This window comes from Setaria italica, chromosome II (assembly GCF_000263155.2).
Source record: "Setaria italica strain Yugu1 chromosome II, Setaria_italica_v2.0, whole genome shotgun sequence".
Taxonomy (NCBI): domain Eukaryota; kingdom Viridiplantae; phylum Streptophyta; class Magnoliopsida; order Poales; family Poaceae; genus Setaria; species Setaria italica.
Genome location: NC_028451.1, coordinates 43,229,552 through 43,297,583, shown reverse-complemented (window position 1 = coordinate 43,297,583; position 68,032 = coordinate 43,229,552). Strand labels below are relative to the sequence as shown.

Here is a 68,032-nt window from a genome sequence, read left to right as displayed (position 1 = left end):
CAGACATGATATGCGACTGCTACCAAGCACAGGCAGCATGGCACAGACAATTTCCAGAGGTCATGTAAAGAAGAAGCTCACAAGTCACATCAACCTTTGCTGGCTGAAGATTGAAACGCAGATTTTACCCTTTCTTTCAGAAAAAAAAAACAAGTCTTGGTTGCTCTACAAGATAGAATTACATGGGTACACAAAATTCTGCAAACTACTAAATCTTTCAATCATACAGAGACTTGGCAGACTGAATCCTTGTCTTCTTGCTTTTTGCCTTCTGGATCTTCTCCTCAGATTGTTCATTATTTGATACGGCCCTGGCAATTGCTTTCATTTTCCTCGCATTCTGTGACCTTTTCATCTGTACTCCTTTTTTTATTTTCCTAGTCAACAAGATACAGAACAGACTGAGCATGTATATAGCCCACAACAGTGCAAGTTTTAGCGAAGACTGCTAACCAAACAAGAAGTGAAAAACGAGTTAACATTCATTTCTATGGAAGTTATCACGGATACAGTTTTAGTATCATCTGGTTAAAGTTTTAAAGGCAATTTCAGAAGGGACTAGGGGGGCAAAGACAACATAAGTAAAACTTCAGTAATCCACTCTCAACGGCCTAATATATGATGCATTAAGAGATACCTGATTGAAATTAACACATTTAGGTAGTTGCCTAGAGCTGGGAAGTGCTTGAACACAACCATAATCATGCCATGTAAGAAAACTCAGTTGGCCCTCAGGACACTAGTAGTGAACTATGTGTTAATTATGGCAAAACAGATGTACGTTAAGCCAACTTGGGTTGATTAAACCTTCTCAGCAACAACATACTTCTGTACTACAAGCTGAGCTGCGTAGCTTCACAACACTCTGACAAGAAGTATCTGGTAGAGCAAAACTGGTAAAACACTAGTCCCGTTTGCTTGATGGATTTCAGCAATTAGCCAAATGAACATGGGTGAAAGATAGAGCCACACATAAGAAAATTTTGTTTTTGCTGAGAAGATTCATGAGGTGAAAAGAAACAGGAGGGCCCATAAGTGCAAAATTGATTGTGGTTAAGGCTGCTAGGGCTCATCCTCCATAACTAATGTCAATTCCAACTATTTTGGAATCATTTAAGTTATGCCAAGTTGACTTTTCACATAAATGAATCAGCTCGGACTTATCTATTCCATCCATTTACCACAGAAATGGAATACAAACGCCATGCGACTCAAATAACTTAAAAGATTTTCTACAGATGCCTGCGATGGTGCCAACAACTCAACCAGATGACTGCTGCTTTACGTCAATGGATGGAGCATATTGTACTAATACAATTCATAAGGTAAGAGGTCAGAATACTTCAGCTAAGTTGGAGCAATAAGTTTGAAAAACCCACAACCTTCATACACATCCATCCATTTCCAAGTCAGCCATAACAGCTTGTATGGAGCACATGTAAATAATTAAATAAATTGAGGGAACCTCCTAGGTGTTGACCCACTGAAAAACTATTCATGGACAATGTGATAGGATACACACAATTGAAGAAGTAGTTCTTGCACATGTGTCCCTTGTGGCACTCAATTGCATCAGTAATGCATACAATAGACATCGCGCAAGAACAATAAGATAAAATCTTACAGAACCCATCATGTAGATCAAATTAAATGGTTCCGCTACCTATCAAAGCAACCTAGCTAGCACAAAACAGTGATCTCACGTTACCCCAGCAACAGTGACATATATTGTTAATGTGGTTACCGCATAACCTGGCAAATTAGTGAAGCTCACTCATAATTTATAAAGACCGACACAAGGAAATCGTGAAAAAATTTAAAAACAAAGAGCAATTTGCGGCACCTCATGTACTTACTTGTTGATCGAACCGAGCGCCATCGATGTCGACGATGGCTGATTCCCCTCGGATGTATCCATGGCTGCACCGAAAAGAGAAGCAACATGAAACAAGGCAATATTTTCAGGAATCCAAGGAGCGAACACCAACAAACCACGGAAACCACCCAAAATAAAACTGAAAAGGGGGGAAAGTTACGTTGCGGAGCCGACGCGGTGGTGGAGGCGACGGGGCCACCCTCGGAGGTGTCCATGGCGGCGACGCCGCCGGCGCCCTTCTTGGCCTTGTTCTTCTTGTTCCGGTTCTTCGCCATGGCTGCGGCCGCCTGCGCGCCCTTCTCTTTTTCGGTGCTGCTAGGGTTTCGCAAGGACACGCTGTTGGTTTCGGAACACGGAAGTGACAAGCCCGCAGCTCGCCGATTACGGTGCGATGAAGCCTGCTAGTCAAGACTCGTGGGCCGAGAGTACATGCGAAGTTGGACTGGGCCTCAGGAGTCAGGTGGATACTGACTGACGGGCCGTGGCGGGCTTGTTGTTGTTACTTGCATTTCTCATGCCGGCCCAGGTATGTGCTTCCATTTTCCTTTCTTTTCATTTTGCCGTCCCCCCCCCCCCCCCCCTCTTTTTTTTTCTCGAAGAAGAAGAGCGTGTTTCGGTGTACATGACCTTTTTTTTCCCGTTAAAAATACAAGTTAAACGCACGTAAGGGCGACACAGCCACAGCGTGGTGCACGCACGCGTGGTTGTCAATTGTCATGTAAATGTAGGATAGAGGAGTACTTATCAACTTAGATTTGGTGACGCCTTAGATAACACGCGAAGCTAACACTCAGGAAGCAAGTGTTGCTGCCGCCAATTAACACACAAAATGGCTCCCTACACGATTTGACTGGAAACATGGAAAGAATTGACGGTTGGTACTGTCAAATGTCGATCTCCACAGGCCACCGCATGGCAACCGTTGCCTCAAATTTCTTTGCTGAGTATATCCACTGGGCACTGGCCGGTTACTGAAAGAGACAACCGTCCAGGGACCTCTCATCCAGCCACTCTAGACTCTACCCTCCTGAAGACCTGAAGTGAAGTCAAACGTCCTGGCTGCCCGCCCGGCCGCCACGTCCGAGAGCTCGAGCCCACGTCACACCGATTGAAAAACCGCTCCTGAATTTTCCGAGCTCCAGACGTCGCAGGGCAGATCGATCGTCAAAGCATCAGCAGAAAAAAAAAACCAACGAAAGACGCAATCCATCGGCGACGAAATCCTGCGGATCTGGCGATCGACGAATCCAGGCAGGGCCAGGCCATGCATCCCCATCAAACCCCTACACCACCACCCCTGCGCCGGCGGAAACCGCAACCACGCGACGCGAGGACGGCGCTGCGCAACACGGCGGCGCATGCCCGAGCGCTCCGAGTCCAAATCCGGTGCGTGTAGCCGCCGCGCGTCCACTTGGTGCGATCCGGTGCAGCCATTCTGGATAGCCCTCCTTCGGGGCCATCGCTATTCGCTCGCCCATGAACTCACCACACCAGCCGTCTGTCCTTTTCCTCTCTCTGTGGCCCAGTGGCGAGTGCGCTGCCGCTCGACCACCAAACAGAGCACGCACCCGGCGTCGCTTTCGCCGGGACTGGGACATCTGGGAGACTGGCGCGGCGCGATTGGCCGGGCTCACCAAACCTTGCAGCGGCAGCCTTTGAGGTTTGAGGAGGAGGATGGAGGATGGAGAGATAGCACGCAACGTGGTGCGCTTTCCGGGGCGGCGCCACGGGCCGGCCGGCCACGACAAGCGTAAACGGCAAAGCGAAGCGTGCGCCCGGCCCGTGTCGTGCGAGCGGCCACGCAGAAAAAACCGCGGCGGCAGGGCGCGTGATGGGGAGACCTCTCGCTCCTGTCGTTTCGCTCTCTCTTGTGGATAGTGTTTTGCCGGCGCTTTCGTTTGGGCGTACGCTAGACCTTTCTTTCTTTGCCTTGGCGTGAGTGGAGATATTTTGCTTAGGTACTGCGAGACACATGGATGGGTTCCACTAAATAACTTGAACGAGTAAAGAGAAAAATAAGGTAGTAGCATATTACGTTAATACTTTTGTTCAAAAAAAAATACTACGTTAATACTCCGTACCGAGTAGCACGTCGTCTATGTTTCACACAACGGTAAAGTATTTTAGGACATGCATGAGAAGTATAGCTATTGGGTTATACTTAGGATTTTGGAAGACATAGAAAAGTGTCAATAGCGAGAGCAGATAAGATCGTAACAAGAGATGAGGAGAAATGTCTCTTATGCTTCTTTCGACGATGGCATGTGTGGAGATATGTTGTTTAGGTAATGTACGCAGTGGTCGGTAAAAAAATTGAAACTATGAGAGTGTACATTAACACTTTATGGTTCCAAGCCACATTTAATTATCCATCTAGTTCGACGAATATAGCAATTAAAGTTTTTACACGTAAAGGTGGCATGTCATCTTGCCAAGAGGTATCGGTTGCATTAGATTCTCCGCTAGATGATTGGTTATATACAACACTAAATTCATACTGGCTCTTTATATCTCCACTAGATACTCTTACCCAACAAGGTTTGACCAAGTGGGTGGACAGGAGGCTTAAGCCCCCTTTTCTTCCCCGTCCCCGGGAGCTCGAGATGAGAAAGCAGGGCAAGAGAGAGGAAAAAGGCTACAAGACAAGTACCGCAAAGTGTGGACAAAATCAATGCCAAACTTCGCATGAGATACGCGAACAAGTGTACTGCCAGAGGTAATCATGTTTGTCACAAAGCAAATAACAGCTATGTTTAGGTGTGGAAAATTTTGATCAAGAACAAAAAAATCCCAAAGAGTACGGGCAATAAAGTCATTTCTCTCTATAATTATCTTGGTAACAAACCAAATTTCACCGTATACTCAAATATCCGGGTCATGATATTGTAGAGAAACTAATTGTTAAATTTTTACAGTGATGTTTAATTGCCTATAATCAAGTTAACCTGACAATCTATAGGTCTACTCCGACTCCAACAAGGCGGATGTTATTTTGGTTATTTTTTTTTACTATCAAATACAAAAAGTAATACCTTTTTGTTTTGCCGGGTAGTAACAATTCCTTATTAAATGCTCCAATTGATTGCTGCTAGCGCACCAAACTAAAATGACATTTGTCTAGATCAAATGTGGGGACGTGTATACAAACATTAACCATGCATTCAGATAGTTAATTGCGGCGGAAATGGTCTGCGGTGGTTGTTTTCAACGATATATCGATATATAGAGTATTTTCGAGGCCTTGTTTGGGAATAGAATAAATTTTAAGCGAGAATCTCACAATCTAAATGATTTTTTATGTAGACCCCCCCTGCTCCTTCATCGCAATGCGATTTTCTAGTTTCTGGCGCACTCCTACTTCGCAAGGATAGGAACTACTCAATAAATTGAAATCAAGCAAGTATGAAAACAAACCCCTTGAAATCAAGGAAGTATGAAAACAAACCCCTTGAAATCAAGGAACGATGAAAGTGGGTAAAAAAGTCAACCCATCCGCTCAAAAAAACAGCTTCACTCCATCAACTTCACCTTTTTTAGGCCCTGTTTGGCATGGCTCCAACTCCGGGTGGAGCTGCTCCACTCCAGAACTCCACATGGAGCCAGCTCCACTCCAAAACTCCAGAACAAAAATGAGGTGTTTGGCTAGATGGGTGCTCTCAGCTCCAAAAAGATCGATTTCAGTGTAGATTGCCATTGTTGCCCCCCAATTAAGGCCCCACTTGTCATCCTCTCTATCCCATCTTCTTCTTCCCCTTTTTCCACTGCACCGTGCCGCACACGGGAGACCCTCCATGGGCGGCGGGGTGGGTAGCGACGGGGCGGCGGGTGGCGACGGGCGACGACAGGCGACGACGGGCGGCGACGGGCGACGACGACGGGCGGCGGGCGGCGACGGGCGGCGGGCGGCGACGGGCAGCGGAGGGCGGCGGCGGGCGGCGGGCGGCGGTGGGCGGCGACGGGCGCGGCGGCGGGCGGCGGCGGGTGGCGACGGGCGGCGGCGGGCGGCGGGTGGCGAAGGGCGACGAGCGCGGTGACGGGCGGCGGCGGGCGGCGACGGGCGCGGCGACGGGTGGCGACGGGCGCGGCGACGGGCGGCGGCGGGCGGCGGGGTCGGCTGGCCACGGGGGTGGCGACGGGCAGGGCTCTGGCGGCGAGTGGGGCTCGGGAGAATATAATGGAGAATAGAATGAAACGTTTTTTTGTGTAACCAGTGGCATTGGTGGGTAATTACCCACCAACTCCACGAGAAGGTTCAAAAGAGAGGTTTCTGGAGCAGCAAAAGAGGTGCTCCAAAACTCCACCTCCATTTGCACTACAGCTCCATGGAGTTGGCAACTCCATGGAGTTTTGGAGTTTGGGTGTTTGGCTGAATTTTTTTATGGAGTTGCTGGAGTTTAGGAGTGGAGCCGTGCCAAACAGGGTCTTAAGCTCCACTCCATCAACTCCAGGAAAATAGGAAGCTCTGTATCTGTTTGGCTACCGAATACAAATCCAGCTCCAGTAATTGGAGAAACTAGTGGGAATAGTTACTCTTGCCTTGGATGGTTTTTTTCCCCGTGAACTACAGTACCCGTGCCACTGTACACATTTCTACTATGCTTTATCTTATTTTTACCCATGGAAATTTGCATATTGGAGAATATAGACAATATTGTTCCAATAAAAATTTAATATACCTAATAGGTGGCACCGAATGATATTATAAAATCAACCACACCAGCATTAACTAGTTCCAAGCAAGAGAAAAGACGGTGGCCAACTCATCACGAAATACATCCATAGTTGGAGCATTGGCATCGGAAGTAGACCGGTCAGACGCCAATGGAGAAACTGCATATTTGTTATACCTTTCCGGGATAGTAGGTATGTAATTAGGATCACGATCAAACTGATCAAAGTCAATGTCTTCACCTCCATATTCACCTATATAATTGTGAAGGACCATAGTAGTCACAACAATCCTCTTTTATTTGTACATGGGTATGGTGGCATCTTATAGAGAATTTTCCACTTCATTTTTAATAGTCCAAACGATCGCTCAATAACATTGCGAATAGATGAGCGAACACGATTGAAACAAGTTACAAATGATCAAAGTGTATGTGTCGGTCCAATCCATCATATCTCCCTGACCATGATATTCACATATATTTTCAACTATTTAGAACACTAGTAGTTGTTCAAATATCACAACAATCATGACACATTCATACATGCATAGCAAATCTATCAATATAGATGAACATACATCAAGGACAATTTACATACCTCCTCTTCTTCATTCTTCTTGGCTGCCTTGGAGGCCTTTTTGCTCTGTCCTTAGCCTCGACCTCTTCCTGGCCGCTTCTTGTCACGGCCATGGCCGATATTTCCTTCGTCAGCACCAAGAACGGCGTCATCCACGCTAGGGTCAGCCCTAGCCAGGGAGTGGCCGCCCCCAGCCTCGGCCCAAGCCCCGGCCGCCCCGGTCAGGCCTCCAGCTAGGGGTTCTTCTAGGTCAGGCTCAGCCCCGCCAAGGGGTGGTTGCCGTAGGCTAGGCCGTGGACGCCCCCGGCCAGGCCGCGCCCAGGGCTTCTTCCAGACCCGAGTGGCTGCCACCGGCCAAGGGGCGCCTGCCCCTAGGAGTCGGCGGGTGGAAAGACTCCGGCCGGTGGAGGTAGCGGCACAAGCGGCGTTGGCGGCGATAACTCTTTGGGCGGCATGGGCTTGGATCAATGTCGATCCGATTGGAGGATTACTCACCCATTTGCTAGGATTGGAGAGCTGAGGATCATCCTCGGCATCCATCTTGCCAATTTTTTGGGTGCCGGAGGAAGGGGAGAAGGCGGCGGCGGCAACAGAACAGAGGAGTTCGTGAGGGAGGGGAGGCGGCTGCGGCAGAAGAGAAACAAGCGCGCGGGGGAAGGAAAGCCTCGATCTTTTTATCCTTCGTGAAACGGTATGTGTAACCAGTGGCATTGATGGGTAATTTTCACCCAACTCCAAGAGAAGGTTTGAAACTAGTATTTTCGGAACACCTTTGTGGTGGTCCATAAAAACCTTGGAGTTGGCCTCTGGATCCACTTTTTTTTCTGAAGCTGGTGCTAGTGGAGCTGGAGGTGTTTAGCAAGATGAATCTGAAGCGGAGCTGCAAAACTTAGAAGCGGAGCAGTTCTAAACACGCCCTTTACACTTACGATAGTCATGGCAGTATCTTTCAGATCCATAGAAGTGGGGTTGGGGACCTGGGAGTACAAGTACCAGATACTCGTGGTCCCGGAACCGGAAAAACAACATGCCCGTATTGAATGGAAGGATTACGGAGCGCACTGGGTGCGCTTGGTTGGTTGGCTGGCTGTCCCCCCTGCCCTGCCCTCGCCGTAGCCCGTAGCCCGTAGCCCCGGTGCGCCCTCACTTGCAAGCAAGGCCTGCAATGATGCCGCATCCCCTCATGATCCTGACCCGGCTTTGCGGCACCTAATCATCCGATCAAGGCGGCAAAACCGTAGTGGCTGTTTTGCTCATCTGCCCACACGAGGCGCAGGCGCAGCGGCTCGTCGCGCTCGGCTCAGATTCTCCCGCCATCATGGCTCGTGGGACGGCCATTATCCATGATCCGCTGATCATTAAGCTAGCTACTTATAGTGGCGGCTCGGTTCGAATTCTCTGTTTGCTGAGGGCATTTTAAAACGGCCTAAAGGTCTGCATCTAAGTGGTAGAGCTTGGAAATAAAGGGCTTTTGGAGCACTGAGTCCCGGGGAATGATCATGCCACCAACCGTCTGGCCATAATGCATGACTGGGGTAGGAGTTGACACTTGATGTGCAAACTGATTTGCCTGTTTGGATTTTCAGGCCATGTTTAGTTCACTCCAAAATTCCAACTTTAGTATTATGCAAAAAGAAGATTTCCTGTCACATCAAACTTGCGGTACATGCATGGAGTACTGAATGTAGACGAAATCAAAAACTAATTGCACAGTTTTGTTGTACTTTGCGAGACGAATCTTTTGAGCCTAATTAGTCAATATTTGGACAATAATTCACAAATACAAACGAAACGCTATAATGTTGCTACAGTAATTTTGACACACCAAAGTTGGGCAACTAAACAAGGCCTCATTTTCGGAGGCTTGGACCACCTAAGTCGTAAGGTAACCATATCCTTTGTGGGGGCGTTGCCAGGACCAATGCTCGGTCGAGGTTGCATATATCTGCAAGCAAGAGCTCTGCAGTCACCAACTCGATCACCATGCCATGATATACTCCAGCAGAGACATGCATGCTGCCTGCCTCGGCTCAGTATTCAGGTGTAGCCAGCAACATGTATGAATCCAGCAGCTTCCAGGTTCCAAGTTCCAAGTTCCAACAGGCACCTGGCCACCAGGGGGCAGGGGCCTCACCACTCACCAGGGTACCTGACCGGCTGACCCTCCTCTTTCCGGCGCCGACCCCTGCCTGCCTCGAGATCCGCAACAGAAGACCGCGGGTCACGCATCATGGCGTTGGCAACGGGGCCCCGCCTTTGGCTGAGAGTCTGAGACAGCGGCTAGGAGATCCGCGCTCGTGTGTTTCCCCGTCGGCGAGCAAGCCAATCGAAAGCCGCCTGAAGCCGCGAGTGCTCTGTGCCCTGCGCGCACCGGCAACGCACGCATGCTCATCACCACAGCACCACTACTACTCTCTGCTGCAATTCTGCCGAGGCGGCGTGACGAACTGAACCGAAGACCAGGCAGGGCAGGGCCCTGCACTGCATCACAGCACTAGTAGTTCTCATTCTCAAAAAGGCAAAGGAGCAGGAGTAGCGTGCAATTACCAGAACCAGTACCGAATCTGCCCCCCATGACCGGCGCTGCAACCTTAACGAAAGCAAAGCTGCAGGGGTAGTAGAATCATTACTTAAAACGCAAAGATAAAGCCCTGCTACTAATCACGGGCTCCGAACACCGTTAGCAACTTCTCGCTCTCTCCATGCTGCCGACCTGCAGTGCAGTGCAAAGCTCTGCCACACCCACGTTGCTCGCCCCTCGTCCGGCGTGCGACGCTTACTGGATACGCGTCTCGCGACGCCCACGAATCACACTCACTGCTCGTGGGCCCGACACCACACCACCCTGGGTATAGTACGGACGTACCCTATGGGCCTGTCACGCGACGGGGATGCGTACACGTACACAACGGCTCGACGTCATGCTGTCCTCGTACGCCTCCTCCTCCTGTACTCTCAAGGACGCCACGTTCTCCGCTTTGGATCTCCCAGCTGCCACAAATTACTCTGCGTCGGGACCCCGAACCGGTCACCGGTGAACGAGAAATTTGCAGGTTTGACATTCGGTTAGGTATAAAACAAGAGAGAGAGAAAATTGTACTGCCACGCGCAGGGATTTCAGAGTCACTGCAGCCTGCAGCCGGGAGGTATGTTTTTTGGCCCCTCCCTTTCCTCCGTTCCGTTTGGCGGGCATGAAATCATAGGCACTACTAGTTGAAGTACTGAAGCTAGCGTCCCGGCCATTAATCGAGAGCTCGCGTGGTTGCTGCGTTGGAGATGAGCCGTGCGGCCGTGCTCCCCCGTCACGTTCTGTAATGAGAGCCGTGACTTTTCTTTGCATGGTACGTCGTCCCCTGCGGTGGCCCTGGAATTTTGCAGCGCGGCGCACGCACCACTTGGCTGGTACACCGCTGCGCCGCGTGCTGTAAGAATTGGCTAGCGGCAACGTGCAGAGGTGCGCAGGACGGCGCCTTGCCTGTCATCTAAATCTCAAGCTTTAATGAGCTTTTGTGTTAAGTAGAACTTCTGTTTGTTTTTAAGCTGCGGACAGGATCAGCTAAAGTCTTCTAGCTACTTGAATATAACAATTATTCCTTTAGATAGTCCATTCCAGTTAATTTCAACTAAACAACTAATGATTTAGCTAGGTGTATCCAAACAGGATCTTAATAGGGTGCGGTTTTCACCGAGTAAGTATGGTTCACGGGAGGACAATGCATCATTCGCAAGAATTATGGGAAAAGCGTTGAATTCCTGACAACATTGTAATAAATCTTCTCGGGAGCGAGTAATTGGCTACTACCTAAGATTTTCGGGTACTGTTTTATCAAAGGCAGTGGAATCATGGAGGCAATTCTTATTTACGCAACCAATGCGCACGCTATCCAAGCTCATAGAACTTTGCAAACAAAAAGCAGCCATTGCAAAGAAGAAGAAGAAGAAAGGATTAGTGATCAGAAGACACTAACCATAACCGTATAACCCCTCCCATTGACCAGAAATACAAAACATTACTTTTTGGGGAACTCAACTGTACAACAAAAGAATGCATTTGTAGAAACATTATATCTTGGGTCTTCCCATTGACCATGCCACACAATCACAAACAAAAGTCAGCCTGCCAAACAGAAGCTTCTCCCGCACTAAGATTTTTCTTCCTCCGGATATAGCCTCCATCATTTCTTTTCTTTCTCGCAACAAAACAAGATCAGCAACAGCCAAACCATTCCCTTTTTCAAAGAGCCAAAATGACTTTGTGCCAGCGCACTAACCTCCAGGGGTAGTTCCGTAACTTCTCATCCCCAACTGAAGTCTTCCAGCGGCAGCCGCAGCCGCTCGCATCCAGCGGTTCGACCCGCGCCACCCCGACCCGCAGCGCCCGTCCATCAACTAGCCCGCCATTCCCCCCTGGATTCACCAAAACGCCACTGGCCACGCAGCGTAATTAGCGAGCGGGCGCGAGGGTATAGGCGTCATTTGGCTTGCTTTGTCCTAAACATTTTTTTCCACTGCCTAAGTAACGGATCAAGGGGGGCAGGAGGAAAAGGACACGGAGATATGGGGAGAGGAGGAGCGGAGCGGAGGTTTGAAATGTGAGGGAGAAGCAAAAGCCCACCCAGAAAAAACAATTTCGGTTTTGTTTTTGCGTGTTCCGTTTTCGATTTTGGGAGGAGCGGCGGTTCGGAGTGGGCGGCAGGCTCCGCTGTTCGTTCTTGCAGCGGGGGGCGGCAGAGGAGGGAGGGGCGTGCGGGGGAATTATCCTGTTCCTCCAGTGCTCGCGTCTTGATTCGTTTTCCTTTGATGATTTCTTGGCCACCTGCGTGTGCTGCTGCTCCTAGTACGCCAGCGATTTGATTCGTTCGGCAGGCTTTGCTTTGGTTTCGGGTTCTTTGGCCTTTCCTTTCGCCAAAGATTGCAGCTTTGGCAGCCGCAGCCTTTTTCTTCTTCGCCGATTCCAAGCTTGGCCCGGCTATTCCCCCCTTCAAAAATCGCGCAGAGTTAGGGTGTTCACCCCCCGTCACGTGGTGCGGGCTGCGCCGAAATTTTTCCTTGCCGCGTGCGATTGGTGCTGAGTCGAGGTTCAGAGCCTGAAATTTTGAGAGATTCCTGGAGGAATTTTGAGTCTGTGTGTGGGATTTGGGGTTTGGGGGGTTGCCACTTTTGAGCCCTTGGTGAGTTAGGGGGCTCTTGCCTCTGAAGTTATCGCTGTTTTGATGCGGAATGGGGAAATTTCTGGCCCCTGTGCAATTCGGCTGTTGGATTCTGTGTTTCGGTATCTGAACCTTGGTGTAAGTCACCGGTTTGGGCTGGTGGCTTGCTGATTTCCTGGTGGTGATGCTCTCTGCGGCCGCCGTGATGGCACCTGCCGCAGCCACACAGAAGAGCTCCCTTGAGGTCTTGCTCGAGACGATAAAGAAGCGCGATGAGCAGCCCAAGGATGCGCCTCCGGCATTGCCGGCCCGACCAACTTGCCGAGGCCGGCTGCCCACAACAAGACGACCCTCACTGCCGGCTGGGTTTAAGCTTGAGAATGGCATGGCAACAGTTGCTGCCATGGAAACAGCGCCGGTTGACAAGAAACCTGATGTTGAGAAAGAGATTGCTGGGCTGGAGACCAAGGAGGAAAAGCTGGTGAAAGGTCGCATATTCGGGACTAAGCGGAAGTTCACCAATGCAGAAGTGCTGGAGGAGTCTCCATATGTTGAGAAATTCAATGAGGAGAGGAAGGGTACGACAGTTTGTAAGGATGCCCCATCTGTTTCGTCAGCAATGGCGAAGATGAATGGGAATCCTGCATGCCCAGATGTCATGGATTATGTCCTCCAGAAGGTGAGAAGCTTTTTCATCCTGGAATTTGTAAGATTTAATTATTTTACTGTGATGCAAAAAGTGGAAGTAGGATGAGAGATTTCATTCAAGTAGGCTGGCTAATTGCTTTGACATGATGCAAAAGCTTGCTTAAGATTCAGAACAAGAAATGTTAAATCAAATTGTCGCTTACCCTTGTGTGCCTATATCCTGAGTTCATACACCCGTTTGCTTAAAGGTTGCTTTGATATGATATCTATGAATAAGACTTTTAGGTGAAGTCATAGATATTTTTGGATTACGATGAGCTTATTTGTTTGACATTTAGCAGTGATGCAGTTGTTGCATAATGTTTTTTCCTTGTGAGGGAAGTCAGACTTCATGCTTGTTTCGGCCAGAATACTTAGGCGTGTTACTGTGATCCTTAGACGTACGGATATTGGATGACTGTAATTCGTTTTGTAAACTTAGAAGTATGGACACTGGAAAACTTAGAATACACTGTTTCTCACAACAGTATAGGTCCCAAGGAACTAGTTCCCTTATATTGAAAGTGATGTTTTTATGTTTACATCTTGGTTGGAAAAACCACTCAAAATTGTAAGTTGTGGAAAATTATATTTCAGAAGCTACGAGTTTGGTGTTCTTCACCAAGTGCAAAGTGGGAACTCGGACAGATTCAATCAATATCTGGAGATGATGCTGAAATACTCCTGGCTAGTGGAAAAGTGAGTGTCTTATATTGGCATATTGCCATATTGGCTTAGTTATTGGAGGAAACTCATGTAAGATTCTTACTCAAGGTTTCTTTGCATAGGTTTTGACAATGTCACCAGAAAGACTCTTGCCGGCCAACCCTGATGTTCTTGATGGAGTGGATGATTTGATCCAGATGAGTTACTTGAATGAACCTTCAGTTCTTTACAATCTGCAGCTGCGATATTCTCGCGATCTTATCTATGTAAGCACTACACAAGAATCTCATTGTGCTATATATGCCCTATTGTATGTATCCTTACCTGTATTCTTTTGTGTAGACAAAAGCAGGACCTGTTTTGATTGCCGTTAATCCATTAAAAGAGGTTCCACTCTATGGAAAAGCTTCAATCATGCAGTACAAGCAAAAGACCAAGGACGACCCTCATGTGTATGCAGTTGCTGATTTGGCTTTTAATGAGATGCTACAGGGTAGGTGTTAAAGAGAATAAATTGTTTATACTGTTTTGCAAGAATTGTTGTCTAATGCAGCTTTTGATACACTGCAGATGGCATAAACCAATCAATAATAATAAGGTTAGTTTGCCCTATCTACTTCCTCTTTAAGCTCTGGGTTACCTAATTTCTAACATATTTGGCTGCTCCTTGTCATATTCAGTGGTGAAAGCGGAGCAGGAAAAACTGAGACAGCTAAAATTGCGATGCAATATTTGGCTGCTCTAGGGGGTGCTAGTGGGATGGAGTCTGAGGTTCTTCAGACCAATATTATTCTGGAAGCATTAGGGAATGCAAAAACATCACGAAACCATAACTCAAGTCGATTCGTGAGTTCACCTTCATGTATAATTGTTGTCCTACTGTTCTTCAGTTAACAAGTCTTGAGTAATTCTTATTGTGCCGTTATGATTTTGATGTAGGGCAAACTTATTGAAATACACTTTTCTGAAACTGGGAAGATGTGTGGTGCTAAAATTCAGACCTGTAAGCTTTCTCTACCATTTATTGTTTGGATGGCTAGTCACTACATCCTTGAACTTCCTGTTAACTTGTTTCCTTGGGCATGTATGTTCCTCAAACTGAATCTCATGGGGCAGTCCTGCTTGAAAAGGTACATTAATTTCATGCATGGCGAACAAATCCATATTTTATTGTTTCTGTAAGGTCTAATATGTTGTATCTTGCCCCTGCAGTCAAGGGTGGTTCAAAGGGCACAAGGAGAGAGATCTTACCATATTTTCTATCAACTGTGCTCTGGAGCTCCTCCCCTTCTCAAAAGTAATCATACAGTAACGTTTTATGGGTTTGTCTTTCAGTAGCAAAGTGTAAAATTGACTTTGTTCAGATCTCGTCTTTCTCACTTCCTAATTCCATTACATGCATATGCTGCTGCAGAAAAATTGTTTCTGAAAAGTGCCAATGACTACAATTACTTGAAGCAGAGTAATTGCTTGAGAATTGACGGTGTCGATGATTCTAAAAAGTTCACGGTGCTAGTGGTAATTATTGGAAAATTCAAATTCCCCAACCAGAGGTCTGCTAGTATCTTATTTTTATTCATCCTATTTCTTTTTTCATGTGCAGGATGCATTGGATACTCTTCAAATGTCTAAGGAAGACCAAATGAAATTGTTTTCTATGCTCGCAGCTGTCTTGTGGCTGGGAAATATATCATTCTCTGTCGCAGATACTGAAAACCATGTGGAAGTTGTTTCAAATGAAGGTACAATTATTGTTGCTTTTGGTATACCCACTAGAAAATGTCCCCAAAAAATGCACACGTATATACCAAATTGAAGTTATCCTTGTTCGTTTGTGTCAAAAGTTGGTGTAGGTGTCATTGAATAACCTTTTACTGTGTAATGTGTTCACAGGGTTGGCTACTGCTGCAAAGCTACTAGGCTGCACTGCCAATCAACTGGTGACTGCAATGTGCACTCGTAAAATCCGAGCTGGAAATGACAGTATTGTTAAAAAGCTGACATTGACTCAGGTATGTAATTATCTGGAAATGTTATCTGAATGGATTAATTGATCCGATCCCTTATAATTTTATTCAAATTTTTCTAGGCCATCGATGCAAGGGATGCACTAGCAAAGTCAATCTATGCACACTTATTTGACTGGATTGTTGAGCAAATTAACCATTCTCTTGGAACGGGGAGGCAACGTACATGGAGATCCATCAGTATTTTAGATATTTATGGGTTCGAGTGTTTCAATGTATGTAGTATTTTCATTTTGCTTCATACTGATTTTTTGGCAATTCCTCAGCCATAACATCTTTGAACTGTTGCAGAAGAATGGCTTTGAGCAGTTTTGTATAAATTACGCCAATGAGAGGCTGCAGCAACACTTCAACCGACATCTTTTCAAACTACAACAGGAGGTAAGCTTCTAACATTTTCTTGCAATATTTGTGTTAGCACCAAAGATACGAATAATTATAGATCCTATTCCACATGCCTTCTTTCTGTAAACCAATGACCCTGCAAACTTTAGTACATTGCTGTGCACTAAAGATGTAAATTACCCTGTAAACTTTGCTACTTGTGCTGTCAGATGCTTGTTTTGTCTTATGTAAGTTAGATATGAACGGTTCGATCCCATCTGATCTGAATATTATTTGTTTCGTGTTTTGTCTTTCAATTGGTTCTGTGCTTCCTTGGGCAGAAATCATGTGGATGTCAAAATTATTGCAACCTGTTACCAGGGTTCCGAATCCAATTGGCTGTCAACTGTGATCATTTACCAAACTTTCGAATCTATCATGTAAACCAACAAACTTTTGGTGTTATTTCACTGTAGTTTGAGGAAATGTTAGCGTTTAGTAATTATCAACGGAGAAAATGGATTCTAGGAAACACAAAGACCTAGAAAACCACATGACATGACTGCTTTCTGCACCAGCAAGGCCTGGGATCTATATTAGTTCCAGTTCTGTTAGAACTCTGGTTATGACTGCGAAAGGTCTGGTCCACTATGGACATGACTCGTTTGTTGTAGGATCTATGCAGCCTGCATTATCTTTCTTTTCATGAAATTGTAGAACTACTTCCCTTTTATTTTCATGTGTCTGTTCCTGGCTGCTGTATCCATTTGCTTGCAGCTTTAGTGCTTTACTCATTTTAATCTCTGTATCAGTATACTTATGTGCACCTGCTGATTTTGTTCTTTCCAGGAATACTTGGAAGATGGAATTGACTGGGCCCCTGTGGAATTTGTGGATAACACTGATTGCTTGTCTCTCTTTGAGAAGGTATGCAGTGTTGTTTCGTGCAGCCCCTTTTTACATGGGGACCATATATTTACTGTCTCTATTGTGATTTAAACAAACTTTCGAGCCTGACATTGATATGCATATATTTTGTGATTGCTTACCTGACGCACGCTGAAGAAACAATGTCTGCATTTTGGTTCTTTGGCTGTTTGGTTTTGCTCAAATTAGCTTTCTAGTTCCAATACATTGAGTTTATTGCAATTGATAAACTTTTTTATCTGTTGCACTTTGCCTTTTCAACGATGTCCAAGTTACTAAAATGCCTGATTTTTGAGCTATTACAGCGGAAATGAGCGTCTCCCTATATAAAATGAGGGAAACAGAAGCTGTAATCATTAATATTTAAGTGGAAGTCTTAAGAAAATTGCGATCTTACCATATTATGACTGTAAGCTTTACTAGTTAACTATTAAGATTTGTATATGTACTATCTTATTTATACATCACCTTTTTGTTGCTTTGCAGAAACCTCTTGGGTTATTGTCATTATTGGATGAAGAGTCTACTTTCCCAAAGGCAACAGACCTTTCCTTTGCTAACAAGCTTAAGCAGCAGTTAAGTGGTAACTCTTGCTTCAAAGGTGAACAAGAAGGCGCTTTTAAGATTTGTCACTATGCGGGAGAGGTTGGTAAATCCGCACGTTGATATATATATGTTAGTTATTTATCGTCTCCAACATTGTTTAGCTCTGCAAGTTTGCTCCTTCAGTTATCAGTTTAACTCATTTGCTGTTGAAGTTCTATATACGCATCTCGATAACTGTCCTGATTGTTATTCCAGGTGGCATATGATACAGCTGGGTTCTTGGAGAAGAACAGAGATCCATTGCACTCTGAGTCAATCCAACTACTCTCATCATGTACATGTGAACTTCCAAAACATTTTGCCTCTGTCATGGTTGCTGATTCTCAGAATAAATCAAGTGTTTCATGGCATTCAGTAGTCGATACACAGAAACAAAGTGTTGCCACCAAATTTAAGGTACTGATTCTAATCATTTACTGTTTCATGCTATCAGATATTATTGTAGAAAATATCTCCAGATATATTTTAGCTGTATAATTTTGTAGTGCTTTTAGTTCTTTGTTCATAACTCCTCAACTTAGGTTCTTCTTGTTGTTTCTGTAAAGTTGCATTCCATTTAGCCATGATTATCTGTTGTGTATTCAGGTTCAACTGTTCAAGCTGATGCAGCAGTTGGAAAGCACAACTCCTCATTTTATCCGTTGCATTCAGCCAAATGGCAAACAACGCCCCAAGTTATTCGAGCATGATCTTGTCTTGCATCAGCTTAAATGCTGTGGAGTGCTTGAAGTCGTTCGAATATCAAGAACGGGTTATCCAACTAGGATGACTCACCAGCAATTTGCTGAAAGGTTACTGTTTGATACAATCTAACTTAACAAATAGACCTGTTTCTTTTGTTCGATGTTGTGTGCCACTTGACTTACACATCCTGTTATACAATATGCAGATATGGATTTCTTCTCCTGCGTTCTATTGCATCTCAAGATCCACTTAGTGTTTCAGTTGCTGTTTTGCAGCAATTGAACATTCCCCCTGAAATGTATCAAGTTGGCTACACAAAATTGTTTTTCCGTACAGGACAGGTACAATACAATGATTTTTCTAGCCTTTCTTTATTCTAGACTAGACCCTCAAGTAGCCTGCAAAAGCTTTATAATCTGGTCAACTTTACTTACAAATACTTGTGAGTTAATTTCATAAAACTGCAACTACTCGTGTCTAACTATCAAGGAACTACAATTTTTAGATCATTTTCACAGACCTACGATTACTTGTGCCCTTAGTTTCACAAACCAACAACATTTTGTATGGAGCCACACGATACCCACACGTGGGTTCACACGTGTGTGGGCCCGAATAAAATGTTATAGGTATGTGAAAGTGATTGCGGCATGGCGCAAGTAGTTGCAGTTCTGTGAAATTGATCCTAAAAATTGTAGTTTCATGATAGTTAGGTGTGAATAGTTGTAGTTTAGTGAAATTAACTTAAAGCCTTATATTTTGGTGAACTTGACATTGTGATTACAACTACTCTTATTCATGGATGTGGTTTGCTATTCTTGATTGTTCTGTAGGTTGCTGCACTGGAAAATGCTAAAAAACAGATGCTCCATGGAACCCTTTGTATTCAGAAACACTTCCGTGGGTTGCATTCTCGACAAGGTTATCAGGGACTAAAGAAAGGAGCAGTGACTTTGCAGTCATGTAATACACTTTATATGCATTTTTTTCATTCAAAGTATTCCTAAATTCTACCGTTTTGACCATCATGTGGAGATTTTGAAATTTAATGTAGTCTTTCTGTCTTAGTTATCAGCTGACAAATGCTGGTTCTTTTGTCGAACTCTCTTGACTTGCCAAACTGCAGTTATACGTGGTGAAAGAGCAAGAATACACTTTGATAATCTTGTCAATAGATGGAGGGCAGCTGTTCTCATACAGAAGTACACTAGGCGTCGACTCGCCGCTACCATGTTTAATGATCAACTGAAACATATCGTTCTTCTTCAGTCAGGTAATCCATGCGATAAAAGAGGGTCCATTATCATTATATTGCCCCAGATTAGTGTATCTATCTCATCAATTTTTTCTTATGTTTCTGCAGTGATGCGTGGGTGCCTAGCCAGGAGGAAATACAAGTGCTTGCAGAATGAAAGGGAGTCAAAGGCCAGTCGCAACAAAGTTCAAGGGGACATGAGGAAGAATGTTTCAGAGTCAAGGACGTGTCATGTGAGTTCTATGTCAAAGGATATCACAATATTATCGGTTCCAATCTCCTAATGCGCTGCATGTTGATCTTATCCAGTACTGAATGAGCAATACATAATCTGAAAGATTTGCTACTCGTATTAGACAATCCTCATCTTGAGTTTGCATGAGCATGGTTGTTTACTATGTTGCTTAGTTAGCAGCACAGAGCTTCTGAAATTTCTGTTATTGTGATATCCAATTGTATTTTTAAAAACTTGAGAAGTTTTTTCCCGAACATAGAATTGGTTCAAGTGTCTAATGCATAGGTGTAAATGGCATAGTAGTTCCTAATATTGATATTAAATGGCAGGAAATGAATGGACATTATCCACAGCAGCCAGTCATCAAAGAACTTGAGGGTCGTATTTCAAAAACTGAGGCTGCATTGCGGGACAAAGAGGAAGAAAATGTAATGCTGAAACAACAATTGGAACAGTATGAGAGGAAATGGTCAGAGTATGAGGCTAAAATGAAATCTATGGAAGAGGCGTGGAAGAGACAGCTCTCTTCACTGCAGGTAGTTATCTATGTGGATCTTTTTCCTGTTTGCTTGTAGTTTAAGGGAATTGGAGCAACATTTTTTTGCAACATGAATTCATCTGTTGAAGGATGACAGTACTGCAAGATACCTTCTGATGGGACTACTGAGGAAAAATATTAAAGATTTTTTCCAATGATGTGTTAAACGAATTAAAGAACAATTGCTCAGATATTGAATTTTACAGTGCCTAGCTAGTGCAGGTGCCCGAATAGTTTAGTGTTATTTTGCATTATCCTTCAGAATTGATCCTTTGGATGTGATTGTATCTATTCCTTTCAGCTGAACCTTGTTGCTGCTAAAAAGAGCCTAGCTTCTGATGATGTGGCCGCACGAGCTGCTCGGACTGATTTCACTCCGGCACATGCTCAGTATGACTCTGAAGATACATTGTCCACTGGGACCCACACACCTGAAGTGATAGAGTCGAGACACCACAACCACCATACTGAAGCTAAAGTTTCAGCAGGAAACTCAGATAGGCGAGTAAATGCTGTAAACCACCTAGCAAAGGAGTTCGAAGACAGGCGGCAGGTGTTCGAAGATGACGCAGGCTTCCTTGTTGCAGTCAAGTCCGGTCAGGTTGGTTCAAATATGAATCCAGATGAGGAACTCCGGAAGCTCAAGGACCGTTTTGCTACATGGAAGAAAGATTACAAATCTCGGTTGAAGGAGACGAAGGTAAATCTTCAGAAGGTTAGCACTCATGATGAGAAATCCCGGAAAAGATGGTGGGGAAAGAAGAGCTCAAAGTGAACGTGCAAGATAATCCCAGACTGTACCCCACATTTTGCTGCCATTGGGTCAAGGAGAGTGACCTAGAACGACAGGGCAGGCGAGAAGAAATACTCCTGGTTCTTCTCTTCATCTCAATCCTGCTGAGATGATGATGAGCTCCATCGTCGGTGGCGGTGCTGTTACTCATCCGGTTTTGCGAGTGTCAAAGGGATCATACAGCATCTGTAGGGATCATACAGCATCTGTAGGTGAAGCAAGAGTTCTGTACATGTATATTAGTCCTCACTCCTCAGTTGCCCGTGTATGTATGTCATCGTGTATGTAGAGTGATAAACCAGAGATATGGAAGGGTAATTAGTACAGATTATCCACCATGAGCAAATAGAGATGCGACACCAGCACTGTAAGATGTGTACAGTAAGAAAATGTTCAAATGTGTAACGCATTTACTCTGTTCTTCTTCCCTTTGGTGCCTGCTTACTCTGAAAGTTTATGCTCTGCTGTGGTACCAGACTATGAAAAGCCGTGTTGCTGTTGCTTTCGCTGTGAGTGTAATTGTTAGTGGAGGTGTCGCAATTGGTCGTTGTAGTTGTTTGATGGAGTGGTCCTAGTGGTCGTTGTAGTTAATGTTTGTCGTTGTTAACTCCTTTTGGGGTTGTTGTTTGCCAGTCCGGACCTTCTTCTTTATCAATATAATCGACTCCTGCTCGGTTCGTTTCAAAAGCTTATGAATAACTAACTGATGCTGCCAGGCGTCTTTTCTGAAAACTTTGCTTCCATTGCGTGACATTCTGCACTGCCATTTCAGTTCTTCATCACTCCACACTTGAATCCTGAGTTTGGATATGTGTCTATCTGATTAGCAGTGCTCTGAATTCTACACGGTTTCTGAGAAGCTTGTGTATGTCAAAACCTCAAAACATGAACTGAAATGCAAAGAGGCAGCTACATGTATAGATCGTAAATCAGCAGTTCAGCACATCATCTGTTTCAGGAGCACACAAGCCACAACTGACAGAGAGCATAATGCACATTCCTGAATCCTGAGAACAAGGTATTTGCATTAATTGGTGGTACAAAAGTAACGAGTAGTCTACAATGGTGGCAGGCACGAAGCAGCCGTCTAGCTTCTTAAGACCCGGGCGCGAACTTGGTGGCGTAGACCCAGGCGTTGTTTGCGACGGGGTCGTCGAGGTGGTCGAGCAGGTTCTCGAGGGGCCCCTTGCCGGTGACGATGGCCTGCACGAAGAATCCGAACATGGAGAACATGGCGAGGCGTCCGTTCTTGATCTCCTTGACCTTGAGCTCGGCGAAGGTGACGGGGTCGTCGGCGAGGCCGAGCGGGTCGAAGTACTGGCCGCCCGGGTAGAGGTTGTTGCCCTCGCCGACGCCGTCGAGGCCGTTGATGCGGAAGCCCTCGACGAGGCCCATGAGGATGACCTGGAAGCCCAGCACGGCGAGGATGCTCTGCGCGTGCACCAGGTTGGGGTTGCCCAGGTAGTCCAGCCCGCCCTCGGAGAAGATCTGCGCGCCGGCCTTGAACCACACGGGCTCCTTGAAGTCCACGCGCACCCACTTCTCGAGCACCTCGGGCGTGATGCAGCCCAGCGCGCCCAGCATCGCCCACCGCCCGTGGATCACCTCCAGCGCCCTGTTGCGGGCGAACGCCTCCGGGTCGGCGGAGAGCCCCGCCGTGTCCCAGCCGTAGTCGCCGGGGAACTCGCCGGTGAGGTAGGAGGGAGTCTGCGCGGAGAAGGGGCCCAGGTACTTGACGCGGTCCGGGCCGTACCACAGGTCGTTGCTCTGCAAACAACAAGGACTTGTTCGTCAGCACCTAAGCAAGCTGGACTGATGCTGTAGGCGGGTGGTTTTGGCACCAAAGGGGTACGTACCATGGTGATCCGGCCGCTGGCGGCTGCGGCGACGTCGCGGAGGGGGCTGGCATTGGCGGCGGCGCGGCCCTGGCCGAGGAACAGCGTCTTGGCGGCGAGGACGCGGGAGGTGGCGGCGGCCATGATCGATGCCATCCCTCGTAGCTTGCTGCTCTGCTGCGGCGGCACTGCACTGCGGGGGTGTCAAGGCTAGGAGAGGGGTTGCGTGGACGTATTTGTAGCACAAAGTGTTTTTGTTGCCGGGGAGACGCGAGATGGAGGGGGAAGGCGATTGGAGCGGCGGATGTGAGGTGGAGATTTCTGGATTTGGCTCCGGCCAATCGGCGCGCGGGGCTGGATTCTGGAGGTGCGCCGGTGCCAGCTCGGATGGCTCGTGGCTCCCCCTCCTCCTGTCGCCTATCGGGGCCACTAGCTGGCCATAGTTCGTCGCTATCCGTTCGTAGCGAACGAAAGCCTCCAGGTACTGTTCATCTTTCTTTTCTAGTCCTCCTTTCCTTTCTCTTTCTTTTCCTCCCTTTTCTTCCACCTATCAGCGAGCTCGGTCTTTCCACCCATCGGCGAGCTCGGTCTCATGCTGCCGCGACCGCCGCCCCACGGCGCTGCCACCGGCGCCGCGGCCGTCCGCCGCGCTCCCGCCGACCACTGCCACGTGCCACCTCCCACGGCCGGCGGCGACCTTGCCACCCACCAACCGCCCGCGCCTCCTCCACCCGACCTTTTTGAATCACTCCGGCGTCCTTGTCCCCACCACCAGCACAGGCCACCGGTCGTCCTACCCCGCCTTGGCTGGCGGCGCCCTCGTCGTTCGGCCTCGCCGTCCGGCAACCCGCCACCACCGCCGGCCGCCGCAGCCCCAGGCCCTCCTTCTCAGGTCGCCGGCTATGGATCCACCCAGCAACCTCCCAACTGTAACCCCTAGCCCGAACGGCGGCCCGACTCCGGCAATCTCCCATGACAAGGACGATATTCGCTGCTACCTGGTGGCAGCGCGTGCATGTCGTCCAAGGGGGTGATTGAATAATGCAGATAAAGTCAAAATTTAGTCCGTGTCAAATCGAATATTTGGAGGTTCATTAGGAGGACTAAATGTGGACTAAATGTGGGTTAATTATAAAACTAATTACAGAGATGGAAGCTAAACGGCGAGACGAATCTATTAAACCTAATTAATCCATCATTAGCAAATGGTTACTGTAGCAGCACATTGTCAAATCATGGATTAATTAGACTTAATAAATTCGTCTCGCCGTTTAGCCTCCATCTGTGCAATGGATTTTGTAAATAGTATATATTTAATACTCCTAATTAGTATCTAAACATTCGATGTGATAGGGACTAAAGTTTAACCTGGGGATCCAAACACCGCCTAAGGATTTTGTCCTCCTATCCTGCTGCGCCATTGGGGTCCACACTCCAGGAGCTCCTAATCTCCTATATCACTTATGGAAACTTATGGAAGCTAGTTAACTTTCGTAGCTGACCATTAAGCCCAAATAGAAATCTAAATCAATATTTCAATACCCCAAATTCAACAATTTCTGAAAATTAAGCCAACATTTACAAATAATAGATTCAACATTTTTTTCAAACATATCCTTCTCTCAACCAAGCCCTAGCTCAAAACTCTTAAAGATTTAGCTCAACGAGGGAGTGGGGACGAGTATTGAATGCTCAAGAGGGTGTTTGTCTCAGGTTAGGTTAGCAGCAAATGAATGGGGGCTGAGGGGGTATAAATACCCGAGCCCCAGAAACTAGTTGTTGCATTGCTGTTAATTCATTGTCGGAACTTCCGACACTGCATTGGAACTTCTGACACAGTTCAAAGAAAATGGTTAGGAACCTTGCCTGAAGTTACTGGAATCTTCTGGTGCCTTTTATCAGAACTTCCGACACAAGATCAGAACTTCTGACTCTGTTAAATTAAATCCGCTGAGCACCCCCTGTCGGAAGTTTTTGAAAACTTCCGGCAGGTGTCGAATCTTCCGACCCCATGTCGGAACTTCTGACACTCACAGAAACTATGAAAAATTAAATGTGCAAGTGTGTGAGTGGTGTCTCTCATGGGTGGTTAGCATCTCAAACAAGCACTTTAACATCTTCAAGCTATCCATCCACGTCCCCCTTTATAGTACGGTATTCATATACTCAATTTCAAAAATAGAAAGTATAAAAAGGTCTTCTTTTATGCTCCAACACCGTTCTTCAATCAAATTGGGGTTCTTTTCTTACACCTTTGCACTTCTTAGGATTTAAACCTGTGAATTACTCGATAAAATCATTAGTCTCTTAACTATGCATGTCGTCAACACCAAAATCCACTTAGGGGGCCAAATGCACTTTCAGTATATCCCGCACCATATGCAGCTATGCAGCCGCACGAACCATCTGGAAATTTACCCCGCGCTGGAGGAAGAGGGAAAGGGCATTGAATCAAGAATTGGAGCAACACAACTGGAGTAATCTGAAAGCTGACTCAACCCAGGCCCATGTACATCGCCCTCTCTGAGTTTCTGGGAACCTCCCCAAATGCGCTGGTGGATGCACTGAAATCCAACAGGCTTGATCGAGGCCCAGCAGGAGTAATCTTCTTCAGAGAAGTCTGGGACCTGCTCTATACCTGTTTTTTTTTCCTCGTTTGATATTTGGTGAGCTCCACGCTCTTGTAATTTTGTGCTCATGATCACTGTAACTAGCTAGCTTGGTAGTTCGCGATCAAGCTGACTTGTGGTGGAATAAAGCGACTCTTGACTTCAGAAGAAAAACTCTTGGAACCGATCAAAACTGCAGGCGCGTGATCGACCGAGCAACGAAGTGCGCGCGCCGCTGACAATGGCGCCCCGGCCCGACCGGCAGCACCGTCCGCGACGGCGAGACCGTGTGCTAAGCGACGCTTCTGAACAAAAGTTGCGACGCAGGACGCCCAAACCTGATCGTGCAGGTCGTATAGTTGTACAGGGCAGTAGTGCGTTTGATGGGATGGCAGACGACGCCAGGGTTCGCAAGACAGGGTCAGTCCGGACAATGCGACAGAATAGAGGGCAGCGGAGGGTCCCAGTCGATCTGGAAGGCTGTGTCATCCCTGACCCAAAAAGCGGCTACCAGTTTTTGTCACTTCATGGTTTGTTTAATCATTCACACAATCACACGTCATCGAGATATTATGCGTGCATGATTGTACTCCCAGATCTGCTGTGGTACCTTGATGCTCGTCATGCATATATGTCGGTAGTACAACCGCGTCCAAAGTTCCTGCCTAGCTAGACAGCTAGTCTACTAGTATCCATGGTTTGCATGCCGTTGTATTATAAGTCGTCCGATGCTATACCATCTAAGATTTCAGATATTGCCGGAAAAAAGGAGATTGAAGAAAAATGTCATTTCTTGTGAAATAAACGCTAATAAGCTTTAGTGCTATATTCCATATACGAGGCTATTTTCTATGAAAATTCTAATGATGACAACAGACGTAGGCGATTCTTCATTCTTCTCTCTTGCATAGCGACGGCCACAACCTCACATGCTCTATCCTCCAAACAAGCGGTGTAGGCTTGTGACGGCTTCCTCGTGGGTACATCTTGCCCAAAAGATGATCTAACTCCTCTGTCCTTTCGTACTTGTTTCTGGTTTTTCCGATCTCTAAGACACAACTTTATTTGATCACGGTCACTGCAAAATAAACCACCCTGACGAGGTATTTTGTTTGCAAGCAAGCCTGAAGAAATACGCTGAATGCAATGCGAAAAAGTCAAGGGACGGATGCCTCATGGCACAAGCACCTGTACACCCACATGGTACCATGGCAACACAGGAGAAAGGATGCGATTGTGAACTTTGGCAAAATGCCACCACACGGCACAAGCATCATGTATGAGCAGAGCACCATGTTCCGGGCACCTGCTAAAGCATGATAGGCTAGTTAGCACTAGCTAGAATGCTAATCACGCATTCCTATTGTACTGTTGGGCCAGCAGCATCGTCATGCGAGCTGTTGTGCTGATCCATAACAGATTGAAATGTGCTTCTCGACCGATTCCTTTGGCATTGGGGATCCCGACCGACTTCTTTGGCATCACCGGTCACCACTGAGTCAGCCGCAGCATAAAATAACGCGGGGACAGCTCCATGTATACTAGATGACAGCTGAGAGCATTAGAGACCAATGACACCCCCTTCAACAGTTGTGTACCTCTCAGACTCAAGCAGTCTCTTACTCTCCGTGATGTGGTCCGCGTGGACACTGGTCCAAAGATATGAGGCTCTTAAGCTCATTCGGAAGAGGAAAACTGGTGGGGCCATATAAAAGGTAAAAGTGCAAACCACAAGTCTTGACTGCGTGACAATATAATAATCCATGAAGATAGTTCAAAATGAAACCACGAAAAAGGGACTGTATATGTAGAAAAGGAAAAAAAAAGTTCAAATAATTTGAATACAAAACCAAGTCTGAATTGATCCAGGGCCTACTTGAAAGTCGTCGTTCATTTCGAAATGCATAAGTAACTGTCACCTAGTTCATAAGTATCATATCCTAACTACTGCCGCCATCTGGGTATACTATTTAGCTTGCTGATTTACTTAAATTCAAACCATGCATGCAAAATGACTATAATGCCCTAATGGGAGAAATAGTTCTGGCTTTATTTGGCTCATCCGATCGTACCCATCTAGCGAAGCCGCGTAGGATGGACAAACTTGCATTGATTCACACCCTTTTGCTGTCTCCCGGCCCTGGGGGGAGCCTATTATCTCTCCCGGCCCTGAGGGGAGCCTCTAGATCTTGAAGTCTACTACCCTTTTGCACTCGTGTTTCTCTTTCTACTGTCCCATGACGAACCTAACGTGCTGCGTCACTCGTGACTTTTTTTTGGCATGGCACTTCAAGAAAATTGGAAAAACTAAATAAAAAGACATTCAAGTGTTGTGGAGACCTCTAACATTCTCTGAGAGGACTTTATAAAAAAAAATCTCTGAGAGGCAAAGAAGCAATCTGTCGGAGATGGGTTAATGTAGCAATGGATCCGGTGGTGACAAGGAGCCTCCAAAGATGAGGAATACAGATCGGACTACAGTGAGGTCGCAGAGAAGAAACTCGTCGGAGTTAAGGGAGAAGGCATAGGTAGCGGCGTGGGCTCAACGGCGTCGAATGAGTGCAGCAGGAAGGAAGAGTGCCAAGGTGAGCAACGAAAAACGAACTGCCGCAACCAAGGAAGCCTAGGAAATGGTAGGGGCAGAGGCGTTTTAGTAGGGTGCCTAATCCTTAAGCAAACCATGCTGCTCCTAGAGAATGTTAAGGTGGAGGACAAATAAGGCCTGGGTCCCATGTGGAAGTTTATGTCAATTTTACAGTTTCTATAAAAGCTGCAACTTCATGTGGAAGTTTTATATTGACTTTGTCGATCTACTCTCTCCGTTCACGGATGAAAAGTTTAAGCCAGATAGGAGAAGACGCGTGTAGCCCTCATTAAAGCTGCTAGATAGGTTTGGTTGGTGCGAGTCAAGCGATTACTAAATGGTACTATTAATTTGCGATATGTTTGCAAGTCAAGCGATATGTTTGCTGGACGAGTAATGAGATTTCTTACCCTTAAAATTCATGTCACATCGAATATTCGGATGTTAATTAGAAGGACTAAACATGAGTTAATTATAAAACTAATTACACAAATGGATCTTAATTCACGAGATGAATCTATTAAACTTAATTAATTCACATCATTAGCACATATTTATTGTAGCACCATATTGTCAAATCATAGCTACTTAGGCTTAATAGATTCGTCTAGTAAATTAGTCCCCATCTATACAATTAGTTTTATAATTAATCTACGTTTAATACTCCTAAGTAGTATCTAAACATTCGATGTTACAGGAATTTTAGGAGATTCTAGAGAACCAAACACCCCCTTATACTCCTTCCGTTCCAAATTATAAATCATTCCAACTTTTTTGAATGACTTATCATTTTATGTTGGATCAAAATTATAGAGAGGATCACAAAGATTTTTATAGCACTGAATAGATATACTATGAAAATATATTTAATGAAGAAACTAATTGTACTTATTTGGTATCATAAATATTAATATTTTGATTCTCCAAATAAAATTGGAATGACTAATAATTTGGAACGGAGGAGGGAGTATTTGTCAGGAATTAATTTGGATTCTCCTAGCGTGGATAGAATATTATATTTGTTGATAGAATTTGAATGAGCTCTACCGATAGGCATCGATCGAAATCTGCTTGAGAGGATGATGTGGGCCGGGGCGCTACTTTGGTAAGGCTTCAACTTGCGGACTTGACGAGATTTTGAAACAGAATTTATATGCAAGCAACTTGGCGGCAAGCTTTACACGATTGGACGGGGGCAGGGGTGACAGCTTGGTGCTTGACCTGCCGAGCAGATCTAGCTATCCGCGCCGCCGAAATATCGTCATCAGAGCAACAATTATTGCCTCGTCGTGAAACGAACACGAGCGTCGTCACACTACACGACGTCGCTGTTATCCTTCGTGGCAATGTCGGTTGCGCCGCCGGTGCAAGACGTGACTGCGGCGGCGGCGGCGGCGGCCTCCTGCTTGTGCTCTTCCTCCTCCATGGTGTCCGACATGCTCCGGCCCTTCGTCTCCGGTAGGCAGGCGGCGAAGAGCCCGAAGCACCCGATGCAGAGCCCGAACACGCCGAAGGAATAGAAGCTCCGCTCCCGGCCGAGCGCCACGAGCACGGGCGCCGCCACGCCGCCGAGCACCAGCGCCTGCCGCACCAGCCCCACCGCCGAGTTGCGCACGGACGTCGGGAACAGCTCGATGGAGTAGATCAGGATGAGGTTGAACGCCGTGATGGTCGCGAAGAAGGAGAGCAGCTCGGACGCCATCCGCGCCGCCGAGCCCTCCGGGATGGCGACGCACATGAGGCTGAAGGCGCCCGCCGCCGCGGTGAGCGCGATCACCGTGGTCCGCCGGTTGACCTTGCCGATGAATGCCAGCGACAGGACGGCCGACGGCAGCTCGGCCATCGCGTTGTACGTGACGCTCAGGTACAGGTTGGTTCCCAGGCTGCCGACGTTGAGCGGCATGCCGTAGTAGACCATGCCGACGCCGAAACTGGTCGTCATGATCGCCGCCAGCCTCCGGAGCGCCCACGGCCGCTCCCAGAACGCCCGCATCGTGCCGAACGCGCCACCGGCGCCGCCGCCGGCGTCCCCGCCGTCCGCGCGCATGGTGCACGCGTGCAGCATGGAGAAGCTGGACGTGATGCTGTTGCCGTTGAGCGTCGCGATCTGCTGCAGCGTGTCCATGGCGTCCTGCTTACGCCCGCGCACCAGCAGCCACCGCGGCGACTCCTGGGCGAGGAAGTAGAGCAGGACGGAGTAGCAGAGCGACGGCACGGACGTCCACAGGTACATGTTCCGCCACGACGCCTCACGGAACGCGAAGCCGAGCGCCGGGAGCGACAGGAACCCGACGGTGAAGAAGAAGAAGCCGGCCACGCTCACCGTGTCGCGCCACCGCTTGCCGACGAGCTCCGTGGACAGGACCAGCGTGCACGTGCCCACCATGGACCGGCCGAACCCGGACACGAACCGCAGCGCGGCGTACGCCCACACGTTCGGCGCGAACGCGGTGAGCACGCCGGCGACGGACATGGACACGAGGGACGTGAGCAGCATCTTCCGGCGCCCCAGGAGCGAGTCCGCGAGCGTGGTGAGCAGGAACCCGCCGGCCAGGCAGCCGGCGAAGAAGGACGACGCCGGGAGCGACACGAGCGCCGGGCCGGCGCACTTGAGCGCCCACTCCGAGACCATCGTCGAGTCGGCGGGGCGGTCCCACGCCCACGCGCCCGGCGGGAGCCAGCACGGCGAGGCCGGGGGCGCCGCCGGCGAGCAGGACGGCGAGGCTCCGGTGCAGTGCCACTGCGGTTCGGCGTCCGTGAACACGGAGATGAACACCTGCTGCGCGTCGAAGGCCCAGGCGAATGCCAGCAGGATGGCCTTGAACAGCTGCATCACGCCGGTGGTGCCCATGTAATTCTCGATGGTGTCATCGATGGTGGGCGCCTTGGGCGGCTTGTGGCTCGTCAGGAGCGGGGCGGTGGTGTCCGTGTCGGCGGCCATTGCCACGGCAGTGTGTATGCGTGGTTTTGCCTGTGCTCTTTTGCTGCTCGTGAGTTGCGGGTTGGAGACGATGCCGGAGGCGGGTATTTATATGGGAAGCGCCGTCGCAGCTTGCCTCTTCAGGGGTGTTGGCCTGTGATTTTCCTACCTGGCAGGGTCGGATATGCTATTTCGCCTTCTGTTGCCAGTTCTGTCTGTACGTTGCTGCAGCCTGGACACAACCCCCTGGATCACTGGGGTGGTTTTTATCATTTATGGGTCCGCGTCCTGGTAACTGCAGATTGCGGCGCACCACCACAAGCACATGCGCCCCCCGGACCTAGTACCACGTAGCCGTTCTGACAAATTACAAGCATAAGAACACTCATCTTTGTCAACTATAGTTGTGAAAGAGTATAACTACGAGAAAACCGTCCGATTTATTTTTCAAATTACAGTTTTTAAATATCTGTTGCGTGCATGACATTAGTCGTTAAGATATATAAAAAGTTTGAGAACAGCATATATAGAACTTAATTGATGTCCCCCCTGTTCCTATCAATTTGAATTTGTGCCCAAGTTTCGAATTCAAAAGAAGGTTAGAGTAGTGGTATGTACACGAGACTCATGCTCCGTCTTCAGAAGGTATGTAAAGTTTGACTGGCCGTCTATATAAATATCATCTATTTAAGAGTAATTAGGATTTATTTTAAAACTTTACGCATTAACTTGTCCTAGTCCATCCAGCTCCCATTTGATTCAGAGTATGATCCTGGTGTTTTCCTACATACTCTGATTTACTCTAATATGAGCGCCGCGATCAATTTACTCTGATTTTGTAATCCCACTTGCGTGATCACCAGCAATCAACATTGACGACCGCTAGCAGTAGTGCTCTGTTTATTCTATGCTTATCGCCAGATCATCCGCCTAATCATGCGACTTTTTTATTGCGTGCCGCGCACGTGCCGGTTTGCCAGGTCATCAACTGCGTGCGCTTTGTCTCGCAATTCCCCTAGCCGACTCATCGATTGGCCTGGACTCACAGAGCTCTGCCGGTGTGCCCAGGATATTTCAGGGGTGTTTGGTTTTCTAGGATCTCCTAAAATTTCTATCACTATTAAATGTAGATTAATTATAAAACCAATTGCACAGATGGAGACTAATTTGCGAGACGAATCTATTAAGCCTAATTAGTTCATGATTTGACAATATAGTGCTACCGTAAACATGTGCTAATGATGAATTAATTAGGCTTAATAGATTCGTTTCGTGAATTAGCCTTCATCTCTGTAATTAGTTTTATAATTAGGTCATGTTTAATTTTCCTAATTAACATCTGAATATTCGATGTGACATAAATTTAGTCCGGATTAAAGAATCAAACACCCCTCGTTTGTTTTGTTGCGGTAGCTAATCCATCCACGGTTGTTTTAGAGGTGTGTGTGTTTGAAAACGGAAAGTTCACAAGTTCAGGGTGGGTGTTTTAGCTGGGCTAGCTATAGCTTTCGAGATCTCGTCTGAACGAAGAACAGCCTGTCAGTTTTAGGTGTCAATCGACCAGCTTTACTCCATGAGGTAAAAAATTTTACAGAATTATCCAGCAGCAGCAGCAACTAACAGCTAGCGCATGATACCTGCCAATCTAGCGTTCACTTACCGCTCGACGCGCTTCTGGTGGATGCTCGCCTGTGTCCTCTGGGACTGCACGCTACGACCGCCAACAGTGCACCACGGCACATGGAATGGGACGGGTCCATGCAAGCTAAACCAGTCGCGCTCCGTATCGTTGGCGGTGACGTGTACTACCTTGTGGGGCCAAAAAGGTTGCATAATTGGTACGGAGATCCATGGAAGCGTGGCGGGGAATAGCTGGATTTTGGACTTGTCGCCCTCCTTGCGTCTAGTTTGGGACGACACTGCGAAAGCTACGTAGCACATACTTTGATCAACGGTAACACACACGGTATATATGCGCCTCGCGGATCGGAGCACTCATAGCTACATATTTGGTCCGAGCAAACTGTAGATCATTTTAGTATTTCTAGATTCATTACTTTTACTTACGTATCCAGATATAATATATATCTAGGTGTATAAAATAAATATTATGAAATTAGAGATAAAAAAATAACTTATAATTTGACACGGAGGAAATACTTGATAGTTGATCGTTGTATATATAAATCGGTGGTCGATCGAGAATACATAACGTTTGATCATTGTAAAATCGGTGGTTGTGAAAAATTGCACTGCTACTTAGCTTGATCATTGTAAGTATAACTTGTCTACCGGCAAGTAGTTGGGCAAAAAAAAAAAAGGAAGGAAACGTCGCGCCGTGCACGCACATGGAGCGCGGGTACCGCAGGATACGCTCTTGGTTCGTGGAAGCCTCGATCGATCCCAATGGCAGATGCGCACGGCACGACGACCGCATCACACCAGCCTAGCTAGCCAACCAGCGGCTGCCGCTGCCTCCGTCCCTCGCCGGTTTTCTGCCGCCTGTCACGTACCCGCATCTATCCGTATGCCCGCGCCGTGGATCCTGTCGGATCCCCCGGACGCGATCACGAGACGAGATCAACCGGCGCGCGTCAGCTCCAACTCAGCCAACATGCACGGTCCCTCCCTTCTTGCTTCCCTCCCCCTTCCCTGAAGCCAGAGGCGCCCGCCGATTGGCTACACGCGAGCTACCGGCTCAGCTCTTGTTTCGGCGCGCCGCCGGGGCGGGGGGCCAGCTCGGGTGGTGGATGCATCCGCGCCGGGCCGACGCGCCGAGGAATATCCCACGCGAGCGCCGGCCGCAGCCGCGTTGGCGGATGACGCTGACGCGGACGTGAGTCGCGGCGGCCGGGCGGGGCCCGGCTCGGCAAGCAGCGGGTACGGGTACGGCGCTCCGAGGCCTGATCTCTATAATTGGCATTAGAAAATCGCGGGAGGATCATTGGCCGCGGCTGGAATGTGATCATGGCTGACATGGCACCTTGCGCCGCAGACCACAGAGCCCAGAGGCTGCTTCCTGTGGCTAGCAGCGGGCCTCGTGCTCTTAGGGCGGCGAAGTCAGCTAGCTATTTGATTGTACAGCTGAGCATGTATCCTATGTGGAGGAAAGAGAAGTTGAGCCGACGACTTGCTCGTTGCTCAGCTTGCACGCGCGACGATACGCCAAATCGCCAGCACATCCGTTCTCTCTCTGTGCATGAAAGTACTAAAAATAACAAATAGCTAGCACTGTTAGATAGTTGCATGGACTGCTAGCTATTTAGTGCTGAGTTGGATGGCTCCTAGCTAGCTAGACTGTTGCGGATGACCTTACCTCTGTCTGTCGACTGTAGTTTCGACGGGACCCGTCGAAAGGACCGCAGCGTCTCTCTCCTGGATTCCTGTCTCAACTCTTATGTTTACCTTATCAGATCAACCTGCGCGTGTACGTGCACCCTATCGCAGTATGATTGGGCAATGGCCATGACTCGAACCCGAAGCAAACATCGCCGGCTGCTCGTCTTATCGCCATCCAGCGGCATCAGCCCCCGGTGATCCCGGTGTACGGGGCCTTCGACGAGGGGGGCGCACGCGCACACACACCCCTGCCCACCGCGTCGTGTGTCTCGCCAATCCGGCCTATCCAGCTACCCTGGACTCCTGGAGACGGAGGGAATTGCACAGAATCGTCTGCTTCTGACCGGCGCCGGGCCGCTTTCCGAGTGCTCGTTTGTCCGTTTGCTCGGCTCGCGCGGTGGTTGCTCTCCTGACTCAGCACGCCTGGCGGCCCCGGACAGGAAAAATCGAAGCAAAGAACTGAAGCGGTGTTAATACGATGCCGTGGCGGCAACCGGCGCTGTACCAGGGGCACATGCAGGGCCGTTTCGCTCGAGAATTCGGGGACTGTCCTGTACAGTGTACAGTGACGCTACAAATAGAGGATAGCACGATTTGCGTCCAGATCCTGCAACCCTCCATGGTTCTCTAGCTGTCCTAGTCAGTCGGAAGCGAAAATTTCCTTGGTCGACATGCATGCATGCAGCACGAGAGCAAAGCAAGCGCACAAAGGCTATTCAGATGAGATGATTTGACAGCCAATAAATTTTGATTTCAACGTGTATATATACGGCCCATCAACACCTCCGCCAACATGGGCTTACACGGACGTCGTCTCGGCCCTTCAGGCCATGGGAATTGCGAAGGCCTAGTCAACTACGGGAAAAAAAAATATGGACGTGGCTGGGCTGGGCTCCTGCTGGAACACGTGAGCTGTTTCCGGGGTGATGCAGGAGGGCTCCAGGCCGCGCGCGTGGCGCGCGTCCATCGAGACGGTAGTAGCGGCGGCGCTACCGGACGACGTGCTCCCCGACATCCCCTCCTCGCAGCTGGGACGCGTCCCCGATGCCGATGCGCTCGCAGCGCGGAGGCGTGGCGCGGCGCCGCACAGCGGCAGCGGCAGCGCCGGCGCACGCGGGCTGCTTCCTGTGGCCTTCGCGATTTTTCGCGCACGCTCTCCCACAGTCCCACGGACCCGTCCCGATTTTTTTTGGTGGGTGCACAGCCGAATAGCCGATGGTCGCTTCTTGGGCTGCGCGTAACGGCAGCGCCGGCCCTAGAGCGACACTGCGGGAGGCGCTACGTGTGGTCCAGTCGCTGCGTGCAAAAACGAAACCAAACGGGGATTGGTTGAGGAAGAGCTGGAACAGAGCCGCCCTACGAAGAAGGTGGGAGGTGCGCCCCACCCCCACCACTCGGCCGGCCGGCCGGCTAGTTGCCCTTTGACGCCGTCCTCGCTCTGTCTTTGACTCGTGTTGGTAACGCACTAACGCGGACGTGGTCAAATCGTTTGACTCAACCGCACCAGCGTCTCAGAACTAGGTAAACGTGAACACACTCCAGAAGCACAGTTTCTTTCGGAACGCACTCTTTTTCCACCAACCAAGTGATTATCGTTTTTTTCTTATATACAGGCAGCCGTAATCGAGTTAAACGCACCAGCCCTCTCGTTAATTAATCGAACAGGTGGATAGACGACGCGCGCAGCGAAGTTCCTCATTAAGCAAATGGATGCGCACAGTAATTTTTTTTAATTAAATACATTAAAATTTCTCAGCTGAGCGAGCAGTGGACAGAGGATACTTGCGTCCCAATCCAACGCCATCTGCCGCGCCGCGCTTTGGCCGCCGTTTTGTTACCGGATTACCGCGCCGCGCTCGCTAGCTGTCCCCAAACTACATTTTTAAACCGCCGGAGAACAAGGGGCTTGACACGACATCCACGCGGCGAGAAACCAGACGGTGGGCGGCGACGGACCGACCTCCACCGACTTACTCGCGTGGCCGTCGTTTCTTTTTCGCGTGGCGATCCAATCTCGGCCGGTCAGCCACCACGTCACCAACCCCGTCCCCACTCCCACCGCCGCCGGGCCACGTCCCACCACCCCCCGCCCCCCAACGGCTAGTTCCAGACCCACGCGATCGCGCCACGTAGCCCGTCCACCACCAGCCCGCGCCGTCCGATCCCACGCGCTCCGCACCACACGCGGGTTGAGCGCCAACCCGCCTCGATTTCAAAAAAGTAACCCCGTAAATCACGCGCTCCTCCACGGCCGCCTCCACCGACCCACATCGACCGACGTGTAGGACCCTGTTTATCCGGTCCCGTGTGTCAGTGAGCGGCGCAGCGTGGATTAGCGGGTGGGCGCGGGAGGTGAAAAAGATCTTGCGCACGAAGCAGCATTGGATTCTGGTGGTTGCCGTAATTTTCTAGAAAGGCCCCCGCGCGGAGGATTTCTCTACTTCGTAGGCAGGTTCCCCCGGGTAGGAGCAAATAGAGGGGCCTCCTATAAAACCGGGGAAGGGGGAGGTCAGCTGTTTCCAAATTTACCTCGCAGGTCTGGTCCTCCAGCATTCGCCGCAGGTTAGGTTGCTTAGCAGTAGGGGAAGACATCCACAGGTTGTTGTGCGATTATCGGGAGCAGGAGGAGTTTGAGATTGAGAGCGAAACTAGAGGTAATCTCTTCCTCCGATCTCGAATTCCTGTTTCGATTCGGTGCTTGTTTGTCTCTTCTTCCTCGTCGGGCTTTGCTCTGGCAGTGTGTTCCTGCCCTCTGTTTCTTTGTTCTGTTTCGCGTGGTATGTGATCCTTGCGCTGAGGAGGATTGGATTAGAGGTGATTGGATTGTGATTTGCTGCCTTTTTCTAGCTTTCGCTGCCGGGGATTGGATTAGAGCTGATTGGTTTGTGATCATGCTGCCTTTTCTAGATTGCGTTTGATGCAACGGCTCCTGTTTCGCTTTTGCGGCTGGTCTGTTGCCTGAGCCTTAGTGGTGTTCGACTGTAGTTTTGGTTTGTGGCTGCGGACAATTTGAATCGGGGATTTTTCGCTGAACGAGAGCTCCCGCGGGATTTCCGATCTAAAATTTTGGAAGGGAATCGGTTCGTCTTTAAAAGGAAATTCGCCAATCTTTTTCTTTCAGCTTGATGATTCTTATCTCCATAATCCCGTGCAGATATTCTTCCTTACGAGATCTCCGATTGGATAAGTGATCTTTTTATCACCAAAGACCAAGAGCAGTAGGGTTTAACAGGCAAAGGGGGGAAATGGCAATTGGACAGGGCGACGCGAAGAAGGGGTCTCTTGCCACGAGCTTGAGCTTCTCGAACTGCAGGAGCAGCACGAGAATCCTGGGGAGGAAGAGGGTGGCCGTGTCACCGACTCCGGGCCCCAGGAGCCCTCACTCTTCGGTCCGCACCCTGCGCAAGCAGCGCAGCGTCCGGTTCCACATGGATGACGCCGTCAGCCTTCTTGAATCGCTGCCTCAAGACGTCCTGGTAATTGCTTGTCACTGATCTGTTTTCTTTTATTACTCGCATTCTGATTCAGTCCTGTATGCCTTGCTTATCCCAATTTGATTCCGATTTTGCAGATTAAAGTCTTGTGCAAGGTGAACCACAGCGATCTGAGGCAGCTCCTCCTCGTGTCGAAACCAGTCAACGAAGCAGTACGCACTTCGAACCCCTACCACCTAATTCCAGATTCCAAATTGTGTTTCTTGTCCACTTTGTTGGCTAACATCGCCTTGTTCAATTCCTTCTTTGCAGACAGTTGTTGCTCGAGAGCTGCATTTCAAGTTTGCGACGCCGTCCTCGAAGGCCGGTTTTAGAGGCGACGAGGACGGCGAGGATGAAGATGGCCCCGGGGCGCCCATGCAACGCAGGGTTGCAAGGTCGCGCCTCCGGAACAAGAACCTGGATAGCATCGCCATCAACCTGTCGGCGTCATTCGAAACCTTGCTCTCCGAGGTCTAGATGTAAATATATGACATCACAGGCTTTCAGTTTCCACTTCAGCTTGCCAGTGTATCTAGTAGTGTCAGGCTGCAAAGTTCAGTGCTTTTTGTAGCCCACGTCATAGAGAAACTTTTAGGTAGTGGTAAGTAGTATACTCATATGAGTTACTAGTACTAGCTTATATATAGAGAGAGTTTCTTCAATGCTGTGATTGAAGAACACAGACGATGTTTTTATCTTTTTTTTTGTAGAAGTACCTTGTAAAAGTTATGTGAGATCTCTCTTCTCTTTTGTGTATGCTGTAAGTGTATGATCTCCGTATGCTAGTGTGCACGAGAAGATAAACTCTTTTATTTGCTTCAATATGGATGGTGTTATCTGTTGCAATTGTGTGAATCATGCGTGCACAGAGATTGCACTATCTCTGAACTCTGAAGAACTGCGTGCGGCATCAGTGGTGTTGTTTCTTCAGAGCTGCAGTCTGCCTGTCCAGATTTTTCTTTCGTTCGGTTTGCTGGAGTTGGTGGTGTGGCTTTCGGCTCTCGCCCACTACAGCATGGGCCAAAATCCAGAGTTCTGAATGAGGCTACTAGTTCGCTAGCGTGATTTTATTATGGTTTGAACATTTGCGATTCTTTTACACCCATTTGCTGTCGCTAGTACGCAGCCACCATCCGGTGTAAAACGACCCCAAACATACTCTAATCCGTAAAGGCAGTGCAGCTCCCCAACCCGGTGCAAGTGCACTGTGCAGATGCAATGGTATTATGGTAGGCAGCACAGTGCCACCTTCTTGACGCCATTCCACAGTCCACATTGATGGTTCCTGGAACCCGGAAGGAAACGAGATCGCTGGCAACTGGCAAGTGTAATCGATCAGCAGTTGCTCGTGCAATCATTTGAGCCGCCCGGACCCAAGCGTGGAGCACGGCGCTTTTACTAGCGGTGCCACCACGGCAATGGCCGCGCAACTGCTACAGCACTTCACCGGCAGGGCAGGTGCAGCCGCCCCAGAAAGACACAAGAGGCTTGGCCCGGCCGTCCCACGCGTTTACGCCGGCGACAGGACGCGCGCCGCCTCACGCAGCTGTGCCAGCTTCCGCGCCTCCGTGGCTGCCAGCCGTGGAGCAGCCGGCAGCGGCACTGGTCGCCGCGGGCCGGCACCGCGGCACGTGTAGTGGGCGGAGGGGACCCGGCCGGGGGTGGTCGATCTCTGACGACGGCCGTCGCGCCGAACCAACGAATTATTGGCCCGCCGGCCGGATCGGGCCACGGTGCCGGTGGCTGGCGCGCCAAAAAAGTAAGCCAGCAGCGCGGCAGCCGGCGTCGGTTGATCGCAGAACGCCCGGCGGTCCAACACCTGCGCGGTCCCATCCCGGCCGGGTCTCTCCCTGTCTCTCTTTTCCGTCACTGACGAGCTCACGCTGAGTACTACAGTAGTATGAGTATCTCCCTTTTTTTCTTGGGGGCTGTCGAGCTTTTGTCATAAATATTTGTTTGGCGTTCAAGCCCTGGTTGCTTCACCCCCAACTCCCAACTTTGCCATTATGCAAAAAGAAAATTTCTCATCATATCAAACTTGCGGTACATGCATGAAGTACTAAATGTAGATGAAATTAAAAACTAATTGCACAGTTTTGTTGTACTTTGCGAGACGAATCTTTTGAGCCTAATTAGTCAATGTTTGGACAATAATTCACAAATACAAACGAAACGCTACAGTGTGCTACAGTGCCGTCACAGTAATTTTGGCACTCCCAATTTTGGCAACTAAACAAGGCTCAAAACTCTTCATCATAAACAACAAAACATGGCAGGTGCTGCCGGTCAGCCGGAGTATTTGGCCTGTGCGGAACTGCAGATAGAGTAAACCTTCACGTGTTCCACACTTTTAACGCTGGCATACTGTTGAAGCATCAGACTCGTTCTGCATTTTACGGTCTTTTCTGATTCATGGCCTGCCTGTCACTAGAAATCATTTAAACCTGCAAGTTGAGCTGCCGAAATCATTTCTGATTCATCACACTTGTTTGCTGTAGTACTTGGCTGGAGAAACCTAGCTGCTCATGCATGCGAGATGCAATGTTACAGCATCCTTGGCTGTACACTTTTTCATCAGCAACTTGATCGATCGACGAGCTTCAGTTACAGTTGCTCTAGCAAGTACTCTACTCCATCAGCAACTTCCCGTACCTACGGCTCGTTCTTTGCCGTTGGCCGGTTAACCTTCACGCTCAGTACTATTCTACTCCAACCTCACCGTTGGCCGGTTAACTTGGTACTGAATCAAAGTGGAGTTTTTACAGTGGATCGTCGCAGTACTCTTCATCAGTTACGGAGGGGCTGTGCTTCCCCCTTGGCACCTTTTTGACCCGGACGCACCGAAGCCTAGCGCCCTCGCCCATCAGTTCACGTGCGGATGGGAAATCCCCTGCCCCCGGCAACCGGCATCATCAAATGAACAAGGGACAGATTGCAATCTCTAGGTGCAGGACGTCCTGCAAAAGCGTGTTCATATCTTTGGACAATCGGACTCCAACCATGCCCGCAGAATTTTTTTTTCTTTTAAAAAATAAGCCAGATTCCTCCTTTCTTGGACGCAAAAGGCGTCACCGATTGCACGTTGAACTGTTGAAGATTATCATATCATAACGTTGAAAAGCCACTCGTGTTGGTTAGATTTTGCGAGTTGGACCCCCCAATTTTGTATGGGTCACGTTTTTTTCACGGGGGGCAGCTGGGCAGCAGCTTGTGTGGTCGCTGCAGAAGTAAAATTTTATCAGTAGCAAGTATGAACATGCGCATTCATATGCAGGGGGCTGCTTGGGAGGTTCCGGGTTGGGACTTGGGACTACGCGGTGCGCCCTCCGTGGTTGTTCAGCGAGTCCCAGCTAGAAATGTCGGCAGATCATGAGCTCGTACTTCATGTAGTGTGGTGATCTGGTAACGTCACTACGCAGTACACGCGACGGCTTCAGTTTGTTTGGATCCCGATCGCCATCAACATCACACAGTGCTAGCCGCCTGTTCCTTCTTGCACGAGAGCGACGTACCGGCTGCTTTGCTCCTACGGAGTACCTCCTAGTACTGTAGTACATCATACCGAGACATTCGCTCAGAACTCAGAACTCAGATCTCTGGGGCTCCGGCATCGCATCGTATGGCACTGCAACTTTGGCCTAGGGACGTGTACGACAGAAGGGCAGAAACCTAGGACCAGGGACGACTAGTACAACGTAGGATCTCTCGAATTTCGTTTTCTCCGATCCGGGCTTCGGAAACTAAAAACTCCTCAAAGAATCCCCCCAACTCCGTTCAGGAAATCTCTCATCTTCGAGAACCAAGAAGCTAAGCATCGGTTGAGGAAAAGTAACCTGGCGCGGGCAGGACAGTCCCCGCACCATGCCCCAGCCCAGCGCAACCAACCCGAAGATCAGAACATGCCTCCGTTGTAGGCCGTCCGTCCCCCGCGTCCCTCCTGGCAAAGCCTTGGAGTGCAAGCGATCCTGCCACTGCTCCGGGCGCTTTCCCGTGGCACGGCAGCGCAGAGGATTGCGAGTTTTGCGGTACGTGGCGGTGACAGCAACTCGTCCTGCCGGCGGCGAGCAGGTATCCGACTGTGACACTGTGACTACGTGCTGCTACGCCGCATGCGCTAGTGAGAGCCGTGCCAGAGGACGCTTTGCCGCTTTGGCTTGCCAGCTTTGTTGGTCTCGGCGCCCCGGCAATCGGCAGGCAGCAGAGGATGCCGCTGCTTTTGCCCGCCTTTGCCTCTGCGGCTCTGCCTCCCCGGTTGCCCGGATGATCTGGTTTCGAATCGCCGTATTCCACTTCTTTGTTTCGCCTGCCCGAACCGAGGGAGAGCCACCGGCCCAGCCGTGCCGGTGCGCCGTTTCCTGCGGTTCTGTGTGCGCGGCGGCCATCATCATTCATCACTGCGCTGCTGCCAAGAGGTCGCAGCACAAGGCCACGCCGGTTTGACCGGCACAGGTCTTCCTGGATCTTGGCAGTGGAGACGGAAATGCTACGGGCACACATGGCACAAGAAAAACAGAAAAAAATCCTACTATAACTATTATTTATGTAATCAAATCTATTCAAGACTTATTTTTCTTATATCTATATCTATACTTAATATTAAAGTGCAGTTTCTTTCAACCGTCGTGATTATTTTGCAAAAAAATCCTTCAATTTTTTCATAATAAACCCGCAGTTCTGGAAGTTAAACCGGCGTAATTCGTTTTCTCTCTCTCATCGTCTTCTTTCTTTCTCCGTCCCGCACTCTCTTCGTGAGCCCAAGCCAAGCAAAACTAGCAGGTGGCGAGCCTACCCCTTCTCTTTCCGACAACACCTTTGCTTCCGGTGCAAATCGCTGCAGGTGACGGTGGCTAAAAGCACTGGCGACGATTCCCCCTCCCTCAACTTACTGACGTGGGATACAAGAAATCTATGGCGCAAGGCCATGGCCGCGATGACTGTAGAGTGCAAGTGTCAAGGGAGGTTGCCCCTTCCTCTTCCCGCGCTGACGCCGCGGGCGGCGGCAGTCGCACCCTTCTGGTCCATCCTCGTAGGCAGCGGGGAGCTCAAGCTTGGCATCCGAAAGATCGATTTGGGAAGCGACGAGTTCGAGCTTTGTGTTTGAAGCTCGGTTTGGGTTGCAGGGAGCTCACGCTCGGCATTAGGAAGCCCAATTTGTGTTGTTCTTCGCCGTCAACCCGGTCATGTTCCCCATGGCCAACACCAGCGGTGACGACTGCGAGCCGCGGCACCAAAACGCGCGGGCTGCAGCGGGAAGCTCGTGCTGACGGCAGCACTGTAGACGCACGGGCCGTAGTGGGAGCTTGAGGGGCGGCAGAGGTCGGGGACAAGGTTCAGGAGGGCGGCACCACGGCAACGGTGAGCTCGAGGAGCGGCGTTGGGAGGTTGGACGAAGTCGTTGCGGCACGGCCACGGCGAGCTCGAGGGGCGGCGGCCCCTCCTCTTCCCGCCCCGTCGTGCGGCGGCCATGCGATGCTAGGGGTTTAGCGGCAGGAAGGTGCTGGCCGGTGGTTGCCATGGATTGCCAGCCTAATGTGGGTCCCGCAAAAAAGACTGGGAAGAAATGTCAAATCCTCCAACGCTGATTTGGCTGAGTCTGTAGAACATTTGGTCATTGTTGACTATATTATGAGGAGCAAATTGCTGAAGGATAATGTTGATTGCTCATGTTTCTTGGAGCAACTAGACCAGGATATCAGGCTATCAGGACCAGGCATGAATTGTTGAGTATATTATAATCAAGGACTGAGCATTTAGTTTAGCCTTATAATTTTTTCGTTTTATAGCTTGAAAGTTTTGTGGATAATCTCTTATGTTCATAATAACTAAGACATGAGTTGCATTAGTACTGAATCTTATCAGAAGTTTTAATGCATGTTTGAACTAGATGTAGGACACATTACATATGTAATTGAGATTCTACCGTTCAAATAGGCCATGCAGAATTCAAAGGAGTTGTCCATTTATTATTATCAGAGATGTATACAAATATTATGAAACATTCTAAACCAGATTAGAAAGTGAAGAAAGCGAACTAGGTGCTAGCGGATGACAACTTGGAAGTTGGTAAGAAACCGTAGCAATGCACGGGCATTTATGCTAATTTTACTTAAATGACATGGCATTGCACCCGCCATTTCCTTCAAAAAAGGAAACGTATTTGTGCCATTGTGCCAATTACGGTTCCAAAATTTTATCATAGCTTTTGTAACAATTAGAATCAGACCATCACGGTGTAAAACTCGTACCATCTGTGCCACAACCGTACTAATTCGAAGTATCAAAACTTGTTTGGCCATGGAACTAGGAATTGTACATCAAATCCATAAAGCACTTCGAGCTATGGAAGGAGTAACACTTCGAGATATCAAGTTACCATCTCCAATCTAACACTTTTAGCGATATCAATAATATTAGAACGTCCTAAATGGAAGGAGTAATGCATATATGAAAGTACTTTTTGGTTAGTGAACCTAATTGTCTAAACCTAATCGGCAATCCACTAGAGGTTATCCAGGTGGTAGATTTGTAGATGAGCAAGATTGTAAGACCAAGAACTCGAATGGTAACATAGGGACGCAAGGTTTAGACAGGTTCGAGCCTCCGAAGAGCAATACCCTATCTCCTGTGTTCTGATGAATTATATTGCTAATCGCAGGTGCAAAGAGTTAACGTTTGTTGGGTTGAGGGGAGTTACCTCGGGGGTGTCCCTGGCCGCTTTATATACGCTGACGGTCTAGGGTTACAAGTCAAATAGGATTTAATTCTAGTCGCTTTATATATTAATAGTCATAATTAAAAAGAACTTTTGACTTCAACATGGGTGGGCTTAAATACGTGATCAGAGGAATAACACCATTCAATTGGTTATTTCCTAAATAAGCGATACCACTTCTTCGCGTACCGTAAAATCGTAAATGTACGCTGTTCTATACAGCTCGAAAAATCACCCAAAGAAAATACCGATGTCCAAGCAGTAGCACCTAAAAGTCATCCCAGTTTTAACGCGGCACGGTTTGGCCGTTCACGTTCTGAGCCCTGGACTTTCTACCCGACTGTCCTCTCCCCCGTTGGCGTGTACTTGCAAGAGCTGCCAAGCCGTAGCAGTAGTTCATCGACGCGGTCACTCACTCCATCTGCCTCCCTCTCCCCTCTTCTGCCAAACCGTGCCGGAGCTTTGCGGCAAATCTCCTCTGCTTGTCCGCTTCCCCTTCTATATAAAAACCGCCGCGCTTGGCGGGGTGCCGGCGCTTTAACCGCCCCACTCCTCCCGCCATAAATGGCCACTTCCGCCCCCTCCACCTCACCTTCCCCGCCGCCGCCGGCGCAAGAGGTCCCCGCCGGCGGCGACCGGCGGCAGCCCCACCACCACCACCCGCTCCTCGCCGCCGCCGCCGCGGCATCCCTCCTCGCCGTGCTCTACCTCCCCCGGCCGCTGCTGCTGTTCGTGCTCTCCCCCGCCTCGCTATCCTCCCTGCTCCTCCTCCTCTCCCTCCTCCGCCTCGGCTCCGCGCCGCCGGCGTCCCCCGCTCCCGTCAACCCTCCTCCTACGTCGACGCAGCCGGAGGAGAAGCTGCCTCAGCAGCAGCTTCACGAGGCCGCGCACCCGCCTCTCCAGCCGCCTCCCCCACCTCCTTCTCCGCCGCCGCCGGAGCGGGAGATCGTGTTCCCGGCGGAGGCCCTCGAGTTCGCGTCGTGGGTGGCCAAGGGGCGCGCCCTGGAGGTGATCCACGAGGAGTTCGAGGCGGAGTGGGGGCGGCCGGAGGAGATGGGCCTGTCCTGGGCCTCCGATTCCGACCTCGACTCCGACTCCGACTCGGACAGCGTCGGCGGCGACAGCGACGACGACGGCGTCATCGGCGGTGGGGGCGAGGGGGAGGACGGGATGATCGAGATCTTGCTGGAGGAGGACAGCCTCATCGAGATCGACATCTCCCGGTGCCGGTGACAGAATCGACTGCCCCGGACGCGACACACACACGTTTCGCCACGTCCTTTTTTCTACTTGGGGATTAATTCTTGGTTTCACGGGCTTTTTTAACAAAACTTTTGCTGATCGGGCGTGTGGATTTGGAGTTCTTGAGTGCGTTTATCTAGATGGCTTGCCGCAATGTACATATAGGATGCTGAGGAGATACTGAGAGTGAGAAGCTTTGCTGCTTTCCCTTTTTTCTCAAACGGATTGCTTTGCTTATTTGAGATCATGATGATGATGATAACTTATTCAGAGCCTACAGTTGTTCCGGTCTTTTTTTAAATTCACCGCAAAAGATTGAGAATCATGAGCTGCTGTGACTTCTGAGTGGTATCGATGGGCATTGCAAGATTCTCAGGCATCTTCATCTTCCTTGTGGCCAAGGTTGCAACTGCTGGGCCATTATGCTCCACTGGTACGCGCTGTGCTGCTGCATCACGCGTGTACGCCATCAGTGGCTGGACTGTGCTCGAATCGCCAAGCTTTTGTTGCGGATGGTCGAGTGCCTTGGCAATGCTGTTTGGATCTGGATTCCTAGATCGCATCAGTAGCCTGTTTGGTGGTTGGCTTGGTTGGTTAAAGTTGGTTCGCCGAATCAGTTCAGATTCAGAGCACAAGAACAATGCCAATGCTGATGTGATGTGACGCGCCAGTGCACACTGACTGAATATCGTCTCAGCCTGTCCATTTCTCGTCGCAAGTTTTAGGTGCTGCTGCCTGGGATTTCCTGCTGGACTATTTAAATTTGCTGTTACCTAAATTTATACCTTGCTTATCGCTGTAATGCTCGAATCTGTTGGTCTCCAGCGCTTCGTCAGACTGCACGTTGTTCAGGCATCAAATCGTTTGTCGCAACCTAACTGGGGCGGTGCTACGTGTCACTCAAGGCGACAAATCCGCCGATGTCGCCTTCAGTAACAGCCGACATCAGTAACAGCCCCTGCACCACCTTCCTCCCTGGCTCCGGCGGCTCGCCGCCGAACCCGCTGCCTTCTCTCCTCGGCCCCTCTCTCTCCTCCGCTCGCCCCCGTGCTGTTGTCCTCCACCGTCTGCGGCAACTCTAGCCACCGCATCTGCCGCCGCCACCCTCCGTCACCCTAATACGGCTCCGCCGAGAAGCTCACCTCCAACCTTCGCCCCCGCCAATCCCTAGCCTACCGGCTATCCACCCGCCACCGCGCCGCGCCGCCTCACAACCCGCCTCTGCCGTCAAGGTCTACCTACGATCTCCCACCCCTTTTCTAAGGCCGGTGGAGGAAGAGGAAGAAGGGAGAGGAGAACCGGCAGCGGGCGAAGGTAGAGGAAGAGGAGGCTATGGCGCTGACAAGTGGGATCCACGTATATGCGACAAATAGTTATTCAGGCACTCTCCCTGTCTCCCTGTCATGGGCCACGTGAACAGACTGCTCCCATTCCATAAACATGATTTGGACGGCAGCCGGTTCAGATACAATTGTTTGTTTAGGTATTCAGATACAATTGTTCTTGCAGCATTTCAAGACATAATTTTCGTGGGAACAGGACAGGGACCCCTACACGTCTTGTTTACACCTAACTCCGCTAGTGTCTACGTGCACGACATCTTGCATTTTTGACAAGTAAATGATTTGTAAACGTGATAACGATGTGTGCAAAAAGTGTTGAAGAAAAGTGAGATCGGGTCGTGTCACTGAGGTAGCAAGCTTACCCCTTGATAGGGTGTTAGGTGATCTGGCATTCTGGCTAGTTGGAACGGAAAGAGCAGTGTGTTCATGGGCCTATGGTTCAGAGACAGGGCCCAACGCTTGTACAAGTCTCTCTCTCTCTCTCTCTCCTGTTGTCTCCCAGGTCAGGTTTTGGCCCATGTGCTTTGCTCGGAGAGGAGATATTTTTTTTATTTTTATATTTTTTCCGATTTTACAAAAATCTATAGTGGAATAAAAAATTTACAAAAATGGGTTTATACGGAAACGGCGGTACGGCCTGACACCCCCTACACCGGTCCCTGATACCGTTTCAGCAGGTGGGAGAGCCCTACCGCCGGTTGAAATGGTAGTAAGGCCCTCACCACCTAAGCGCTGCCGCCGAAGCAGTGTGCGCGCGGATCGAGGAACCCCCGCCGGTTGAAACGGTGGTAAGGACCCTTACCGCCGGATGAACCGGCGGGGGTTCACGCTATATAACCGGCGCTGCAACAGCCCAAACAGAGAGGGGACCAGACAACGACGTAACACTAAACCAAGCTTAGTGTACCACAATGACGACTACAATGATGTCAGTTAACTACAATAAACAAATAACTATGTAACACTAAACCAAACTTACTAACTAAATTTATCGTAGACATGTACCAGAACTAATATACACAACAAATAAATCTCAAATCCACTAGATATTTCTAAATCTCGGATCCACTAATATTTCTTAAATTTACTGTGATCTAAAATAAAGCTACTGTACTACCTGAGCTAAATCTACTATACCACCTAAGCTAAATCTACTATACCACCGAAGCTAAATCTATTTTACTGTTTAAGCTAAATTTATTGTACCAACTAAGCTACATTTTACTATATCTAAATTCGGCTAAATGTTTCTAAGTCTTAGATTCACTAGCTATTTCTAAATCTCAGATCCACTAATATTTCTAAATCTAGATTTAGTCACTACACTATACTATCTAAACTACGAGATTAAAAAAATTTACCTCGGAACGACGGAAGAATTTCCTTCCCCCCTTCTTCCCTCCTCCTCCTCTCCTCTCCTTCTTTTTTTTCTTCCCTTCTTTCCTTTCCTCTCTTTCTCTGACGTTCTCTCTTTGTCTGGCGCAGTCTGGTGCGGGGGAGGGGAGGGGCGCGGGTGCGGCTTATACGGTGGGCGAGCCCCGCTGTTTGACCGGCGGTAAGGGCCAGTTTCCTCGGATGCCGCGCAGAGCTTATCCGCTGGGTGACCGTTGAGGCGCCAGGCCCATACCGCCGTTTCAACCGGCGGTACCGTTTCAACTGACGGTACAATTTCAGCCGGCGGTATAAGCCCATTTTGCAAATTTTTGATTTGACTATATATTTGTGCAAAATCGAAAAAAATATGAAAATAAAAAAATTCCGGATAGACGGACGAAAAGGAAGGGATAGCGAAGGACTGATCCGTAGCCCATAGCCCACAGCTTCTGCGAGAACAATGATTCTGAAGATTCTGAAGAAACGTGAGAATGATGAAAATGCATGTGAAGTTCCACTCCGCACTTTCGGTGTGACCTGCTTCCGCCAGAACAATGTTTTTTACCAAGGGCCTGTTCAGTTGCTCGATTTTGAACAATCAAAATCACTATGCCAGCACTGTAGCATACTGTAACGTTTCGTTTGTATTTATGAATTATTGTCCAAACATTGACTAATTAGGCTCAAAAAATTCGTCTCGCAAAGTACAACAAAACTGTACAATTAGTTTTTTATTTTGTCTACATTTAGTACTTCATGCATGTACCGCAAGTTTAATATGATGGGGAATCTTCTTTTTGCATAGTACCAAAGTTGGGATTTTGGGAAACAAGACCCAATTAAAAACAAGACCCAATTAAAGTCCTCCAAGTTTGATCGCTACACTCGAGTCTGGCCACTCTCACTCGCAAGCAAGCACGAAACGACGTGGCAGGAACACAGCCACACCATGACACGAACCATAATAACTTCGACCAATCCATCCTGCATACCCTACGCCATTCCGATCCCTCACGCCTCGACAGCAGCCTTCAGCGCCGTGAGCCGCGCCTGCTCCGCCGTGCCACCCTGAGGAGCGCCGCCGGCGCCGCCATTGAACAGCAGGATGGCCAGGTTGCCGATGCCGAAGTAGATGAAGCAGCCGGAGTGGTGCGTCACGAAGGACCCGAAGTCGGTGCCCACGATGCACTGCCATCCGGGCCCGTACGACCGGTCGAACTCCTGCAAAAACATGTCAGCATCAGAAACCAAAGAAACATGTCACCATTCTGAAAAGGCGTTCAGTGTTCGCTGCAACAACGAACGGTGACCGGCCGACCGACCGACCTTCTTGATGAACCGGGCGATCTCGGTGGAGTCGACGGCCTCGAAGTCGTCCAGCGCCTTCCCGGCCAGCCGCAGCGCGTCCTGCTGCATCGCCTGCAGCATGTCCGTGTCCCCGATCACCGCCTGGCTCTCCAGCATCCTCGCCGCCGCCGCCGCCGCCGCCTTGCTCTGTCGCTCCACGAGACTACGACACGGTGGCCGGCTTGCCGAGAGGAAGCGGAGCAGATGCCGGGGCGCGAGATGCGGCGAATGCTTCGGGTGGCTCGTCACGTTATATAGCCATTACCAAATGGGGCGCCAAATTGAATTTGAGGCCGGATTGGGAACGACGGAAAAGAGCGTTCGATCGCGTGCTGCTCGACATGTGGCCGCGCCGGGCGCACGTGCCTCGGTGTTCGTGGCTCGGATAGCGGCGGCGTGTAAAGAATTCGCCGCGTCCAACGCCGGCCACTGAAGAGATCGTGGAGGACCCTGCTCCACTTGGCTGGGAACCCGGGATAAGGCGGTAGAACGCTCGAGGCTCATGGACGACACTTTCGTCGCGCTTGCATGCACATTGTCGCCACAGGTTTTGGGGTGGGCCGTTTGCCAATTCGCCGTCGTTGGGCCCTGGTACAGGCTGGATATCGAGGCTGTGCTCAAAGGAACTGCTCTAGAGCAACTGCTCAAAGGAAGTGCTCTAGACCTCCGGTAGAATCAGGAGGTGCTGCATGACTGAAACTCTGGATGAGATAACTTGGGACAGACAGTATATGGAGCTTTTTTGGATATGAAAATGGTGAAGAAATGGCATATCGTGGCCGAGTCATGCTCATAGAGAGCTGTGGCCCACTAGAACCAGCAGACGGCGTGTCACGATACGGTGTCATTTTCAGAACCAATTGTGGACCAAGTTATGCAGAGTTTACAATGAAATTGATCTGAATATTGCTGTTAAGTTAATCGGTCTCATCAAATTTGTCAGTGATCTTTGGCAGTGATTTGTTCATGAGAAAGGTGTCATCGATCTGCCTGCAGGTGTTGGGTCGTGTCACACACAGGAGTTCTTCAGAAAGTTTCTTCACTTGTGTGTTGCGTCCTTGTTTATCTGTTTTATTGTGATACGCTCTTCATGAATCTGCACTTTATTTTGTTTGTCTTATGTTGGTCTGTTTTTTTTTGAGGGTTACGACATTTGCATGCAACATTTTAAAGACAATTTAATTTAATATTTCTTTGTAGATTCTTTATTCACCAGTCCCTATAATTGTTCCTGCCTTCGACCATTTGTCTTTCTATGACTGCATACATATTAATTCAGTCTTGTGTCGGAACTGCGGCAGAGCATGTGGAGTGGTTCGGGTATATCCAACTTATTCATTTTCCTTTTACCAAACATATCACTTCTTTATTCCCCAGCACTTGATTGAACACATCAATCTCTATGGAGTGCTGAAGGGATCGGTAAGATGACCAACCACTGATGATTCTAAACTTGTTTCCAGCTTACATTCTACGGTAACATATCTTGGATCCCAAACATTCAGTACAGTTTATTTTTTATAACCTGGATCTTGGACTGTTCTACAATCCTGCTTCATGATCCGGCAGGCTGCGTCAACAGTAGTAAACAAACACTGCTGCAAGAAACTACTAAAATTTAGCAGTAAATTAGTGAAAAAAAATAGTTTGTCATTGAAGAATATCAGACATGGTTCATTGTATCACAAACTGCATGACAATTTAAGACAACTAATTAAAGGATGCATGCATGTCAAACTGATGGTTGGTGGTGTTTTGCTTTCAGTTGGCTAATTTTAGGTAGCGAACGCTCTCCAATAATATTTTTTGATAAAACTTCACCAGTACAGTACTGTCCCAAGCAACTGTTCTGTAGCACTGGCTTGTCTCTTGAAAGCTCGAAAAGCAACTACTCCACCGCATGATCTTGGATAGCAAAGCAAAAGCAAGGTTCAGATTGGGTACATCTTCGTTCTACTTTGGATTACATGCCTTTCCGTCTAAATTACCTACTCTTGAGATCACCTAGTCTAATGATGAACTAGATTGGATCATATGCCACTAACTGTCAAGTTTGATTTTGTACTTTATAATCATGTCTGTTTCAGTATTAACTGCACTCACTGCATCCAGAAACATTTCTTTCTCCTTTTTTTATTAAAAAACATTTCTTGCAGAGACATGACAAAATCCTTGAGCCACTCAAAGCACCTAGAGAATCAGCATGCGCTAGGTTTGACAATCAGCGGCCAAATCTGCTGCGATGATTTGAGTCAATGCATAAACATTGCAGCAAAAGATAGCTGTTGGCTTACAAACTTTTTTCTTCTCAAGAAAGTGGGGGTGGCTTTTCCTCTCCATGGGGAAACCGAAGCTTTTACTACCATATCATCCTATGGGCTATAGCACATGTACTTTGTCACCCACAACCACTTTCCATGGGACCAAAACTTTGGGAGCGCTTTGCGAGCCACTACCCATGATGATCTTGAAGGGCAATCATGGGTCCAGATCAGAGATCTGTCCCTTTTCCAGGATCTCGTATTACCAATTTATTGAGTTTGTCCAGAGAACAATGGCATTATGAGGAGATGGGTCCAAGGTTTCTGAAGAACTAACTACAGGAGATGAGTGGTGGCTCATACAATCAGGTAGCCACAATCTGTGTGAAAGTTCTGTACAGACTTTGCCTTCATTTTTTTTCTAAGGAGGAGATGGTCTGTTATCCTGCTAGGTACTGATTCCAAACAGTAGACGATTCCAGCCATGCATACGTGACCACTGCAGCTGCATTTTCCGAAACATTATTGATTGATTTCATATCAGTGATATTGGTAGAGTCTCGCAGCTATCCATCCACAGTTCCAGCCACATGTGCTGAGCCCCCAGCTCCCATGCAGGCATGGGCTCTCACAAAGTCACAATCCATCCAGAGACAATAATCCGACGGACGTACCGATGCAGCATGCAGCCATACACGGCAAAATCATGCTAAATTGTTCTCATCTCTGTTTGCCTGATGGAATGTTCACGAATCACATGTTTCCATCCTGCACTGTTCTTTACCACGGCAATGCAGCATCACGGATCACACTGCAGTAACAGACCGGTAGCTGAGCAGAGCAGGTAGCCGATGCCGTTTGCCTCTCGCTCTCACATGACCAACCGCCAAGTATTCTGCGGATCTCCAGAAAGAGGAAAGCGGGCGCCCTTTTCTTGCCATGAGGGCAACAAGACCCTTGTGTGATCCTTGCCATGCAGAGCTTTTTATGCATCTTTTCCTGTGCTCCTTTCGCCCTTTGTTCCTTCACATCCACACCAGCTAAAGCGAGGCTCTCTCGTGAGGTGCAGGTGCAGGTGCAGCCAAATTAAGGAAGGGCTCACATGAGCGGCGTAGAAGCGAAGCGCAAGTGGATAGAAATGGACCCTTTCCTAGGCGACGAGAAGATTGGCAGTTCTAGAGTAGTAGTTTTCATGGCAGGATTGCATGCATGGCACGATGAGGCAGGCGCACAGGAATTGCTCCCGTGCATGCGCTCTTGTCCAGTCGCGCGCGTTCTTCGGCGTTGAGTGGATGCTTCAGTGCCAGTGCGGCAGTGCTTCGTGATTCTCGGCTGCAGGCTGCGCTGCTAGATGCCTGGACTGACTTGACAGACTTTGTTCGCTTTGCCATGATGCCATCGGTCGATGCTAAGAACTCGATGTTGCATCTCGTGATGAATCATGCGTCCGAGCTGTGGCGAGTTTCGTTCGTGGAAAGTGGTCACCACGTTGAGATTTTCTGGGATGGAAATTAGATAGGATACCGTTATATATTGCTCTTTCCACTTTTGTATCCATATTTTAAAATGAATTAGGATACTCTTGAATCTTTAATACAGATAGAAATTGGACTATCTGCACCTCAAATTATAAATTCTCTTTTCATTTCAAAAACCAAAGGATACTTATATTTAAGAACAAAAACACATAAAAACTAATAATGGTTTGAACATGTATATTGAGTTAATACTTTCTTAGAACCATTATAAATAAATTATTAAAAAATAATATTTTGATTGAAAACCGGGCTAATATGTTAACCAAACACTGAGTTAGATGAATAAAAATATACCATTAATATTTCATATTTTTTCTATTTTCACAACTACACATTTATTTACACCAATCATATTACAAGTCATAAAAATACAACATGGGATATATAGCATTGCCAACATTAATTGAAATTAGAAATAAATAGTTTATACAATTTAATATTTTTATTATTCATAGATACCATTCTAAATTAGTTTCAAGATAATTATTGCAAATTTTAAATAGATTCAATTTTTAATTATTGAATGTGCGCAATTTGAAGTTAAATTGTATATCATTAGTCATATGATTAAAATTAATACCATTAACCATATTAATATCAATAGTCATAGATACAAATCTAAATAGGTTCAATTATAATGACTATTTTCAAATAGTTTCAAAATAATTAAAAATAATATATTTTGTAGCCTAGAGAATGCATGAGTATTGAGCGTGCTATGTAGATAATGCTAGGCATCCATGATCCATCCATATTCGCATACTACATAAAAAATTGAAACCATCAGTAAAAACTTTACTACATAAAAATGAATGGTTTATTTAACCGAATTTGAGTCGTGGTGTTTGTCAGTGCAAAGAGTAAGAAATGAGTTCAATTCTAGTGTATCATTATTTTATTCTCTATGTTATATCTAGGACAATGAGTTGTTCGAACCAAAAAGGAGTATATCATCCAAACCATCAGTGAGAAGTTTTACTACATATAAAAATAAACGATTTATTTGACCGAATTTGAGTCATGGTGTTTGTTAGTGCAAATTGTAACAGATGAGTTCCATTCTAGTGGAACAGTGGATACATCAAGCTATATGAATGAGCATTGACATCCATCCTGAAAGCTCTTGATGTGGCACTCAGATGCAGTATCAGCGTCCATATTTTTTATGAAAAAGAAATAAATATATTGGCACAACCACTGATTCACACACACACACATAGACGTTCAGGGTGACAAGGTCACGTACCTTGCTATCAATGAGCAGTACGCCGCCTATGACCAAATAAATAGCCATATTTGTGAGAGATACAATACAAGACTGATGAGGAGGTTGTCCTGTCGGCTTGCATAGTTTCGTCTTTCACCACACAGAACAAGATACTGTATATTTGTGTTGTTCAAATGGTTGACACTTGAGCTGGAGAGGGTTCCATATTTCTCCTCTATGTGCGCCTAGCATTTGAGCGTGTCACGCGATCCTAAACCCGTAGCCAGTGGACGCTGGCAGGCTTGGTCACTTGTGCCGCTATTCCATTCCCCTCGTCGTGCGCTTGCCGCTCCGCACCAAAGCTCGCCGATCCCCAGGGCAGGCGGGGCCTCGTCGTCGTGTTTCCCCGAGAAGCCCAGCGCATGCATCAACAGTCGCGCGCTCGTGCTGCGCCTGCGCCCCGGCCGGTAGGTCCACCGCCCACTGCCGGGCCCACCCGCCTCCACCTCCACCTCCATTAACTACCTGGAAGACGCCAAAGCTGCCCGTCTCTTCCAGTTCAGCGCCACCGTGCAGTTACAGTTATCACACTCCACGCACCGCTGCTTCCTTCCACCTCTCCTCTCGTCCTCGCTCGACCACCACCACGATGCAAGCTCGGCGAGAATCGAAGAGGTGCATGTGAGCCTTCTTCGGAGAAGGAGCTGACCGATGCTGCTGAGGCAGTGAGCTTGGACAGGACAGGAGGATGGGAGAAGCAGGGGAGGAAGAAGCGGCCGCGCCGGCGGCGGAGTTGAGCCAGAACGAGGAGCTGGATGAGCAGGGGATGCTTGCGGAGGCGCTGGACGCCATCAGTTCCTTGGTCTCCGCTTCCTTGTCGGCCACGCTGTTCCCGCTCAAGTGGCAGCTCATCAGGGACCGGCTCAACCGCCTCCACGCCGGCCTCGCCGACATCACCGTCACCGGCGCCGACGACGACAACGGCGAGGACAGGTGCGACGCGTTCGCGAGCCTCCTGCGGGACGTCGCGGCGACCGCCCGGGAGGCGCTGGAGCTGGTGCCGCGCAGCCAGGGGCGGCACTACGGCGGCGGCAAGCTGCGGCTGCGCAGCGACCTCGACGTCCTGGCGGCGGCGCTCGACGCGCACGTGGCGCGGCTGGACGAGGTGTACGCGTCGGGCGCGCTCACGCGGGCGCGGGCGCTGGTGGTGCCACGCCCCGGCGCCGGCGCCACCCGCGATGACGTGCGGTTCTACGTGCGGGACCTCTTCGCCAGGCTCCGGGCCGGCGGCGCCGAGATGCGGAGGGAGGCCGCCGCCGCGCTCGGCGAGGCTCTGCGCGACGACGAGAAGTGCGTCCGCGTCGTGGCCTCCGACGTCCCGGACGGCGTCGGGGTCCTTGTCTCGCTGCTCGAGTGCCCCGACCCGCGCGTCCAGGAGGAGGCCCTGGAGGCGGTCTCGGTGATCGCCGGGTCCGACGCGCACAGGGGCGACCTGGTCGTCGGCGGCGTCATCGCCCCCGTGGTCCGGGTCCTCGACGCGGGCGCCGGCAGCACCGCGGCGGCCAAGGAGCGCGCGGCGCGGGTGCTCTGCAGCTCACCGAGAACTCGGATAATGCCTGGGCCGTCGCCGCGCACGGTGGCGTCACGGCGCTGCTCAACGTGTGCACGGACCACGGCGCGCGCGGCGGCGAGCTCGTGTGCGCGGCGTGCCGGGTGCTGCGGAGCCTCGCAGGCGTGGACGAGATCAGGAAGTACATGGTGGCCGACGCGGGCGCCGTGCCGGGCGCTCGTGTCGCTCTCGCAGGGCGCCGCCACGGACGACGCGGCGCGGATCCAGGCGATGGAGCTCCTCGCCGCCATCGCCTCCGGGGACAGCTCCGCCAGGGAGGCCGTCATTCAGGAAGGCGCCGTCGAGTCCCTCGTCCGCGCGCTCGACCCGTCCTCCCCGACGCGCTCCTCGAAGGCGCGCGAGGTCGCCCTCCGCGCCATCGACGCGATCTGTCTCTCGCCGCCGACCTCCACGGACCGGCTCCTCGCCGCCGGGTTCCTGGACCGCGTCCTCTCCCTGCTACGCAACGGCGACACCACGCTGCAGCATTGCGCCCTCAAGGCGGCGCACCGCCTGTGCCAGGTGTCCGAGGAGATCAGGAAGGCGATGGGGGACGCTGGGTTCATGCCGGAGATGGTGAGCGTCCTCCGCGCGGCCAAGTCCCCGGAGGCGCGGGAGATGGCGGCGGACACGCTCTGCGCCATGGTGTCCGTGCACCGCAACCGGAAGCGGTTCGTCCAGGATGACCGCAACGTGGCGCAGGTGCTGCAGCTACTGGGCCCCGAAGAGGAGAAGCCCACGCCGGCGAAGCGGTTGCTGCTGTCGACGCTGATGCACCTCACGGACAGCAGCTCCGGCCGGAGGAAGATCATGTCCTCGGAGCACGTCAGGTACAGACACCACCTGTCAATCACTGACTAATCGTTATGTGTTTTTGTTCATCACATCTCATCTCACTAGAAATTCTCACGATCTGTTTGTTATGTTTCCATGGCAGGAATCTCGAGAAGCTCGCGGAGACTAATGTCCCGGACGCCAAACGGATCGTGAAGAAGCTTGGCGGGAGCAAGCTGAGGAGTATTTTCCATGGCATCTGGAGCCTGTAATCCTTGGCGACAAGAACTAGCTGTCACTTACTAGTACTGTACCTCTAGCTAACACACATGTTCCTTGCATCTTTTGTTGCTGTGAAGGAATCAAAGAATGAATCACCCAGTGATTTGTCACCCCATGTGTATATCACTCATCACTGTCAAATAAAAGTGCGAGTCCATTCAACAACTAATCCATCCATCCAGTGACTGCATCAGCATCAGAAAATCGCACACTTTTACCTGTGCATCGGATGTTTTCCTTCTTGCCGCTGGGCACATTCATCTTTGACAGAAAGGTGGGCGGCGTGGACCATGGCCCAAATGAGTGATGGAAACCAATCATTCAGCAGCAAAATGGCAAATCGATCTGAGCTTTCGCGATCGCGCGGTAGGGTCGCCTTCGCGTTATGATCTCTCGCGGTACAGTGCGGGTACTGCGTGCCTGCCTGCCGACGAGCTGCGATCATGGGCTCAAGCTAGCTCTCGCGATCGCAATAAGTCGCCGTCTTCTTTACCTCGATCCATCCATGTGGACACACTTATTGCACGCAGAGCTGCGGATCTATTGGCGACTGGTCGTCTTCTCTGACGCACTCGATCCATTGCTGCTGTGTCTGCAGACCTTTTGCAGGATGTAAATGTAACTGTGCGTTTATCTCGCGTGCTGCAGCATCTGCAGGTGTTTCTGAAGATTGTACTATCGAGTCAAAGCAGGGCAATAAAACTCTCTGACTGGTCGTGGAAGATACTGCTGCAATGTCGATGCAGAAGCACGGTCATTGAACATGAACAATACACGACTTTATGTGCTACACCAGTAGTTTGGATTCAGTACCGTGTGGCTGAATCTGAGACCTGGACCAGTGAAATTTCCAGCGTCACAATGCCGAGGCATTGGCGCGTAGAACTGCCCCGAGCCCCCGATCGACCGTCCGTGCTTCCGTTGCTCAAGCCTCGCTGTCGAGAGCCTGAAATGACCAATAACTGGCTGAAGGAGACACGCAACATTGGCATCAGCTTGATGGCTGCTTTTCTAGTTTCCTGTCCCCCTCTGAGCCGAACAGTCAGGTCAGTCCTTGTTCGATGAGGAGGAGCATTCGTTTGCTTCAAGTTTCAGACAAGATGTTTGAGCAGCTAGCAACTCAGCATGACTTCAGAGGTATGAGCCGAGATGGCAGTTCCGGCTACACGTACCTGTCGTGAGAAGCTTCAGTCAGAGACGTTGGACAGCGCATCTCCAGACACGGGTCGTTTATTCAGACAGGAATGGTTTCTTTTCGACGGGCAGGTTCGGTAGTTTGTTCCCCGGTCATCACTGAGTCAGAGTCAGGCGAGCTGCCTTTTCCAGCAGCCATTCACTGAGCAGTGAGCACATGAAAACGTCTGCCCAACAAGCAATTCCCTCTGTTTTATTTTGATCTCCAGTTTCCAACACCGGCCAACCTTACAATTGGTCGCACCATCAGCTTCGTAGTGGCATTGGCCCCTGTGATGTGCAAGGTGTCTGTCTCCAAGTCCGAGGCAGTTGAGGGAGGGGAGGCGCCGTTCTGCAGCAATCAAGAGCTTTTTGTTCTGGAACGTCAACGCTTAAAAGTAGTTCCGGATTTCTGGAAGACCGTGAGATGATTGTTGGGTTAGGTTGGCTACTACATCATCCAGAGATTATGTTACTCTGACGCTGCTTTCTTTCCGACTTTTTCTTGTTGAAGTTGACCACCTATAGAAAAGCTGAGCCCTGTCAACAGAGACCTAAAAGCTTTGCTGACTAACAGCATAGGGTCCAGGGACTTTGTGTTCTAGAGGTTCTCAATTAACACTGGGAGTCGGGGAAAAAGGTACAGAAATGAAAACATATCAAAGGAAAAGGGAAAGAAGGTGCCTAATATACATGCTCTCATGTGTCTGTTCTCTATTATTTTTAATCTTAACCTCTACCTCAATAAGGCGTTTGTAGTCCAACGGTTAGGATAATTGCCTTCCAAGCAATAGACCCGGGTTCGACTCCCGGCAGACGCAGAGTTTTTTCGTTTTGCCGCAGCTGGCCGCCGCGCAACGGTCCTGTGATGCCGCCGTGCCGCGCCCGGGCCTTCCGGTTCAGGGTACACCTGTATGTGACGAATTTTTGGGCTTCATCTTCCTCCGGTGTTGTAGGTGGTGATCCAGTCCATCATGAGCGTGAAAGATTTGGGCTGATCTAGACCGACAAAAGCCCATGAAGGGATTGGTCCTCTCTCGCGCGCGTGAAGGCGCTCAGGCCCAGCACATCGATGGGCCATAAACTATCATTTCAAACAGCTTAAGCTCAGTATTTTTCTTCAGCTACATTACCGGAAATTCTCAAGCTGCTGCGCTTCACATCTCTGATCTGAACGTTCAGCTTTGCAATTTGAGATCTGAGTTCACTTTGCTCTCCCCTTCCTTTCTTTGTACACTATCTTATCTAGTTTGCCAGCACCTCTGCTACCGTATCACGACTCACGAGAAGAACCCTCACAGAATGCGTCGCTACTCCAACTTTCGCCCGGTCTGCAACTCTGTATGATCAAAACTGAAGCGGACGTCCGCCTCGCTCCGAGTCATCTCGGTGCCTCTGCTTGCCACGTTCCCTGCATACCCCCACACAATCTCAGCGCACGGGCGACGGGCACGATCCACAAATCGCTAGTGCCCATCACTTGGGATTCCAAAATCAAATCACAGGCGAGAGGGCGGGCACCCGTGGAAAACGGTGATAGCTGACGAGCCAGTGAGCCACTCACTACAGGCACCAAGCTCGTGGCCTCAAATTCCTAGAATCCATTCCGGCCCTTTTTATTTGCACGTGACTGCGTGTGGGCAAACTGGGTGTCATTCTCGGAAGAACGTAGACCAGAATCCGCACATGATTGCACGTGACTCGGACGGCATTAGCGTTTGGAAACTGAACGAGTAAATGACCAAAGAATACAGCCCGCCAGTTTGTGCTCCATCCGCAAAAGAGAATGCGACCCCCCTCTCTGATTTCAGTGATTTGATAATGAGATCAGCCGATCAGGGACTTCAGGGGGGGAAAAAACAGACAGGTCGCACGTGTCGACTTATCGGTCGACGAAATGCACTTGCTTAAGATTGGGATGAAATGAAGGGAAAAGGAAAACATTTTGCTATTTGCAGGGTACGTGAAGCAAATATTAAGGACGACGAGGATCGAATAATATACACTGTAGTTTGGTGTTAATCTACTGCTACTACTAGTAGTAATTAAGGCCCATCTGGCCATCTTAATTGTGCACACCCGTGTTGCACATGTCAATCGATTCCATCGGTTAACTTGTAAAGTAGAATAGTGGCTGCTGGTAGGTACGATTACTGGCGGGGCCACTCGTTGATGTGATGAAAAAGGAATCTGCTTGACTTGTAGAATATTGCCCGGCGGCTCGACCAGCCACACGCGCGTCTAGGCCTTTGCGTGCAGCGACGTGAGTGAAAGAGATATGCACGCCGCATGCCGTGCATTCACACATCTTATGCTCACTGACGATGAATATTCCTGCTGGATAAACCTGCTTTACCAGCTGGTTGAATGTGACAGTGAAAATTGACAGACTTAACTGGTTGAGGTAGCCCGTGAGACCAACCGGTGAGACCGTGATCGAGTGCCCAGCAGTAGGGAATAGGGATGCAGGCGGGGCGGGTTGTGGACAGCCACAACCCACATGCGTTAGCCCGCAAAGCATTTTCAATCAATCACGAGAAGCCGCTAACCCGCATGGGAATTAGTGTGCTTGGTTAGTGGGCCTGGTGGCTGTGTCCGCAAACCCCGCGAGCGTCCGAAAGAATCATCAGCGCTAGTCACAAGGCCTGCTGGCTCTCTTTGAGGTGGACGTTGGTGCCATCGGAGGCGTTGCTGGCAGGGTCGATGGCGACGAGAGGTGTCGCCTGCATCATGTTGCGCATCGTCTGGCAGGTTCCTGGGCGCCCCGTTCCGCGTCGACGCTCTCGTGCTCGGCACCGGCGCCGGCGCCGGCGCTGGCGTCGTGGCCGTCTAGACCACCATCACGTGCGACGATCGGCGTGGCCACGTGCGAGAGGTGAGCCTGCAAGCAGAGGGCGGCGAAGGCGGCGGCGTCATCGTGCTCTGCTGCTCCGGCGTAGTCCCGAGGAGCTACGATAAACTCCGGCGGTCGCGCGAGTGCATGGCACAGCTTATCGTCTTCAGCTGATCCGGCGTCGGCGCGGCGACGTTCCTCGGCTTCCTCGTTATGCTCACCCTCCGGTGACCATCGTCCGGCGGCGCCGGGCAGCACCGTGGCGAGCAAAAGAAAGGAGATGGGCGTTGTCATGAAGTGGGTCCTTGCGGGTTTTCGCGGGTATGCAATATTGTTTTGTGGGCTTAGCAGGCGAAGATTGTTTAATCCGCGTGGTTATTGCAGCTCGGCCGCAACGGCCACGAGCGGCAATTAAGCGGGGCGGCCTCGTGGGCTACGTTACTACCCAGCAGCATTGACCTTGAAAATATCCTGCGCTCAAGGAAGAAAATTACATCGTCCTCAGGTAGGTAGCTCTGGTGGTCTTGCGTGTCACTGTAATTGACTACGGATACGGATACGGCGTCAACTGTAAACATCTCACAGGTCAGGTCATAGCGCGTGTGGTCTTCTTGGCGGTAGCAACTAGGAACAGAACAAAACGACAGTTGAAGTCTCAAATTAAACCTGAACGCACGCTTTTTCACTAACCTTTGGCACTTGATGGACGGAGCAGCATGCTCTCCTGCACGCCTTGAACGAAGAAATGGCGCGAGAACCGCCGCCGCTGAGCTTTCCACGTAAGGCTCAGGGTTTTAGAACTCGAGCTTTACTGGTAGCGGCACATTGTTCATCTGCTGCTGCTGCTACTTGCACTCGCGCAGCTCAGTTTCTTAGGACGTGCTTTAGTCATTTAGCATATTGTTTTGGACTTTGGGCAGTTGGAAGAAGCAGATTACATATTTTAGTACAAAAGCAGTAGTAGTTTGTTTTCGGATTTCGATGAGTGCATCGTAACAGTATTCAAACATGACAACGTGTAGATTACACACCGTAGGCCCATGCCGAACGAAAAGTCGAAAAACTGTACTGTTGACAAACGGTGGTGTGCAAGTATGCAACGCACCACGCCATGCAAAGTTGCAGCAGCTCTTTCTTTTGTCTGCTAGTCTGAATATTCTTGGGTTTTGCTGGATGTTGATTGGTGGACCGCAGTCTAGGACTCTTCCTCCTACGAGACTTTTTCAAACGAGGCTGCTTGTAGGGTCCCACTTTCCGCAAAAGGTCACCACGGACCACAGTACGATCCCAATCCGCACATTTTTTGGGCTCTTGCCAGCCGACTTGGGTTGGGCAGCAGCATCGTAGGAGTATCAATCAAGTCAAATCTCAGCGGGGTCTTATCCCGGCAACAGTGAAAGCCCAGCAAGGACTCGCAGTCGACTGGCAGCAGCAGTGGTTGACCCGGCTGGTTGGCATTGACTGGCGAGGCGCGAGAACGAGCGGCACATGCGAGAGCTGCTGCGTCCACACTGACAGGCACACGTCTTGGGGTGGGCTTGACCTCAGCGCCGGTCGCCGGACCCGTCCGCTGGCTTCGCTCTCGTCGTCGCGGTGACGCACGCGCATCGGCCTCTCCCTCCCCCCTCTTGCTCGGAACCATGGCATGGCTGGCCCGTCTTCTTCGCGTATCCCAGTCGATCGTTGACTCGGATCGCAGGCCTGCCTTCCGCCTTCCCCGTCCCGTCCCATGTGCTTAGCTTCTTCTTAGCCTTGTGTACTTGCGGTTGCCTCCTGCACTCCTACTGGCATGCCCTTCCTAGTTCCCACAGAGACCGACATGGGCGGCGTAGTTCAGTGGACCAGGCTAGCTTGCTCCGACCGTCGAGATCGGCATCCCTTTGACCAAATTATAGCAGTTAGCTTGCCATTACCCAGCAAGCCATTAGTGAGCCTAGGATCGTGACCGGCGCTTGGCATTACTCACGCATGCTACCGGGCTACAGGCCGGACGGGACCGGTACAAATGGGAGGCGTCCTTGTCGCGTCCGCGATGCGGCGACGTCGACATGGCTGCAAGCTAGCGTATCCCAGCGATCCCACACCTGCGGCCTAGCTTTGCCCGCACCGGCTCCCGGCGCGGTCCGGCCAGCTAGCTCCGAGCGCCCGCGCGCCTCTGTCGCACCCTCCTTTGACTCCGCCGGAAGCCGCCGACTCCAGCGACGAGAACGCAGTAATGTGGTGGCGTGACGACGCCACACACGCACACCACCACGGCGGCGGGAGCCAGTACGAAAAGGAGAAATATCTCAGGCAGATCGTTCCTAACATGTGCCCGGATCGGAGAAAACGCCGTTGGCGGCGGTTCGCCGTGTCTGGCTCGATGGCTTTTCTGTACTAGTATATACGTGCTGGCGCACCGGTCGGCGCCGGACCAAGGAGATAGTAGATGAGGCCATGGTCGTCCGAGCTAGCAGATTAGCTGTCCGACGGGTACGCAGCCGACCGGCCGAGCCAGTCCCGGGGCACTGTTCGCCCACGATGACTGCGACGTGCTCGCGCTTGTGTTAAACAATGCCTCCATCATTCCGTCCAAGTCCCAACTTCCGTGGCCGCCGAGCGAGCATGTGTTCGGTGAATGCAGCCAAGTTGCGCACTTTGGATCTTGTGGGTCAGCATAGCATGTCACGGCTTGATCATAAAACGCCGCATCCCATTATCTGATTTCGTCGAGTTATGATGGTTAACCTAAGAATCTACATCATCGTTTAGATCAAGACCCATAACCTAAGAGGAAACTGAACCCTTTTATTCGGTTCTTTCTTTGCGCAAATTTGCCATGCCGCAGCCTGGTTAATCAGTTTCGTCTGTTTTAATTTGGACCAGCGTTGAGCCGTTGACCCATCCACATGTGCTCAACACTTGCACAGCCGGTTCCACGTCAGCAAGCGTACCTCACCTCCCATGAGGAAGGCAACGGCATGCACCTACCCACCCTGCCAAATTAAACCACAATCGAGGAACTTGATCAGCAAGAATCGGATTCGCCATTAACGCTGCTACGCTACGCATGGAGCCTGCATGACCTGTCGCCGAGTCATCAGCAGGTGTGACTCCAGAAATCCAGACACAGCACAGCAGGAGATCCTGCTAACTGTTCTTCTACCCTCGAACCTAATAATGCCGTTATCCACTGCACGTTTACATTTCGCAGCGAAAACGGGAACGGAACGGATAACACCGCCAGCCCATCTCGAGCGTGTACACGCACGCGTTCTCGCGGTGGACGGCGGCGAACGGCGACCCTCCTCCCCGCCGTCGCCGGGAGCGGAAAGCAGCTGGCGCGCCTGCACCGGCAGCGTGTTCACATTAATGGCCGCCGGGTCTTTCCAGGAAGGAAGAAGCGGGGGTGGTGGGGCCGGTAGCTGGGATAAAGATTTATCCACGGCCACAATTAATGAACGGAAAAACAAGCGCGGGCGGGAGGGAGCGTTGGGCCCACCCTGGCAGTCTCACCCTCCAGCTCGTCGCCCATTCACATGGAGGCCCCTCGCCCCGCCTATAAATGCCCGCCCGCTCCTCCCCCGTCTCAACAATCAACACTGCCTCCGTTCGCCTCTGAACTCGCAGACGTTCCCATCTTCTCCGGGCGCTCACGAGCACTTCCATTCTTTTCCTCTTGGCATAGGCCTTTCGTGAAGTCTTTTGTGTGGAGCTAGCCTGTGATCGTGTGAGGCGAAAGCTTTGTGTGTTTGTGGTTTGAGTATTGGGCAGTCGCCATGGCCGGCGGCGTGGTGGTGAACACCGGAGGGGGCAAGGACTACCCCGGCAAGCTCACCATGTTCGTGCTCTTCGCCTGCATCGTCGCCGCCACCGGCGGCCTCATCTTCGGATATGACATCGGCATCTCTGGTAAGCTACGCATCCCGTCCCTCTGCGATGTTCTTCTGTTCCTGATCTTTTTCAAAAAAAAAAATCATGGCTATGATTAGAAAGAGAGAGAAAACACACTCTCTGTTTGCATCTCGCACGCTGCTCTGTTCTTGCAAATCAGGTATTTTCTCGGGCGCAATTCACCTACCGTGCTGTCGGGAGACCCGACGCATGATTTTACACATACAAACAAAACTGCGATATTCCCCCGCCTTTTCTTTATTTGGTTCCCCAGATTCTTTCGCAAAGCCAAGAAGAATCTTTCCATGCATCACCTAGCCTTCTTTTTTCCAAATAAACAAAAAACATCACCTCAGATCATTCCTTCAGAAAATTAGAATAGTCTTAGAAGCAAAAAATCAGTGGCAAAGCAAAAAAAAACTGACGTTTGTTCGTGATGATCAGGTGGCGTGACGTCGATGAACCCGTTCCTGATGAAGTTCTTCCCGTCGGTGTACCGCAAGGAGCAGGAGGCGGAGCGGAACCAGACCAACCAGTACTGCAAGTTCGACAGCCAGCTGCTGACCATGTTCACCTCCTCGCTCTACCTCGCCGCGTTGGTGGCCTCCTTCTTCGCCGCCACGGTGACGCGAGTGGCCGGGCGCAAGTGGTCCATGTTCGGCGGCGGCGTCACGTTCCTCATCGGCGCGGCCCTCAACGGCGCCGCCAAGGACGTCGTCATGCTCATCCTCGGCCGCGTCCTCCTCGGCATCGGCGTCGGCTTCGCCAACCAGGCCGTGCCGGTGTACCTGTCGGAGATGGCCCCCGCGCGCCTCCGTGGGATGCTCAACATCGGGTTCCAGCTCATGATCACCATCGGCATCCTGTGCGCCAACCTCATCAACTACGGCACCGCCAAGATCAAGGGCGGCTGGGGGTGGCGCGTGAGCCTGGCCCTGGCGGCGGTGCCGGCGGCCATCATCGCCATCGGCGCGCTGTTCTTGCCCGACACCCCCAACTCCCTCATCGACCGCGGCTACACCGACGCCGCCAAGCGGATGCTCAAGCGCGTGCGCGGCACGGAGGACGTGGAGGAGGAGTACAACGACCTCGTCGCCGCCAGCGAGGAGTCCAAGCTCGTGGCGCACCCGTGGCGGAATATCCTGCAGCCGCGCTACCGGCCGCAGCTCGTCATGGCCATCGCCATCCCCATGTTCCAGCAGCTCACCGGCATCAACGTCATCATGTTCTACGCACCGGTGCTCTTCAAGACGCTGGGCTTCGCAGACGACGCCTCCCTCATGTCCGCCGTCATCACGGGGCTCGTCAACGTCTTCGCCACCTTCGTCTCCATCGTCACCGTGGACCGCCTCGGCCGCCGCAAGCTGTTCCTGCAGGGCGGGACCCAGATGCTCGCCTGCCAGATCGTCGTCGGTAGCCTGATCGGCGCCAAGTTCGGGTTCTCCGGCGTGGCGGAGATCCCCAAGGCGTACGCCGCCATCGTGGTGCTCTTCATCTGCGCCTACGTGGCCGGGTTCGCCTGGTCATGGGGACCCCTCGGGTGGCTGGTGCCCAGCGAGATCTTCCCGCTGGAGATCCGGTCGGCGGGGCAGAGCATCAACGTGTCCGTCAACATGCTCTGCACCTTCATCATCGCGCAGGCGTTCCTCCCCATGCTTTGCCGCTTCAAGTTCATCCTCTTCTTCTTCTTCGGCGCCTGGGTGGTGGTCATGACCATCTTCGTCGCGCTCTTCCTGCCGGAGACCAAGAACGTGCCCATCGAGGAAATGGTGCTCGTGTGGAAGAACCACTGGTACTGGGGCCGCTTCATCCGCGACGAGGACGTGCACGTCGGCGCCGACCTCGAGATGCGCGGCGGTGCCAACGGCAACGGCAAGCTCGCCGGCATGCAGTAGCCCGTGACGCCTGGGACGTCGCTCGCTGCTGACGGTGTCGGCCGGGCAATAATTTACTCATACGGCTTTATTCTTCGGGTTTAGCGGGAAATTTAAAATGGTTTAAGGATTCACCGTATTATAATCATCGCAGTAGGTAGGATGACTGGATGATGACGAACAGTCAACTGGTCTTCGTCCCCTGTCTTCTTTTTTCTTTGTGGGGTATGGATTGGATCAAATCGAAGTATATGAATGCAAGTTGCAAATTAAAACTCTGCCTTTCTCCGTGCGCATGGACTCTTGCTGACTACAGGGTACTGAGTACTGACTTTCTGATCCACAGCAATTAAAGTTGGCACGTTTGCATGTCCAAAAGATTTTTTTTAAAAAAAATGCGGTGTTTTGATTGATTTCACACGGTGATCAAGATCAGCGAGCATGAGATTTTAAAATGAGAGTTGTGGAATTCCAGGGCTGCAAAATCTATTCGTTTAAACATGCGGGCGATTTCAAAATCAGCCATATGGCGGCAACAAGCTGGTGTGCCTTTGTCGGCTGATCATGTGCCCGTTTAACAGCGCAATGGCTTTTGGCGTGTACCCACCTTGTACTCTCTGGAAAAATCTTTTCGCTGGGCGATGAAAATTTCTCCAGAAATCGTTCGCGCTTAAGTAGATTATGAGGCGACGAAAATGCACCGCAGTATCCGAGAATCAGTCACGGAGCTGCCTACGATTTGCCTTCAGCTGGCGAAGAATCTGCGGAAGGCCAACGAGCATCAGAACATGAATGATCGAACGCGAGCCCTT

The 68,032-nt window shown here is 50.0% G+C and overlaps 9 protein-coding genes and 1 non-coding gene across 11 annotated transcripts in view; 6 read left to right on the top strand and 4 right to left on the bottom strand.

The window, feature by feature from the left end:
* Window positions 1-2,236, bottom strand: part of LOC101754015 — a 2,495-nt gene extending 259 nt beyond the window's left edge. Inside the window, exons 1-3 of the mRNA XM_004957968.3 lie at window positions 2,037-2,236; window positions 1,857-1,920; window positions 1-377 (exon numbers count right to left, since the gene is read on the bottom strand). The exon at window positions 1-377 is cut by the window's left edge and continues 259 nt beyond it. Coding sequence (XP_004958025.1) covers window positions 218-377; window positions 1,857-1,920; window positions 2,037-2,151 — 339 coding nt within the window. The 5' untranslated portion in view covers window positions 2,152-2,236 and the 3' untranslated portion in view covers window positions 1-217. The remainder of the gene's footprint in view (window positions 378-1,856; window positions 1,921-2,036) is intronic.
* A 9,432-nt stretch (window positions 2,237-11,668) lies between these two features.
* Window positions 11,669-21,487, top strand: LOC101753592 (myosin-3). Its single transcript, XM_012843968.3, has 24 exons — window positions 11,669-12,952; window positions 13,558-13,659; window positions 13,749-13,892; window positions 13,969-14,119; window positions 14,197-14,224; window positions 14,307-14,472; window positions 14,566-14,629; window positions 14,743-14,756; window positions 14,839-14,923; window positions 15,041-15,144; window positions 15,230-15,368; window positions 15,520-15,638; window positions 15,716-15,868; window positions 15,945-16,034; window positions 16,827-16,904; window positions 17,391-17,549; window positions 17,706-17,906; window positions 18,096-18,301; window positions 18,400-18,535; window positions 19,028-19,157; window positions 19,321-19,467; window positions 19,558-19,682; window positions 20,014-20,220; window positions 20,524-21,487. The coding sequence occupies exons 1-24, from the start codon at window positions 12,458-12,460 to the stop codon at window positions 20,995-20,997; spliced, it is 3,717 nt and encodes a 1,238-aa protein (XP_012699422.2). The 5' UTR covers window positions 11,669-12,457; the 3' UTR covers window positions 20,998-21,487.
* A 419-nt stretch (window positions 21,488-21,906) lies between these two features.
* On the bottom strand, window positions 21,907-23,156 carry LOC101753185 (chlorophyll a-b binding protein of LHCII type III, chloroplastic). Its single transcript, XM_004957966.2, has 2 exons — window positions 22,872-23,156; window positions 21,907-22,782 (listed from the first exon to the last, which is right to left on the bottom strand). Exons 1-2 carry the CDS (start codon window positions 23,004-23,006, stop codon window positions 22,111-22,113), a joined length of 807 nt encoding a protein of 268 aa, XP_004958023.1. The 5' UTR covers window positions 23,007-23,156; the 3' UTR covers window positions 21,907-22,110.
* A 6,013-nt stretch (window positions 23,157-29,169) lies between these two features.
* On the bottom strand, window positions 29,170-31,057 carry LOC101752775 (organic cation/carnitine transporter 2). Its single transcript, XM_004957965.2, has one exon. The coding sequence runs from the start codon at window positions 30,982-30,984 to the stop codon at window positions 29,359-29,361; it is 1,626 nt and encodes a 541-aa protein (XP_004958022.1). The 5' UTR covers window positions 30,985-31,057; the 3' UTR covers window positions 29,170-29,358.
* Window positions 31,058-36,805: 5,748 nt separating this feature from the next.
* LOC101786658 (F-box protein At1g61340-like) lies at window positions 36,806-38,602 on the top strand. 2 transcript variants are annotated; one of them, XM_012843292.2, is made up of 4 exons: window positions 36,806-36,956; window positions 37,457-37,778; window positions 37,874-37,948; window positions 38,049-38,602. In XM_012843292.2, exons 2-4 carry the CDS (start codon window positions 37,548-37,550, stop codon window positions 38,253-38,255), a joined length of 513 nt encoding a protein of 170 aa, XP_012698746.1. In that variant the 5' UTR covers window positions 36,806-36,956; window positions 37,457-37,547; the 3' UTR covers window positions 38,256-38,602. The 2 variants fall into 2 exon arrangements, with proteins under 2 accessions (XP_012698746.1, NP_001267740.1); NM_001280811.1 differs by lacking the exon at window positions 36,806-36,956 and having other exon boundaries at window positions 37,548-37,778; window positions 38,049-38,255.
* A 6,259-nt stretch (window positions 38,603-44,861) lies between these two features.
* Window positions 44,862-46,011, top strand: LOC101786263 (WAS/WASL-interacting protein family member 3-like). The gene has a single exon (XM_004957962.3). It carries the CDS (start codon window positions 45,055-45,057, stop codon window positions 45,721-45,723), a length of 669 nt encoding a protein of 222 aa, XP_004958019.1. The 5' UTR covers window positions 44,862-45,054; the 3' UTR covers window positions 45,724-46,011.
* A 3,217-nt stretch (window positions 46,012-49,228) lies between these two features.
* LOC101785856 (dynein light chain 2, cytoplasmic) lies at window positions 49,229-50,060 on the bottom strand. Its single transcript, XM_004957961.2, has 2 exons — window positions 49,776-50,060; window positions 49,229-49,670 (listed from the first exon to the last, which is right to left on the bottom strand). The coding sequence occupies exons 1-2, from the start codon at window positions 49,911-49,913 to the stop codon at window positions 49,461-49,463; spliced, it is 348 nt and encodes a 115-aa protein (XP_004958018.1). The 5' UTR covers window positions 49,914-50,060; the 3' UTR covers window positions 49,229-49,460.
* A 5,062-nt stretch (window positions 50,061-55,122) lies between these two features.
* Window positions 55,123-57,636, top strand: LOC101785451 (vacuolar protein 8-like). The gene is given in 4 exon segments (XM_012843354.3): window positions 55,123-56,391; window positions 56,394-56,584; window positions 56,586-57,241; window positions 57,349-57,636. Coding segments are annotated over 4 exon segments (1,797 nt in total). The 5' UTR covers window positions 55,123-55,550; the 3' UTR covers window positions 57,458-57,636.
* Window positions 57,637-59,389: 1,753 nt separating this feature from the next.
* TRNAG-UCC lies at window positions 59,390-59,461 on the top strand. The gene has a single exon. It is a non-coding gene; the product is annotated as a tRNA-Gly (tRNA).
* Window positions 59,462-65,038: 5,577 nt separating this feature from the next.
* LOC101784651 (sugar transport protein MST6) lies at window positions 65,039-67,499 on the top strand. The gene is made up of 2 exons (XM_004957959.4): window positions 65,039-65,364; window positions 65,791-67,499. The coding sequence occupies exons 1-2, from the start codon at window positions 65,232-65,234 to the stop codon at window positions 67,239-67,241; spliced, it is 1,584 nt and encodes a 527-aa protein (XP_004958016.1). The 5' UTR covers window positions 65,039-65,231; the 3' UTR covers window positions 67,242-67,499.
* The last annotated feature ends 533 nt before the right edge of the window (window positions 67,500-68,032 follow it).

Bases quoted from the DNA above. Each gene is read 5' to 3' on its own strand.
- LOC101753592 (XM_012843968.3), top strand. From the start codon at position 12,458: ATGCTCTCTGCGGCCGCCGTGATGGCACCTGCCGCAGCCACACAGAAG. The intron at 16,035-16,826 runs GTAAGCTTCTAA...TGTTCTTTCCAG, and splicing joins TTTTCAAACTACAACAGGAG to GAATACTTGGAAGATGGAAT. The intron at 17,907-18,095 runs GTACTGATTCTA...TTGTGTATTCAG, and splicing joins GTGTTGCCACCAAATTTAAG to GTTCAACTGTTCAAGCTGAT.
- LOC101753185 (XM_004957966.2), bottom strand. From the start codon at position 23,006: ATGGCATCGATCATGGCCGCCGCCACCTCCCGCGTCCTCGCCGCCAAG. The intron at 22,783-22,871 runs GTACGTACCCCT...TGTTGTTTGCAG, and splicing joins CCAGCGGCCGGATCACCATG to AGCAACGACCTGTGGTACGG.
- LOC101752775 (XM_004957965.2), bottom strand. From the start codon at position 30,984: ATGGCCGCCGACACGGACACCACCGCCCCGCTCCTGACGAGCCACAAG.
- LOC101786658 (XM_012843292.2), top strand. From the start codon at position 37,548: ATGGCAATTGGACAGGGCGACGCGAAGAAGGGGTCTCTTGCCACGAGC. The intron at 37,779-37,873 runs GTAATTGCTTGT...CCGATTTTGCAG, and splicing joins CGCTGCCTCAAGACGTCCTG to ATTAAAGTCTTGTGCAAGGT. The intron at 37,949-38,048 runs GTACGCACTTCG...CCTTCTTTGCAG, and splicing joins CGAAACCAGTCAACGAAGCA to ACAGTTGTTGCTCGAGAGCT.
- LOC101786263 (XM_004957962.3), top strand. From the start codon at position 45,055: ATGGCCACTTCCGCCCCCTCCACCTCACCTTCCCCGCCGCCGCCGGCG.
- LOC101785856 (XM_004957961.2), bottom strand. From the start codon at position 49,913: ATGCTGGAGAGCCAGGCGGTGATCGGGGACACGGACATGCTGCAGGCG. The intron at 49,671-49,775 runs GTCGGTCGGTCG...ATGTTTTTGCAG, and splicing joins TCGCCCGGTTCATCAAGAAG to GAGTTCGACCGGTCGTACGG.
- LOC101784651 (XM_004957959.4), top strand. From the start codon at position 65,232: ATGGCCGGCGGCGTGGTGGTGAACACCGGAGGGGGCAAGGACTACCCC. The intron at 65,365-65,790 runs GTAAGCTACGCA...CGTGATGATCAG, and splicing joins ATATGACATCGGCATCTCTG to GTGGCGTGACGTCGATGAAC.